Raw genomic sequence first — 63,950 nt, forward strand, 5'->3', positions numbered from 1 at the left:
GCCACTGAAGCAGAGCACATAGAACTTCAACTCCTAGGCCAAGCAGGCTGCCTCACAGGGTTTCTTTGTAGGGCGATGGAAAAGTTTAGAATTCTAAACTCAGTAAATATACTAGAAACGGTTGAATTGTACCCTTTCAATAGATAAACAGTATGGTATGTGAATTATATCTCAATATGGTTATTATTTAAAAAAATGAAAAATAAATCTTCAAATAATCAGTAACTGAGTAAGACATTTGAGAACACTGAGGTTCAGAGAGATTCAGTGATTTGCTTAAAGGTGGCTGCTAGAGCCAAGATTTAAATGAGCTCGTGCGCTCTGGGACCAAAAACCTCACTTCACAGTATGCTGTATAGCGACATTGCCTATTTAATGTTTGTTCTACTTTCCCTACCTCTTTTCCCTTAGTATATCATGAATAAGTCCTTTCAAGGGGAGGAGGAGGACAAATTTGTGAGGTAGAGTGACTATCCTCAGCAGGAACACAATGACAAAGGTTGAGGGGCATTGGGAGGGGGCAATTCTCTCAGCTGGGACCTGTGTCTTCTCGTGCGTGACTGTGCAGGAACGTTCCGTGCATTGAGGTCCTTTGTATTCACTATATTGTGTTCTTTCCCTTATTAACTCAATAAAAAAGTTTTGGCTGTCTACAATATGCTGGCACTTTCTCTTGTAATTTAAGAGAAATTGTGAGTGCCTACCACCTCCTTCCTCTTAGAAATTCCAAGAGAACTCAGCCTGAACCTGTTGATAACTGTGCTTGAACCAGCAATTCACGGTCTTGAGCTCTGTGTATTATGACCAGTTCTCTAAACTTGAGTGGGATGAATCTTTCTAAGTATTCTTTTAAAAAGGCTTCCAGTAAAGAGACTATTTAAAACTGTCAAATGGTAATTTTTTCTTAATTTTGGGGGATAAGGATAGATTGGTTATTTTAGCATTTGCATCACTTCTTATGGAAATGCTGTGGCTTTAGCACCATTAGCGTTGTTACATATAGTGTAGCCTGCTTGTACGTGTGTATAAAAGGGACTCAATATACAGCAGTGTCTATCTATCTGTCTAATCTATCTGTCTATCTACTTATCTATCTATCATCTATATCTATTGTCGACGAAAATAATCCGTAACCAATCTATAAATGAAAATTTGGGTGAGTTTATTCTGAGCTAAAATGTGAGGATTATAACCCGGGAGAGTCTTTCCACAAAGGAACAGAGCACTCCAAAGAAGTGGGGGTATACAGGGTGGTTATATACCCTCAAAGAGGATGTTCACATATGATTGAAATGTCCCTTTTACAATAGTCATGAGGCTGCTCTGTCGGCACAGCGATTGATGGAAACAGCAGATAGGTCTGCTGTCTCGGTGAACGCAGCAGGGTGGCAGGTCTGTTGCCTCGAGCTGAGTGGTCACAGGTGAGCGCTGCAATCAGTTCCCAGCCTACGGAAAGATGCTTAATCTTTAAGGAGATGCCAACGTTGGGAGGGGGAGTTGCACCTTTATCTTAAGGCCATTTGTTCTTGCCATAGTAAATGTTTTAAAGCAGATATACAATGCGTGCTCAATAGCCACAATCAGGCCCTTTTGGAAAAAAACAAAGTCAGGCCGAATTAGGTTTATACCAAATGGCTTCCTCATATACTCCAATATATCCTATTGTGTGCCATTTTTATTTGTCACTATCTATCATTCTTTAAAGCTTATAAACGCTTCTACCTATTAACACGGTTAATAGGATGATAAAATCATACAACCGATGGTATCTTAGAAATGCACCAGATTAGTTCTTTTGTATCACAGTCAGGGAATCTGCGGCTCAGAGTTTGCTGTGAGCATCTGCCCTCTCGGGCATTTATTGTCCCCATTCACCTTTATTTTTAAAATTGCAGCAACATGGTATTATAAAGGTGTTTGTGATGAGTGCTTCCAGATTTTCTACCAAGAGAAGCTTAGGTGAGGAAACTGGATAGATGTGGCGGATTGATGTTACATTTTTGTGTGTGTGCATTATAAGATTTCGAGAAAACATCAGTTGTGAATATCAAACAAAGGGGTGGGACTAAAACTCCCCAAACAGCCTTCTTGCTGTCTCCATTAGAATTTACTTTGTCGTAAGTTGTGTTCATTAAGAGTTGTTCTTAGTCAATCTTACTGCCATCTCCCAGATTTATTTTATTGTGTTTTCCCATTACAAAAGTAATGTACATGTTCATTACAGGAAAATTAGATAAGCAAAAAGAAAATTATATAGAACTTTGATGATCCCACACCATTATAGGCATCCACTTCTACTTCTTGTTTCATACATTTTTAGTATATGTACATATATTTTTTACAAAAATGGGATTATATTGTAAATTGTTTTTTTAATTTAAATTTTGAGAATCTTTCCATGATAATAGGTATATACATATATATATTTTTTTTAGATTGGCACCTGAACTAACATCTGTTGCCAATCTTTCTTTTTCTTCTCCCCAAGCCAGCGAGTACATAGTTGTATATTCTAGTTGTGCTATGTGGGACACTGCCTCAGCGTGGCTTGATGAACTGTGCTGGGTCTGTGCCCAGGATCCGAACTGGTGAAACTCTGGGCCGCTGAAGTGGGGTGCGCAAACTTAACCACTTGGCCATGGGGCCAGCCTGATAATAGGTATATTTATTGCCTGCTGGGTTTTTTGTCTGTTTGATTTTGTATTAGGAAAATGCCCCCAAGGGAGCTCCAACCTTCACTGGACACTGTGTGAGCAGTATTCTCTATTCAGCAGATATTGATTAAGCACCTGCTGTGTGCTGTGCCTGGCCCGAGTTGGATACAATGCTGAACAGGACAGATGTAGTCCATAGACTCTAGTGGGCAACACAAACAATGCACAAGTAAACATAAAATAACAGTTGGTTAGGTGAGGATATACGAAGTCAGTAAGAAGGCAGCTGCAGTGGGGCGTCAGAAGGCACCGGCTTTACCATGAGTGGTCAGGAGAAGCCTCTGAGGAGGTGGCGCTACACAGACAGGAGGAGGACATGAGGTTCCCAGTCGTGTGACGAGCTTCAGGCAGAAGCACTGCATTGCCAAGGCCAAGTGGTGGAGAGAACTTCGTCCCTCAAGTTCGATCAGGGAAAAAGCACATGGACTGAAAGAGTGATTTGAGGGGCTCTCCTGTGTGTTCATTTTATGGATTTTGGCAAAATCATTTTGATTATGTCAACCTTGACAATAGAGAGTGGATGGCAGGGAAGTGTCCTCCCAGGGCTGAGACGGGACAGAAGCAGTGCTAGAACTGGGAACTCAGTCCAGGCCGTTCCCACTGCTGGTTAGAAACTCAACCTTGTTCAGATGGATTCTGCCATTTGAACCCCTCATCGTGAAATAGTGCAGAAAGAGTGGGTACGGCAGAGTCTGGCCTAGGTTTGAACCTCAGCTACATACTAGTGTAATCTCGGGCAAATTATTTATCTTTTTGAATCTCAGCTTTCTCATTTATAAAGTGACGATAATGCTTCCTGCCTCCTGGGGCCGTTGTGAAGATTCAAGAAGACAAGGTGGGTAAGCAGCTTGCCCAGTGCTGGCACAGAGCAGGCGCTCCAGAAATTCTCACCAAATCCATCACAGCATTTAGCTTGAGATTAAGTCTGTTTATGATCTATTAAATAGGCTTTATATGCATTTTGCTCCTGAGGTTATTGAGGTTATAGGAAGAAAGTTAACACTCTTACATGAATATGCTTGGAGATAGAGGGTATTTTTAATTTTCATGGTATTTTAAAGCTGAACAGTTGTATGTTTTAGAAGCCAAGACCCTCCCTCACAGAGAGCTCGCAAAGAGCTCCCGTCCACGTTTCTGCTTGGCTCAAAAGCACTCCTGCCCTGCTTTTGCAGCTTCGGTCCTATCGAATGTTCCCTCCTGAATCTAGTCTCTTTTTTCTAAACAGTATACTTTTGAGTCAAGAAAAACCATGGTAATGCAGAGCACATCTGAAAGCACAGGAGAGCTTGCCAAAGGTGCTGAGCACCCTCAGCGGCCGGACACTCTCACCCTCCGGGGTCTCGATCCCTGGTGGCCTCTGCCAGCACACGGAGCAGGAGAGCCCACAGGCAAGGTGTGCTGTGCCTCCAGGCTCACGTCGTCACCTCGTGAAAAGCATAGGTACTTTTCTTCTGGAAAGTGAGAGAGCATATATAGTACATTCATTTGTTGTTCATTCTTGTCCTTTTTTACATTTTAATCAGAGATTCAAGCTATGAATCTTCCCCCTTAAAAAAATCATCCTCCCCTTTAAAACAATTGATTTAGTTATAGGAAATATAGAATAATCCCTGTTCACAGGAAATAACTGTGGCTTGAACAAATAATGTAAACAAAGGAGATTCCCCTTTTCTGGTACTGGTACTTCAGTAAGAACACCTTGCACTCCTTTCCTCATTCACCCAAAGCCCCTCTGCTCTATTTTAGGGAGGGGGGGGACTACCATTTAAGGGACATTTGTTGCTCCCAGCCGACCAGAGTCACTAGCACCTACTTCTGCGCTTCTCTCCTCATATACAGACACACATGGAGAACACGAAGCATAGAGAACATCAACATTTTGAGAGATGAGGAGAGGAAGGAGAGCCTCGAGGAGAAGGGGATGGAAATGGGATGCAGGGGAGGAGACAGTGAGGTCTCAATATTTTTGAGAGTCAAAGAGAGAGGGTCTGGAGAAAGACAGCATGGTGGGAGAGGCAGTCCTGGCAAACAGGGAGAAAGTCCAGAGAGGGCAAGACAGCAGGAAAGGAGGAGAAATAAAACACAGGAAAGCGAGTTAGACATGCACTTGGTTTGATGTTGAGTAATGGACACGGCTTGCACCGGGCTGTCCCTTGTCTGAGGAGTCTCGTAGCTTCAACGCAGGTTATCTGCGGTGCTGAAATGAAATGCTGCCTGTGTGGTTAACCATTATTCATATTTCTCCAATTGCTCTAATCCTTAACTCTTTAAAGGTTTGATTCTGAGCAGCTCCCTACAGCAGAAATTATCTTCAAGATGCCTCATTAGGTCAGTACTATCTTGATCTTGTCCCTTGAGTTCAAAGTTTCTTGCTCCTTCAATACAAGATAGAGTTCAGATTCCTTAGCCTGGAATCTAAGGGCTTCCCAGATCCATCTCTGCTCATCGCCCATGTCACCCCAGCAGAAGTCAGCTGCTCCCACAAGGCCAGGCTGCTCTTTCTCCTGCGACTTTGGTGCCGTCCCCTCCTTTCTGGGATCTGCTTCTTCTCTACGTTCCTTCTTTGGGGTCTTGCCCAAAACTCACCTCTTTCATGTTCTCTGATCATTCCAGCCTATGGCAATCTTTTTCTCCACTGAAATCTTACAACATCCATGGTTTGTACCATTAATTTGGCACTTACCCACATATGACATTGCCCTTTTTTTGCTAGTGCCAACTGAATTGTGGCTCCTTGAGGGCAAAGTCAGGTCTTAGCTGTCTTATAAGATAGTACTCAGCAAAGTATCCTGTCAGATGTCGAGAATCCAAAGGGGGACCTCGGGCACATCTGTAAATGATCTCAGCCTCAAATCGTTCATCCATAAAATGGAAATAATGCTAGTTCCCTACTAGGGTGAGAGTTAAGGGAGATTATGAATACAAAAGAAATTTGCGCAGTACCAGCACAGAGAAATGGATTCTAAAATGCTAATTTTTCCAGTAATAATAGTTGTTAGTTATTAATTTAACAATAGATTAACATTTTATTTGCCATCATTATAATTATAATCCCTATTATTTGATCAATTCAGAAAAGAGAAAGTAATTTAAGAGCTTGTTTTTTCTTTTGAATTCCAGAATTTAACTTCTTTGTCCTTTCTTTAGATTTCATGTGCATTCTCTAGCTGGTCAATTGATGGTCATTTGGCAGGCTTTGACAAAGTCTATTTTGTATGCTGGAGATGCCTATACCAAATCACCTGTCAGAAATTTTAGCAAAAGTTGTGATCCAATTTATCTACTGTATTGATAAGCTCTTTTACTTCATCAAAGTGGAAAAATAACCTAATCCAGTTATTAGGTAACAGCCAGATTACCTAATAGATCACTGATAGGCTCCTGTAATTTGGGATATCTAAGGTAACTTCAGGTACAGCTCGATCAAGAGTCGAATGACGTTGTGGCTCTCTTTTTCTCTTTGCAGTTGGCCTCATCTCTTTCCTTTGCAGATGGGCTTCTCCATTCAGCCAGGGAAGACATCTCCTGCAGCTCCAATTTTACTGCTTCAGCCGAAGTCCTATGACCTCACTGCTGTAGCTTGGGCATTGTGGACTAATCACTATAATCTCACTGGCCGCATCTGAGTCACATGCCCATTCTTGTTATTTTGTGGGCTGGGGACGGCTCCACCTGAACCACAAGGACCAAGAATGAGGAAGTGGTGATATCTCAAAGGAAAATCAGGATGCTTTTACCAGTTGAAGGCGGATTGGATACCCAACAGGCCTAAACTCCAGGTGTTCACACATCCACCTTGCTACCCAGGTAGCCATTTATATTTCTACTCAGTAGCAACTTCTCTTCACTGTTTGGAATATGGGAAGAGTCTTATTCAGAGTTCTTGGCCTAGCCAGGTTCTGGTTAGTGTTTGGCATTTTGTCAATGAAACCAGGTACAAAAAGACCTTTTCCTGAGTCTCTGTTTCCCACTCTGCCTCTTCACAGAGGCCGGGTGGGGAGGAGTCCAGGGATTATTATAGCCAGGGTGGAAGAGAAGATGACCCTGACGTGGGCTTTAGAAGCAAGAGCGTCTGAGCTCTGCTTTCCCCCACGCAGACTGCTGGGCCTGTCTCTTCCCATTGTTCTGAGAAAGCAAGAGTTCTATGGTTTCCATGGCAACCACCAGCTTGGGCCATTTAACCAGCAGTGACTTCATTTCCCAGGTCAGGGCTGGCTGGGTCCTTGTCTCATATTCTGTTACACAGCCGGGGCCATCGCCACAGCTCCGTCAGGGAGTTTCCGCCTCAGTTGAATGCTGGTCAGACTTTCCCACCATTGCCCACTCCACGAGCCTTCTCTGGCCTGGACCTCATACCATTTCTTCTTCCCAAAGACCACGATTGCCTGAGGTGAGGCTCTCTCCCCTCCTGTACCTGTGAATACAGGTCAGACATATTACAATCTCTTGATGTGCTGTGAGAGGGTCTTCATGCTGACACCCTGTGCATTCTCGTCATTACTTTCTTACATAGCTTTTGTGTTCTGCTCCTCTTTCTAACTATAGTGTTTTCCTCAAGATTGGGAAATCAGGTAGCCTTCTTTCTCTCCCCAGTTAAAAAAACTCACCCTGAAGCGTTGCTTCTTCATATTTGGCAAAAAACACAAAAAGCATCACTTGTCGTAGGTCTTTATTACTTAAATCTGGCTTCTGATGTCGTGTTCCATTTGCCCATGGAAACGCAGGCTACTCCATGTAGCCGTAGAAATGGTGAGCACAGAGTAGATCTAATATTTTTGCTGTGTTAACAGCCAGTTCTGATACAAGTAATCATACTAATCCTGCAGTTTTCTAAATCAGTGGTCAAAGTCAACCCAGCTTCCACTAGTTGTTTTATTTTATTAGATATGTCTCTGTGTTTAACCTGAACTCCGCCTCGATGAAGAGAATGTTCTTTGCCCTTTCTTGCTTTACCTTCTGTAGGGACATGAATTGTATTGGCCCTACCTAAAGCAGGTGCCCAGCAATTGCTGATCAAGTTGATGGCAGCTCGGCTGTTCACATGGCGCCTTAGTTTCTCTATAAATAGCATATCTCTCTCACACACACACACGCACACATAGCACATATTTCTTTGGAAGAAAATGGTGAGGACAGTTCATAGTATGGCTTGAATCTTATTTTTCTTATTTTATTAATTTTAAGTGTACAACTCAGTAGATTTTAGTATATTCACAAAGTTGGCCACTATGGAATTTCAGAAAATTTCCATTACCCTCCAAAGAAACTTTGCAACCACTATCAGTCGTTCCCATTTCTCAGTCCCCTTACCCTCTGGAATCACTAATTTACTTTCTGTCTCTATGGCTTTGTCTATTCTGGACAGTTCATAGAAACGGAATCATACAATATGCAGCTTTTGTGTCTGGCTTCTTTCACTTAGCATAATGTTTTCAAGGTTTGTCCATGCATTAGCACGTATCAATACTTCAGTCCTTTTATAGCTGAATAATATTCCACTGTACGGATGTACTAGATTTTACTTATCCATTCATCAGTTGATAGATATTTGGATTGATTCAACTGTTCGGCTATTATGAATAATGCTGCCATGAATGTTCATGTACAAGTTTGTATGTGAACATATATTTTTAATTCTCTTGGGCATATACCTAGGAGTGGAATTGCCGGGTCATATGGTAGCTCTATGTTTAACTTTTTGAGGAATTGCCAATTTGTTTTCCAATATGCTGCATGATTTTCACTTCCAATCTATGAGGGTTCCAATTTCTTTGAATCCTTGCCAACACTTGTTATTATGTATCTTTTGATTATCATCATCCTAGTAGGCGTGAAGTGATATCTCATTGTGATTTTGATTTGCCTTTTCCTATAGATTAATGGCATTGAACATCTTTTCATGTGCTTATTGGCCATTTGCTTATCTTCTTTGGCTAAATGTCTATTCAAATATTTGCCCATTTTTAAATTGGGTTATTTCTTTTTTTTAACTTTGTTCATTGTGTCTTTTTAAAAATAAACTTTACTTTTTAGAACAGTTTTAGATCTCTAGAAAAATTGTGAAGACGGTTCAAAGAGTTTCTATATACACCATACCGAGTTTCCTCTATTATCAACATCTTCACTAGGATGGTATATTTGTCACAACTAATGATAACACATTAGATTTAGTTGTCACGTCTCCTTAGGGTCCTCTTGTCTGTGACAGTTTCTCAGACATTCCTTGCTTTTGATGATCTTGACAGTTTTGAGGAATATTGGTCAAGTATTTTGCAGAATGTCCTTCTATTGGGATTTTCTGACATTTTTCTCATGGTTGGACTGGCATTACGTGTCTTGGAGTGGAAGGCCACAGAGGTAAAGCGCCATTTTCAGCACACACCATTGACAAGGCTTATCACTGTTGATGATGACCTTGATCACCTGGCTGAGGCAGTGTTTGTGCCGTTCCTTTCATCTCCCTTTCTGTACTGTACTTTTTGCAAGAAAGTCACAATGCACAGCCCACATCTAAGAAGTAAGGAGTTATGTGCTTCCTCTTGAAGGCAGAATATATACATAAATTATTTGGAATTTTTCTGCATGCAACATTTGTCTCTTCTTCCTCATTTATTTATCTATTCATATTCTTATGGACTCATGGATATTTATTTCATATTTTGGTTTATAATCCAATACGACTTTATTTGTCTTCTTGCTCAAACTGTTCCAGCTTAGACCATTGGGAGCTCTTTCATGCTTCTAAGTCCCTCTGATTTATCTCCATTACTGTGTGTGTACTTCTGAGCACTTCCTTACTTTCTGCCACTATAAGGTGCTCCAGGCTCATCTTGTGTGTTTCTCGCATCAGTCCTAGAATCAGCCATTTCTCTGAGGAGCCCTGTTCCTTTTACTGATACCACTGAAGAATCATATTAGAAACAAAGATCCGGGTTCCTGGGTTATGTTTATCTTATTGCTGAATTGTAAGACTTCTTTATATATTCAATATACTATTCCATAAGCATATATATGATTTACAAATATTTGATCCCACTCGTGTTGTCTTTTCATTTTCTTTATAGTGTCCTTTGAAACACAAAACCTTGAATTTTCGATGAAGTCTAATCTATTTTTTATTTTGTCAGTTGTGCTTTTTGGTGTTATATCTAAGAAACAATTGCCTAATTGAAGATGATGAAGATTTATGCCCATGTTTTCTTCTAAGAGTTTTATAGCTTTAGAGCTTTTACATTTAGGTCTTTGATTCATTTTGTGTTAATTTCTGTATTTTGTATTTTGTGAGGCAATAGTCCAGTTTTATTATTTTGCATATGGGTATCCAGTTGTCCCAGCAGCATTTGTTGAAAAAATTATTCTTTTCCCACTAAATTTCATGACATGCTTGTTGAAAATACAGGGTTTATTTCTGGATGTGCAATTCTATTCCATTGATCTATATGCCTGTCATGCAGCCAGTACCCCACTGTCTTGATTACGTTAGTTTTGTCATGGCTTGAATCTTGCAGTCATATAATTAACACAATGCATTTAGTAGTCCTTTCAGTGAGCTGCACGGGGCTGTCCAGGTGACCGCACTCAGAGCTGTCCAGATTTTTACTGTGCTTCAAATTGGACTGGAACCTTTACTCATTTGGCACAGTAGGAAGGTACACTGGGACTGTGAAATTCCTTTAGGGTATAATGACACGGTGTGACGTTGGCCGGAGCTGTAAACTGAGCAGCTCTAAGTAGATACAGACAAGGCCACCAGCAGGATAAAGGGAGGGTGCTTTGGTTAGAAGGTGTAGAATTCATGCTTAGTTTGCTGTTTCGGAGAAGCTCTTAGAGATGCTCTCCCCAGAAGCATAGCCCAAGGGGCTGCAGGAAAGGCCACCTTTTTTTAAGCCACTCTGCCTTCCAAGTCACTCCTGCTTGGCTCTCTGCTCCCAGGATCTCCCAGCCAACTCCGTGAGGTCTTCCATGGGTCTAAAGTGGCTGGATGCTTTTGGTGTCCATAGACACAAGTCCATTTTAAAGGGATGCTTCACAGACACTCTTTAGACAGAATGCTTATGCCATGTTGTGTATCCGAAAACAAACGGTCTTTCAGATGTGATGAATCATTGTCTCCTTGGCCCAAATTTTCATTGACATTGAATTGTACACTTAATCGGTACTTTTGAATCAATTTCCAGAGGCTGAGTGTGGGACTAGCATAAGTGAGAAACTCCTGGGGGGCCATAGTTTTTGGGGGAGTCCCCACTTTATTTATTTAATTTTTTTGGTGAGGAAGATTCGCCCTGAGCTAACATTCATTGGCAATCTTCCCTTTTTTTTTTTTGGGCTTGAGAGAGATTAGCCTTGAGCTAACATCTGTGCCAACCTTCCTCTGCTTTGTATGTGGGATGCCTCCACAGCATGGCTGATGAGCAGAGTAGGTCTGCACCCGGGATCTGAACTGGTGAACCTGGGCCACCAAAGCAGAGCACACAGAACTTTAACCACTAAGCCACACGGCTGGCTCTGGGAGTCCCCACATTTTTGTGGTTTTTACCTCTGGGAACCCTCCCAGGTTTTCATGGTGAAGGCCTGAATGTGAATGGTCTAAATACACCAAATAAAGACAGATTGTCAGTGTGGATTAAAAAAATAAGACCTAACTATAAGAACCTATTTTATATATATTAAGATTATGATAGTTAACAACCTTGTGAAATTACAGTTGTACATTATTATTAGTCATGTTGTAGGTATACCACTTCACCCTTAGTGCCCTCCCCTCACCCCCCCTTTCCCCTGGTAACCACCGATCAGTTCTCTTTGTCTATATGTTAACTACCACCCATGAGTGGAGTCATACAGAGTTTGTCTCTCTCTGTCTGGCTTATTTCACTCAACATAATACCCTCAAGGTCTATCCATGTTGTCATGAATGGGACGACTTTGTCCTTTTTTATGGCTGAGTAGTATTCCATTGTATATGTATATATATATATATATATATATATAATATACCATATCTTCTTTATCCAATCATCTGTTGCTGGGCACTTAGGTTGGTTCCATGTCTTGGCTATTGTGAATAATGCTGCGATGAACACAGGGGTGCATGGGACTTTTGGAATTGCTGATTTCAAGAACCTATTTTACATATAAAGACCCAGATTATAAGTAAAGGAATGGAGAAAGTTATACCATGCTAACATTAATCAAAGAAAGCTGGAGTATTACATCAATTTCAGACAAAGCCAACCTCTGAACAAGGAATATTATCAGGGATAAAATAAGGTGTTATATCAATATAATATATCATATGATATCAATATAATCAGGCGTTATCATAAATGGTTCAGTTCTCCAAGAAGACATAACAACCCTAAACACATAAGCACCTAACAACGAGCATCAAAATACAGGAGTCAGGAGGCTGGCCCAGTCGCGTAGCAGTTAAGTTCACGTGCTCTGCTTCAGCGGCCTGGGGTTCGCAGGTTCGGATCCCCGGCATGGACTTAGCACTGCTTGTCAAGGCACACTGTGGCACCCCACATAAAACAGAGGAAGATTGCCTAGCTCAGTGACAATCTTCCTCAGCAAAAAGAGGAGGATTGGCAACAGATGTTAGCTTAGGGCCAATCTTCCTCACAAAAATAAAAATAAAAATCCAGGAATCAAAAACTGATAGGACTGAAAGGAATAATAGACAAATCTGCTACTGTGGTTGGAGACTTCAACACCCCTCTGTCGGTAACTGATAGTTCAAGCGGGCAGTAAATCAGGAAGGAGATGGATAACCTAAGCAGCGCTGTCAATCATCTGGATCTAACTGGCATGTATAGAACACTCCAGCCAACAACAGCAGAATGCACATTCTTCTCAAGCTCACGTGGAACACGCACCATGCTTGACCACATTCCAGGCCATAAAACACATCTTAACAAATTTAAAACTATAGAAATAATACAAAGAATGTTCTCAGACCACAATGGAATCAAACTAGAAATCAATAACAGAAAGATAGCTGGATCATTCCCCAAATATTTGGAAATTAAACAACATACTCCTAAATAACCCATAAGTCAAAGAAGTCTCGAAGAAATCCAAAAATATTTCGAATTCTCCTTGAAAGCAATTACAAAGGAAAAGGTTAAAAAAATTGACCACACAAACAATAAAAGCTTTGACTGTCAAAAACCACCACAAAGAAAATGGAAAAGAAACAATAGGGGCTGGCCTGGTGGCCAAGTGGTTAAGTTCTGGCGCTCTGCTTCCATGGCCTGGGTTTCACCAGTTTGGATCCTGGGTGTGGACCAAGCACCGCTCATCAGGCCACGCTGAGGCGGTGTCCCACATAGCACAACCAGAAGGACCTACAACTAGAATATACAACTATGTACTGGGGGGCTTTGAGGAGAAGAAGAAGAAAAAAAAAGAGGAAGATTGGCAAAAGATATTAGCTCAGGGCCAATCTTCCTCACCAAAAAAGCATTAAAAAATAAAGGAAACAACAAGCTGGGAAAGATGTTTACAGCAAATATGGCAATATAAATAAAACATACAGATTTTTAAAAACCACTTAGACTTCAATAAGTAAATGGCATGAGCTAGCAGTTCACAAAAGAGCAAGGTCAAGAGTCATAAGCATTAGAAAACAGTTAACTCTACTAGAAAGAAAAGAAACATAGATTTGTCCCTATTAAGTTATTAAATATTAAAAAATGATACTATTCCAGTGAGCTAACAGTTCAGATTAGTGCACTTTACTGAATATATTCTAAAATTCATTTTTAAAAATTCTGTGCAATGTTGGTAGGAGTTTAGTAGGAAAGGCACTTTCAAATTTTGCTAGTGATAATTTAAATTGTTGTGACCTTTCAAGAAAGCAATATGGCTAGTTATCAAGAACAGTGATAATGCTCATATACCTTAACCCAGGATTTCCACTTCTAAAATACAACAACAATTTATACACAAAGACATCTTTTATATGAATGAAAACTTGGAGCATAAAAATCCACAATAGATTAATGTTTACATATATTATGAGAAATCTGGTGAGATTTTAAGAAGCTATCAAATATTGGTTTACCAAGTTTTTTAATGACAGAATATGTTTTGAGAATAAACAATATACAAAGTTATAAATACATTATAAACACAATTTTATATTTAAAATGCATAAAAAAAGAAAACAAGGAATTATAGCAAAATAATTATTGCTGCCATATTCCCTCTAGATAGTGGAGGTCATTTTTTTTTGTCATTGTTTTTGACTTCTTTATAATTTTTTGGTACATTCCATATTTTTCTAAGTGAATATTCAGAACTTTAATAATCAATAATAAAACCAATAAGTAAATAAAAAAATAAACCCCATGTTCCTGGAATCCTCTGTTTCTTGTCACTCCTCTTGCTGGACTCTTAAGCATCTTCCAAGAAGCAGGTCAAAGGTCCCCTCCTCTGTGAAACCCTCCTAGATTCTCACACAGAGTTAGTCACTCCCTCCTTTGTGTTTGTCAACTTTTTGCATGCAGCTCTGTCACTCAAGTGTCGCAGTGACTTATTTATTTGTCGCTCCCACTAGACTGAGGAGCAGGGGCCATGTCTTGTCATTTTGCCTCCCTACTTCCCAGAACAGCATCTGATACAAATTGATATTGAATTCATCATTATGACGATTATTGACTGGCTCAGTTCATTATCCCCCTGATTCTCTTGCTTGAGGTACATATCCTTCCATAGCTGGTGTTCCTGAGAGATCAGAGAACTGGGCCCTGAGAGCAAAGACACTTCTCAGCCCTGTCGAGGACTGACTTTCATTTTCCTGCTTATGGCAACATGATCCAAGATGCGAGTGTCATTTCTGTCTCTGGCAGAAGATACAGCATCATCTTCTGAAACAGAGTGAGTAGCTGGTGGGCGATAGTTCTGCCACGGCTGAACTCTGCTCTTTCTTTTCCGTGGTGAATGGATTAGACTGCCCTAAACAAAATCAGTTGAGAACTTCTAGGTGAAAACATCCTCACATCTTAGGTCTCTTTTCTAGCTCCTATAAGATCTGGTCCTGAGAGTGATGTTTCTCGAGTCAGGTCCGTAAGAGCAGAGGGGCCTAGATTTCTCCCTCCGTGAATGCCTAGTAAGGAACTTTCCCCCATGCCTTTATGCTAATGAGGTGGTTACACAACGCATTAGCCATGCTGGCAAAACGAGCCCCAAACTTTGATGATGCTCAAGGCTGCTTTTCCTCCTGAAAATGGAAACCAGGTAAAAAAACACGAGATAAAAGTATACACATCGCCGAACGACATGCGACAAAAGTGAAGGACCTTGAATACAAAAAGATGCTCTCTTATTCTACACAGACGTCCAGCCCAATGACAGTGGGTTCTTTCTTCCCTATGTGATGGTTAACTTTTGTGTCACCTTGGCCGGGCCACAGTCCTCAGATATCTGGTCAGACATTATTCTGGATGTTTCTGCGAAGGTATTTTTTAGTAAGATTACCATTTAAGTCAGCAGAGTTTAAATCAGCAAATTAACTCCTTAGTGTGGGTGGACCTCATCCGGTCAGATGAAGGCCTTAATAGAAAAAGACTGACTTCTCCAAGCAAGAAAGAATTCTGCCAGCAGGCTGCCTTTGGACTCAAGCTGCAGCTCCTCCGTGAGCGTCCTGCCTACAGGGTTTGGACTTGCCAAGCCTCCAAATCATGTGAGCCGATTCCTTAAAATAAATCTCTCTCTCTCTATATACACATCTTGTTGCTTCTGTTCCTCTGGAGAACCTGACTAACAGACGCTGCTACAGCTGAATTGTTAGATCAGGCGGTGCCTCTGTGGCATCCTACTGTGGGGAAAGAAATGTAATAAAGCTGCGTACAACCCTTTCGAGCTGTGGGTGGGAGCACAATCCTCAGTTATTCACAAGGACATCTAGCTCTTCAGGAATATTGAGTATTTTACCGTTAGCCTTCTTTCTGAAGATGAAGCCACTTTAACAGTATATTAGATCTGTGATTTTCCTCAGAGCCTCAAGCATGATGGCACGGGAAATGTTGACTATCCCCACTCTGGCTCCAGTTCATCGGTGACAGCCAGATATGCAATAGCCATTTCTTGGTAAGTCACCAGCACCATTGTGGTGACAAAGCATTAGAGAATGATTCTGTCTTACTTTCCAAGGCTTGTTTTAACAAATTACCATAAACTGTCTAAAACAACAGAAATCTTTTCTCTCATAGTTCTCAAGGCCAGAGGTCCAAACCAGCTTCACTGAGCCTAAATCAAGGTGTCAGCAGGGCCTGCTGCCTCCAGAGGCTGTGGGGGACAGCCTTATCTCTTCCAGCTTCTGGAGCTGCCGGCATTCCTCGACTTGTGACTGCATCCCTCTCATCTCTGCCTCCCTGACCACAGTAGCTGTCATTCCTCTTTAGTTGCCTTTAATTTGGAACAGTTTTTAAGTCTTCTCTTGACTATCATGACCTTGAGACTTTTGAAGATTGCAGGCTAGTCATAACATAGAATACCCCTCACTGTGGGTTTGTCTGATGCCGCCTCATGAGTAGACTCTGGCTGTGTTTCTCTGGCAGGGATATCACTGAGTGGTAGTGTGTGGCTCCCTGCAGTCTGTCAGTGCACACGTTTCACTTTGTCCCCTACGAGTGATGCTAACTGTGATCACCTGGTTAAGATTGCCAGGCTTATCCAATGTAAATTTACCTGTTTTCCTTAATAATCAGGAAGTATTTTGGGGGGTGGTACTTTGAGATTATGTAAATATTCCGTTCCTCATCAAACTTTCAATTTCCCCATTTACGTAAATTTTTATGTATTTATGTAACAAATTCCTGTGTTGTTTCATGGGTTTTAATTCACTACTCTCATTATTTATTTTGATGCTCTGATTGTCTCATATTTAGCCAGTGAGAGCCTCTTCACACTGGCTTCTGTTTCCTTTTAACATGTGCCCATCATTTTTCTGAGCACTTCCTTAGTTGTGGCAGAACACGATGTTCCAGGATCATCTTTTACTTTTCCCGTCTGAGCTCTGCAATCAGCTATTTTCCCAAGGATCCCTGATTCCTTTGGTGGGGACGGTATTTAGAAACCAAGACCTGGCATTAGGTGTGGTCATTTCCATCAGGTTGCTACTCCCAGGCCCTTTCAGGAGCCAGAGCTGGGGAATTTATATACTTGTACTTGTACAATTATATTTATTTGTTTATCCACATATATTGAAAACCATGTGTGCACATGCAGCAATATTTCCCATTCCAATCCAACAAAATAGGGTTCGTGATAATTTTCTCCTTTTCCATATTCGTAAGTCCCTTCTCTGATAGTGAAAAACTCGGACCCCACTAGCTATAATGTATATACTTATTTGATCAAGTCTCCTCACCCTGCTTAGGCTCTGACACCCTGCTCTGGGCCACCACAGCTCCTCTTTACACCTTCACCAAGCACCTACCTTCCTTGGCCCCTCATAATGACTTTTGGACTGAATTGGTCTGAAATAAAAGGGAAAGGAAATAAAAAAGGAGAGAAATTCTATTTAGCTAATTTTTTGGGTGTTTTTGGTGAGGAAGATTAGCCCTAAGCTAACATCTGCCACAAATCCTCCCCTTTTGGATGAGGAAGATTGGCGCTGAGCTAACATCTATGCCCATCTTCCTCTACTTTATATGTAGGATGCTGCCACAACATGGCTTGATACGTGGTGTGTACGTCTGCACCCAGGATCCAACCCTGCAAACTCCAGGCTGCTGAAGTGGAGCGCGTGAACTCAACCACTACACCACCAGGCCGGCCTCTCTATTCAGCTAATTTTTATTTAATGTGTAATACGGGCAAAGGGTTAGGCTAAGTGCTGTTTGGATACAAAGGAAAATAAGATGCAATGGAACTTATAGAGCCAGCAAATGGCTGGGCTAGGCTATACTGCAGTCACAGACGACTCCCCAGTCTCAGGGGCTTAAGACCACAAAGGCTTATTTCTCACTCACATTTTATGTCCTTCATGTCTCTGCTCTATGTCATCTTTATTCCAGGACACAGGCTAAAGGAACAGACTATTTCTTGGATGTGCTAATCTGGGGATGCTTTTCCAGTAGAGGAAAGAACAAGATGGTGGAACCACATCATGGGTCTTAAAGCTTCTGATTTGAAGTGGCCTATGTCATTTCTGCTTACATTTCACTGAACAAGCGCAAGTTAGAAGACCAAACTTGACATGATTGGGACAAAGAGGTAAAATCTTCCCACAATGAAAGGAAGCGAATATTTAGGAAAAATAATGCAACCACATAGGTCTGTGGAGGAAACAGACATGTATAGATTATGTACACACTTAACTACCAGGCAAGGTACGAAAGAGGAAAATGCAAACTCTATTTAATCCCACTTTGCAGTAAAATGGGTAGGAAAAATATGACAAACTGAAGGGTGTGGTCCTTACGCCGCCAAGAAATTTTGTGATCTTGAAGAGAGAGATTTCAGGTGAAGTGAGAAATAGACAAACACGACAATAGAGACTCTTGCCTGGGTAAGACAAACAGAGGAATAAGGAAAGCAGCACATTCTTGAAGACTTGGAGAAGGAACATAATATAACACGTGACATTCCTGAGGAGGTAGACGGTCAGGTGAATAATTAAGGTTTGCACTCTCCTTTTGCTCACAGCCCTAAAGGATTTTGTAAAGCCTTATCAGATTCATTTTCCAACAGTGGCATCCCACAGGGGCATTTCTTGGACTAATAATCCATTTGTAACAGGAGAAGAAGGAACCCACTATCAGCGGACTGGATATGTGGACAGACACAAAATTATATTTCAGATTTTTCTCAACTAATGGTTGAAAAATGGTATCTCAGTGTAATTTTAATTCATATTTCACTTATTATGAGTGAGGATGAGTATCTCTTATGTTTCCATGTCTCCATTTCCATTTCAGGGGGCTGTTTTTATTTATACCCTATGCCTATTTTTCTACTGGGTTTTGGGTCCCTCCCTCCCTTTCTTCCTTCCTTCCTTCTTTTCTTTCTTTTGCTGAGGAAGACTTGCTCTGAGCTGACATCCATGCCAATCTTCCTCTATTATTTGCTTTAGTATGTGGGCCGCCAGCACAGCACGGCCACTAATAGAACAGTGTAGGTCCACACCCAGGAATCAAACCAAGACCACCAAAGTGGAACGTGCTGAACTTAACCGCTAGGCCACCAGGGCTGATCTTGGGTCTTTTTCTAATTGGTTTCTAGGGAAGGTTAAGAAGGATTTTGTTGGTCAGGGCTGGGATGAGGAATTCTGCCAGAACTGTGCCAGGTACCAGGGACAGACGGACACAGTCCTTGGACCACGTAGCTCCCATTCTGTGGGAATGGCACTAGCCTACAACAAGCAAAAAGATTCCTCTTTTTCAAGTATTTGGGAAATAGCAACAGTTCAAGTCATGGGGCTTAGGGTTCATGGCGGACCTTGGCAGGACCACGGTCCCATCCTGGGCAAAGACAAATTCTTAGTGTCTTAGGTCAGGCTCCCTAGAAGCGGCCTCTGAGATGGTGGTTCTTTTTCAAGTGATTTTTTTCAGAGTCACCTCAGGAGATGATGAGCAAGAGAACCAGGACAGGTCAAAGGAGGAAAATTAAACAAGAATGTGGACTCCATGGGAGACTAGCTTCAGTCTGGCCCCCTGGGGAAGCTCTGGAGCATGAACTGCACCACAGAGCTGTCATCCCTCCACTGAGAGAGGCAACTTGCCCTTTGTACGTCAAGTCAGCAAGTCATTGGCTGAGGTCTGGGGAGGAATGGGGAGGGCAGCACTTCTAGGTCAAGATGTCCTTGGTTTGGCTGAGGGCAGTTCTCTGGAGAAGGGGGCAGCTGTGAACCATTAGCAGCCACCACTCACAGCAGCTGAGGGACAGGGGCACCTGGCCCTAAAGGGAATTTGGGTGGGACACCAACAGCTTCCATTATGTATCGTGGGATCCAGGGTTCCCCCAAGAATCCAGCAGTATCTGCCAGTGTATAAGTCCAACTATGTACTTGAATGTCCCTTAAAAATGTCCCCAAATAGCAAGCAAAAAGGTTTTCAACAAAAGCTAATGGATACAGCCCAGAAACATAATTGTGAAACTCATGAATCAGGGTTTGACTTGTGGTTCTGTAGTCTAGGATAATCACGTCATCCTGAGCGAGACACCCTGCTGGGAGCCAAGTGTTAGTTTATGAACATTTTGATTATTTTTGAGTCCCAGCTGCAAAATGCCAGAAGCTTGACTCGTCAAATACATCACTTACTTATGGGCGGTAATGGCTCCAATGATGGTGGCAGAGTTTAGCTCAAGCAAATATTTATAATTGACAACGAATGTGTGAGCAGGATGCTAATGAATGGATGTGCCAGTTATTTTCCCCTGCTACAAACATTAGCGCTTGTTTGGTTTCACTGTCAAACTGACACTATAGATTAGAAATGACAGAATGCTGGCAAAGAGCCACAGTGAAGAAGAATATCAAGAAAATTTGCAAATTATGTAACATTTGATACTTCTATTTCCAAATATAAATTGTCTGTGGGTGTTAATAGGAGGTTGTGGCTTAATTATAGGCCTAAATGGAAAATACTGAGATTTACAAAAACATTCATTTTAGAAGAGGAAGCCAAGCTGACGCCATCTTGGATTCAGGTGGGTAAAGTGGACTTTGAGACTAGATGTGTGCGTAAAACAAATCTTGTTCTTTCTAGTTATAAACATTAGTAGTCCGTTTTTGGCTGTAACATAGGATATGTCTTTGTATATACTTGCATATATTTGTTTGGCTTGTCGGTCACATTGGTCTTTGTACTCATGGTAGTCTTGGCTTGCGGTATTACCATCCATGAAGGTGGCCACTCTTTCCTTCAGAGTTGTGTTGGTGGCTTTATGTTGTAACGACTTTGTGTCTGAACCTATCAGCTGCTGAGTCTGTCTTGCCTGCAATGTCATGTGTTAGCTCTTAACGACAAGGCCCCAGTTGCCCAAGGATGCAGGTGTGCCCTCTGAGCAGGAGCGTCTCTCACAGCCGTGATGTGACAGACAGACCCAGAGCTTAGCCCGCGCCTTGCGGGGTACTTTGTCCTCCCAACATCTTGACCTGCTTCTTCTGTGGGTTGTCTCTTTGTACATCAGTGAGTCACAAAGCAGACAGTGAATGCCAGGGAAGCAGATGTGGTGACAGAGTGTGCATGGGGTGGCTTGGAAGAGTGACGCTCCGTGGAGTATTGTTTCTCCAACGAATCTGCCCTGTCCCCACTGGGCTGCCTTCATCTCCACAGCAGGACTTACCTTTAAGGCATTTTTAAACTCCCTTATCGAGGGTGAGGAGAGGGCAGAGGGGCCCAGCAGCCGTGTTCCCTGATGGGGTGAAGCAGCCTGTGTTCACAGCTTCTCCTAGAAGCGGAGCTGTGCAGGGCTGTGCGTGCCTCCCTGCGTCGGCTCTCTGACAGCAGTGCCGCTTTGCTTTGAGATAAGGGCACAGCCTCCTCCTTAGTCAGCTTGTGCGTTTCTCCAGGGACTCAGCACAACAGTGGGAGGTGACGCACATCACAGCAGCTCAAGGTCATTCAATGTGAACCTACTATGTGCCAGGCACGGTGCTAAGGGAAACACATGCACTATCCCATCAAATCCCTCCGGCCACCCAGAGTGGTACTAAGAGTAAGTGCTTTCATTACTCTTATTTTGCAGTCAGGAAAACGGAAGCTTGAAGAATTTAAATAAGTTTGCTGAGGTCACACAGTTAGCAACAGAGGACCTAGAATTTCTCCCCCAACTTTCTTGACATCAAAACCCAGGGTCTTAACCACTGGGCTAAGCTGCCTCAGGGCCTTGCTTGCATGTCCCGCAGCAGCCTGGCTCCGTGTCCTGGGTGTGCACAGCTCCGCTGACTTCCTGAATTTACAATTCCCTGGTGGCCTGTCCTGGGTAAGAGCACTTAAGAGTACGGCTTTTTAATAATTTGTAACCCTACCACTTGGAGTGACGTATTTATTCAGGTGAGTTTCTCTGATTACTTCAACTAAACAGAGGTGTCCTTGACCTTTCACACTGTCTTTTGCTCTGTAAATTCAGGCTGATGCCACATCCTGTCGGTTTCTCTTTCCCAGCTCCTCCAGTCAGCTCCTCAGCCCTCCGTATAGTCCTAGATGAGGCTCAGGTCAGGCTGATTCCTCAGCCTGCTCATCCCACACCTTTCACAGGTGCCAATGTCCGCGTGCGCCTAGAGTGATTCTCTCCACCCGTCCCGCAAATGTGCCATTCCACAGGGGACTCGATGGTCATTCTCCACGGAGGGGAAACCAGGGCCACCGGCTTTTGCTTTCTCCTCCGGTCACAAAGAGCATGCTGCTTTCCTTGCTCCTTTGTCTGTCCTGCCCAGGCCCACTTCTCAGCACTTGCCATGACTACCCTGCTCTAAGTCATTGCCTTGACTACTGTGATGACCTTTAACTGGTCGTTCTAGTTCTGTCTTATTCCCCTGTGTGAGTTATCTGTTGCTGTGTCACAAATTATCCCAAACATGATGACTTAACACAACAGACACACATCGTTATGCAGCTTCTGTGGGTCAGGAAACCGAGGGCAGCCGAGCTGACTGCTCTGGCTCAAATCCTGTATGAAGCTGCAGGCCGCCTGTCAGTCAGGGCTGCGGCTACCTTGAGCTCTGACTAGGCAGGAGGATCCACCTCCACCATCACTCACGTGGCTGCACAGGCTCCGGCTCCTCTTGGGCTTTGGACTGTGGGGCTCGGTTCCTTATCACATTGCGTGGACCCTCTCCAGAAGGCAGCGCACAATATGGCAGCTGGCTTCCCCCAGAAGGGGGGTGATCTGATAGAGAGAGAGGGAGGGGGAGAGAGAATGCCCAAGACAGAAGCCACACTCTTTTTGTAGCCTAGTCTCAGAAGTGACATCCCGTTACTTTGGTCATATTCTGTTCGCTGTAAGTGAGTCAATCAGTGCAGCCTATCCTCAAAGACAGGCACTGAAGCAGGGCAGGAATGCCAGAGGTGGGGATCATGGGGGTCATCCCAGAGCCTGCCCAACACACCCCCTATGGTCCACTCTCCACCCAGCTGCTAGAATTATAGATTCCAAAGACGTCATTTGAAAACATAAATCAGATCATGTGGCTCATCTGCTCAAAACCTCTCAACCGCTTCCCAGTGTCCAAACGCCTTACCATGAACCACAGGGCCCTTCAGGGCTCCGCCGTTTTTCTGACCTCTTTTCTTCTGCTCTCCCCTTTGCTTCCTCCACCCCTCCTCTACAGGCCTCCACTATTTCTGCCAAACCCACTCCCGTCTCCGGGCCTTGCACTGGCTGTTCCCTCGGCACTGGACTCTCCCCAGGATAACTCAGCCTTCCTTCGGAGACTCATTCCCTGGCCACCCTAACAAAAATGTTCCCCTGGTTACTTTCTATCCCCTCCTTTGCTTTAATGTTTTTCCGTGTCACGCATCGCTCACCTGGCCTGTTATCTGTAGTTACTGGTATATTTTCGGTATCATCCAGTAGGATATAAACCCCTTGAGGGCAGAGACTCGGTCTGTATCTGCCTGCGTCCTCAGTGCCTAGGACAATGCCTTACCATGCACAGCTGATGATATCGTGCGTCCCACTGGATTGAATCGTGTGCAAGCAATAAACAAAATCCTCATCCACCAAAATCCAAAGGAAAAACAAAATAATTTTCCAGCATCCTTACCCTGCGCTCCGTGCTCCATCTTCCGCCCTTGGAGCAGCAGTCCAGTCACCGCGGTTCACCCGCATCCGCACGGACTCTTCATCGTCGGGAGTAGCCTCGAAGCTCACTGAAACCCGCAGAGCCTCAGGGCACGCGTGCGGGAGGACTGCCTCAGTCTCCTTCGGTTCAGGGAGAGTGCAGCAGCCCTTTCCTCGGGCGCTCCCCGGCGAGGGGGGCCGGGCCCAGGGCCCGGAGCGGAGTCTGGGACCGCGGGCTGATGAAGACGTCCGTTGGGGCAGCGGGAACCGAGGTCAGTTTCGTAAGCGTTTCTCGCAAGCAGCATAACTTCAGTTCAAGCCTCCTGCACAGGGAGGCGGAAACCCAAGGCTGAGTGGTTGATGATGTTGTCTTTACTTCAGTAATAAAATATCACCTGTATTTTAGTGGGAGGTTTCTGACACAACTTTTAGTACGTGAGGCTCTTATCCTGGACTCCGTAACTCGTGAGGAAATGCTGGAGGCTAGTGCAGCAGCGGTGAAGGGGTGTGCTGTGTGATTTCTGTCACAGCGAGGCGAGAAAAGGATTTGTCCTCGTTGCGTACAGAAGGGCACTTGCTTCGTGCACACTGCCGCTGAGAAGTCCACAGACCGGAGGGGCGTCTCTACTGCTCTAGTTTCATGGGATTTTTCCTCCTTTAGAACATTAGAATCTCTTACATAATCCATGCACTATTTTTATTGAGCAGTGAGTGCATATAGAAGAGACCTTTAGAACAATCTCTGTGGAATATTCGTGTCAGCATCTTTATCTTCTGTGTGGCATGGTGGATTTTTAACGCCTTTTTTTTTAAACTTCTCTTTCCTCTTGAAGTAATACACATTAGAAAACAGTTGCTTCGGGGCTGGCTCTGTGGCCGAGTGGTTAAGTTTGCGCGCTCCGCTGCAGTGGCCCAGGGTTTGGATCCTGGGCGCAGAGATGGCACCGCTCATCAGGCCACGTTGAGGCGGCGCCCCACATCCCACAACTAGAAGGACCTGCAACTACGATATACAACTATGGGGGGGGGGGCGGTTTGGAGGTAGGGCTTTGGAAAGATAAAGCAAAGCAGAGGGAAAAAAAAAAAAAAAGATTGGCAACAGTTGTTAGCTCAGGTGCCAATCTTTGGGAAAAAAAAAGAAAACAGTTGCTTCTACTACCTGGAAATCAATTAAAACAGAGAATACGAACTTGTCAGTCTCTATTTTCTCACCTTTAGAAGGGGGCTGATGTTCCCACTCTAGATGGTCACCATGAAGGTTAAACGAGGTAACACAGCTGCTGTAAGCTCAGAGTTTTACAAAGAGCAGCCCTTCCATAAACTGTTCTCATCATTGTTGTAATTTTATTGTTATAAGGAGAAGGAAGAAAATGAAGAGCTCAACTCAGCCTTAACTACAATTTAAGGGAGAAGTAGTTCCAAAGACATGAATAGCCAAAGAGAAAGCTAGCTGGTGGTGATTTTGTATCAATTTGTACAATTTTCAGATTCAACCCAGTAAGGTATCATTGCTCTCCTTATATTATTCAGTAGTTAAATATGGTATTCTTAAGGGCAATTAATTTTTGTTTTACTTTTAAAAAATAGGTTATGCATTTCCATGGCTCAAAATTCAAAGGGCACAAAGGGTGTACACTGATAAGTCTGCCATCCTCCACCCCCCAGGTCCCTGCTCCGAGACAACCGGCACTACTAATTTCTTAGTAGCCTAGTTAAATACAAAGACTTCAAGCACGTAGTACTTTTGCCTCTTCCTTTTTTTAGTTAGCAAATTATATCAACAGCAATGCTCATTTTTTTTGTGATTGTATAGAATTCTTTGTATGGATGGCCATAATTTATGTTTTCCGTCTATGAACATCGGGTTGTTTCAGTCCTTTGCTATCGTGGACAATGTTGCAGTGAATAATCTTGTGCGTATGTCATTTCTCACAAATGCTAGTGTACCTGAAGGAGAAAATCACAGAAGGGTAATTTTGATAGGAATTGCCAAAGTGCCCTCCAGAGCAGTTGCGTCCATCTCTACTCTTGCCAGCAATGTATGAGCAAGCCTGTTTCCCCACACCCTCACAACACAGGCTGAGACTAAATGATCTTCAGCTCTCCTGCTTTCACAGGTGAAAGTTTCACTTATATTTACATTTCTCTTATTATGAGTATAATTGAACATCTGAAAAAATATTTTTAAGAACATTTTCTGTGAACTCTCAGACCTCCCCTTTGCCCATTTTTCTATCAGGCTGTTGGTAAATTGAGATATTAAAGGTTAGAATGTATTGGATAGTGAAAAGAAATAGATCTCGAAGTTGGTGGACCCGTATTCAAATTCCAGTTCAATCTTTTATTGGTTATGTAAATACTTCTGTGCTTCAGTTTCCTCATCTCTAAACTGATGAATACAAAACCTGCACAGGGCTCTAGGGAGGGTTAAAGGAGATAACTTAGGGGGCTGGCCCTGTGGCTGAGTGGTTAAATTCCACGGGCGCCACTTCAGCGGCCCATGTTCATGGGTTCAGATCCTGGGCATGGACCTGCTCCACTCATCAGCCACGCTGTGGAGGCACCCCACATACAAAGTGGAGGAAGACTGACACAGATGTTAGCTCAGGGAGAACCTTCCTCAACAAAAAAAAGAGAGAACTTATGTAACACACTTAGTACAACATGTAGCCCCTAGGAGGGTCTCAATAAATTAAAAAGTGTTTTCTCTCTCCTCCTATGATTTTATAAAGGTTACAGCAAACATTTTCCATATTCCAAAGGAATCATATATAATTTCTCAAAAAGAGAAAGAAAGAAGGGAAAAAAGACTTGGAGAGGAAGGAATGAAGGTGAGACAGAAGAGCCAGGTTTTCTTGGCTTGGGTATCTTCATCCTTTTTTATCTTGTTGCCCAGCCTGCTTCTAAAGCCACTTCTTCCTCTGAAGATGATTAGGGAATACTGGCGAATTTTAATATTAGCAAAAGCAAAACGTAATTAGGGGAGTAAATTTGCTGTGCCCACGTGCACATTGTGTGATACAAAGTCAATAGGTAATATGGCTTTTTACAAAGCCATTTGCTGCTTGGCATTATTTGGGGGTTACCAGGGCCTTCACAGGACCTTAAGGTCAGCCCTCCATGTGTTCGCTGAGCTGCCTTCGTGCACTGTTTCTTTCTGCTAGCAAAATAGCAAAATGTCATCTTCTAGACTCTTCTCTGGGCAGGTGTGTGTTGTTCCTCTGTCCAACAGTGCCTAGCTCAGTGCCAAGCACACCGGAGAGGCCGAATCACACTGAAGCGTGGACTGACACGTGCTTCTGAAGTTCGATACGAATGAAGGTTTAAACCCCAAACAAAGAAGCAGAAACACCTCTGACTTTCAAACAGGACGTTGATGCACTCTTCTGCTCTGTACCCGTTGAATATGCCAGAGTTATCTATAGAGCCAGGATTTTCAACTTTTTTTTAGTTCACAACATCCTATTTTTATTTTATTTCACATTTCCTCTCTCTGATTCACCAAATGTGATATACTATATATTCATTTGAAATAAAATTAATTTCCAAACTGCTTTGTGAATTCCTTTGTATCTCGTGGGATAAATGGAGAGATTGTAAGTTGTTGTGAAACCATGGTGAAAATTTGCCCGCTGGAGATTCCAGGATGTGGTCTTTTAATACCTTTGTGGATGAGTGAAAGCTGAGGATGACTTTCTCTTATTTTCTCTTTCCAAGTGTTTAAAACTCAGTTGCTTTGTTCCCTATAGGCCTAGGTTGCAGTTTAAATGTGAGTAAATATTGTATGTGCTTCAGCATGATGTTCTGCAAGCTAAGAATGAGAAATTCTCATGAGCCCCACCTTTGCTGGCTGACATTGGAGAGTATGAGCTCAGTAGTTCACTTCAGAGAAGCACACAAACTACGGCAACAGTCTCCATCTCAGCTTCTGGCAACTTGTCGCCTCACCTATGGAGAACACCTCCTCTCCCTTTGTGCTTAAAAAGCCATTGAAGACCCCTCCCCCTGCATTCGGTGCCCCCATCCCCACCCCACTCTGAGTGGCTGGCACACTCAGCTCTCTGACGTCTGGGAAGGCTGCAGGAAGGAACACCCCAACACCTTCCTAGGTTTTAACACACTTTAGCCTTAGAAATATTTGTCAGACATGGCAGGAAGGTCAAATACGTATAAAACATTACAAGGGCTCTGAGCCCTTTAGAGAGGTGGACCCTAAAGGACCAAGTGGGATTACAGACCGTCCTCGTTGCCTCAGAGATTTGCTGTTCACTCATGGGACCCTTTCCCCCTCCTTATTCCCTTTCCCATTTTTTATCCCTTTTCCTTATCATTGATGTCTTCAGGGAATGTGCAAAGAGTGAGCAAAGTCAACGCATCTTGATTAAGTCTATCACTTGCTAGTTGATTTGGGAAGGAGGGTAAATTTCATAGGCAGAATCTAATTTGAGGTTCAGCATCAAGATCCACCTATTCCTGAGAGCTGCGACATGGGTGGCTGAGAGTTAACAGCATGCAATCTTACAGATTTCAGCTTCCAGAAGAAGCCTAGTTAGGCTTCTGGGCTTGAACAGACCCTTCAGGATAGAAACCGGTTAACTTAGAATCTCTCACAAGTCAGAGCTTGCTGGGAGTGGGAGAGTGACTCAGCAGTGGCTCAGGAAGCAAGATGCTAAGCAGTGAAGACCTGGTTTGTTAGTCTCAGAGGAGATTATCTGAAGGAGTATGAGAAACTACGGGGATTCAGGTAAGGAATGAGGTAGGACAGGGCGACAAGCTGCCTCAATCGCCATATGCTCCTTTATTTCCCTCCTGTTCACTGTAGTTTCAAAATCAGCAACAAATCCCCCTTGAATAATTAGAGACTAAAAGTGCACGTGCACACATTTGAGAGTTACATATGAGATATTCAAGTGTTATACAGCTAAAATTATGTGTATTTGTGTAACTTGTTTGTTGACTGAGGTGAACTCAATGGGATACACTCTAGAGGCAGCTCCAGATCCTTCCTGCCGCTGCCTATGAACACGCCTGGTCAGTGCTCTCTTCAAAGCTTCTGGAATACATCTAGGGTAGAGACATAGTTCTTCGGTCTCTTGTCACTTTACTGAATTCTCTCAACATTTATAATAGCTTTTCACTAGTTTCTCTTGTGTTTTCCAAATATTCATCATATCAAATAAAAATAGTGGAGGCTTAAATTTTTCCTCTCTAACTTTTATACTTTGAATTTCCTTTTCTTTTCTAAATGTGTGTACTCCAGTACAATGTTAAATGAGAATAAGGATAGTGGATATTCTTGTCTTGTGATTTTTAAAAGCGTGGCTGAAGCTGTAGTAAAATGCATACTCATGTACAATGTGGCTGGAAACATACATTGTTCATAATTTCACTTCTAAGAATTTAGTCTAAACGTGTGCTTAGAGATTCAGACAATTTATTATGTATCAAGTTCTTCATAGTAGTATTATTTGTAATGATGAAGAATTAGAAGCAATCTAAATGTTCAACACTGAAGCATGGTTAAATAAATTATATTATATCCATAGAATTAAATAATGATGTATTATTTATTATTACATAGCAAATTACCCCAGAACTTAGAGGCTTAAAGCAATAGATATTTATCATCTCACACAATTCCTGTGAGTCAAGAACTCAGGAGCAGCTTAGCTGGATGGTTCTGCCCCAGGATGTATCATGAGGTTTTGGTCAAGATGTTGGCCAGGGCTGTGGTCATCTGAAGGCTTGACTGGGGCTGGAGGCTCTGCTTTCACGGTGGCTTACTCACATGCTTGCTATGTTAGTGCTGGTTGTTGGCAGGGGGTCTCAATTCCTCACCATGTGGACCTCTCCACAGAGCTGGAGTGTTCTCTCATGACATGGCAGCTGGTGTCTCTCATAGTGAGTGATCCAAGAGAGAGCAAAGTAGAAACTGCAATGTCTTTTATGAAGTCACACTTTGTTATTTTCACAATATTCTATGCATTGCATGGGTCAGATCTATTCATTGTGATATGGGTCTAAATAGGGACATGAATCCCAGGAGGGAAGTGTTACTGGGGGTCATCAGAGAAGCTGGTTAATACAGTCTATGCTCTGCCCCCATCCCCAGTGATTCATGTGCCACATGTGTGCAAAATACACTCATACTTTCACAAGGCCCCCCAAATTTTATCCTGAGTACAGCATCAGTTTCAAATCCACAATCTCACCATCTCAATCAGGTCCTGGGGTAGAGGAAGCTCTTCAGGTATAGTTCCTTCACTAAATAGTTCCGAGTATAGTTCAAGTGTAGTTTCTCTTGATCTGAAGACCTGTGAATTAAAGAGACAACTGAACTGCCCCCTCCCATGCCTGATGTAGACTGGTGGGGCAGGCATAGGATGACTGCTGTAGATATTCATTTCCAAAATGGGGGAGAAGGGGTGGCACACAGAGGTCACTGCTTTGCAGCAGTTCTGAAATCCAGCCAGGCACATGTTGAAAGTTCCTCAATTAGGACTCAGACCTACTCTTTCCTGGGAATGATTCTCCATGGCGCTTGGCTCTACCCTCTGAGCTCCTGGTTCCATCTTCTTAATCTTCCTTCCTGTTCCATTAAAGGTAACCCATGTTTCACAGCTGAGATAGTCTCAGCCTGCTTCCTGCCTATCAAAGTTCAAGAGTCTAAGTTCCTCTTGTCATTTTGTATGGTTTCTGTCTACTCAGTCTGACCTGATAGTGTTTCTAGCGATATTAATTTTTAACAAAAACTTTGTAGGTCACCTGCAACAGGGTTGTAGGTGGGGTTGATTCTATTAGACAAAGCCAAGCCATTACATTTCTTCAAGATAAGCCATGTTCTACCTTGGGCTTTTGTTGATACTGTTGAGGGACAATGCCGTTAAGCTTCTTAGGAGCCTAGAGTTCTCCAAGTACTCCCTTAGATTTTTCTTAATTATTCAAATAGGATTTTACAGTCACAGCCTCAATTTCCTCTTTAGACCACGTTTTCTTGGAAAAGCCCTGGATTTGATTTGTGCCATTTTACAATTTTAGCATTTTCTGTCATCTGGAAAATCTCAGAAGCAGAAAGTCTTGACTCCTTTTTGTTTAACAGTTTTTCCTTCAGCTTATCTCTCCTCTCACATGTTCTCCTCTCACACGTTGCTATAAACAGCAAGAAGAAATCAAGCTCACTTTCAACACTCTGCCTGGAAATCTCCTTGGGTAGGTCACTTAATTTATTAGATGTATGTTCTTTTTTTTCCATATTTTTTGCATGCGACAGTGTTGCTAAATTTTCTGTCATATCTAACAAGAATCTACCTTCTAGTTTCTGATGCGGGCTCGGTGAGCTGAGTAGTCGAAAGAAAGATTTCTTGGACTCTCAAGATCTGGCAGTAGTGCTCTTTTATTTAGAGAATAGTGTGGAATAGCGTGGGGACAGGACCCATGGGCAGTCAGAGCTTCTGCTGCATGGGGACAGGGCCCATGGACAGGAGGAGCCGCTGCTGCTGCCCCCGCTTCTGCTGCCAACATGAGTGGAGAGTAAGGCTAAATTTAAGGCATAGGTATGTGAGCCATCTCTTTACAAGACAAAGGAAAGAACATGTAAAAAAGTTAAAATGGTATCAGATGCCGGTGGGATCTGGCCATTGGGTGGTCCCACAACTTTTAGATAAGAATCAAATCAGATTAAGTAAAGGCCAGAAGCCACCACCCTAAATCAGTTACATGAGGTTGCCAGACAGTAACCAACTTAAGTTCTTGCCTTCCCCATTAAGAGTTTCCAGAGATAAGGCCAACCCCCCTTCCTTCACAAAAGCCAATATCTCTCATCAAAGAGCAAGCAAATTCCAGTCCTCGGAGCCTGCTTCTCCTCTGCAGTTTTAAAATTAACTAGCCTAAAATCCTCATCAGTTTCCAATAATATTTTCCAGATTTTCCTCCAAGCCCTCGCCAAGAGTGTCCTTGAAGGTCACCAAGCTGTTGCTAACAATTTCTTCAACACGCTTTATGCTTTCACGTCTCAAAGTCTTTCCATGTTCATGCTGTTGTGAAACCACTCCACATTTCAGGGTTTTTGTTATGGGAGTGCCCCACTTCTGGCACCGAAATCATTATTCTTGATCTGTGTGCAACAAGTTACTCCAAAATTTAGAGGATTAAAACAATAAACACTTATGAATTCACACAATTGCTGTGGGTCAGGAAGCCAGTTTGGTGGTTCTGTCTCAGAGCCTCTCATGACATTACCCTCAAGTTATTGGCCAGGATTGCAATCAGCCCGAGTGGGAGGACCCATGTCTGTGGTGACAGACTCAAATACCTGCAAATTCATGCTGGTTATTGGTAGGAGGCCTCAAATCCTCACCCTGTGGACCTCTCCATAGGGATGCTATAGGGGGTCCTCATGACACATCAGCTGGCTTCTCCTGACGTGAGTAATAAAAAAAAAAAAAAAAAGCAATGTACAAGCTGCAATGGCCTATATGACATAGCCTTGGAAGTCCCACTCTATTATTTATGAGTTATCTTATTTGTTACACAGGTTGCCTCTACTCCGTGTGGGATGGTACAGCACAGGGTCAGGAATACCGGGAGGCAATAACCATCGGGAGCCATTTTGGAGGCTGGCTACCACAATGACAGATACCTAAAATAATGTTTTTGGAAGATCTTTAACAATAATTTAAATGAAAGAAAAGATTTAAAACTTTTAATTCAGTATAATCTAAAAGTTATTCAAGATAAATTTTATGTTATTGTCTGGGTGTGCCTATTCACGTAGAAAAGATAGACCAGAAGGAAAACAAAAATGTTAGCAATGCATATTTCTAGGTGGGAGGATTGTGAGTTTTAAAGTTTTCTTAATTTTTTGCATGTTTTCAAAACACAGCATTATAGTGTACATGAATAATTTTATAATTAACAAGTGCTTGAATTTTGAGGGCAAAATTAGAAAAATCATTTAAAATTTTTGCTTTCTTTAAGATATAAACAGTGTCATTTCCCCTTAGCTTAAACATTAAAATTTCTACCTGCTTCTAAAAAACCTAATGATACTTTTAAATGGCAGGAGCTGTTAACTCTCAATTTGGCAATTGATGACTTATCTCATTAAAAGATAATCATGCTGCCAAATTTTAAATTACTATTTGTACTAGCACAGATGGAATATGTGTGCATGCATGCATGAGTGTGCTCAATGAGAAAGATGGGAAAAGACTCCTGTACAGACCATTCCTGAAGTTTTTGTTTAGTAAAATATTCTTTGGGCTATTTAATACCAATTAACAAGCACAAACATTTATATTTCCTCTTTTATTCCAACACCTGCCTCCACAATTTCTCCTAAAGAGATGAAATTTAAAGATGAAATATAAAACATTCCCATAAGATAGACTGAAACCAAGACAAAGCAAAGTTTAATCAAGCTGGATGCACAACCTCCAAAAAATGTACCAGGCTTGAGATCCTTTGAAGCTCTTTCTGAAAGTGAGTGCAGGAGTTCTTTTCTTTCCTTTGGTTGTGAGGACACTACATGTTTATAAAGTTATTTAATGCATAGCTCAGGATCCTGGAAGTTGTCTTCATCTACTCAGATCAGAGCTACTGTGGATGCACAGCAGTTGCCCACTGACGGCTGGTGGGGCTGAAATTCCAGCTCCCACGTACTTGTCCTGGCATCAACTACGAAGGGAAACCTGGTTTTCTTCCCAATTCACAAAACATCTCCAGATGGGCTAGGAGTGAGTTCTATCATGCCTTTGTATTATGAACCCTAGGAAAACTTAGGCATTTTGTCTATTCTTGTAATTTTCCACTCATTACTTTGTAGTTATTACTAAGGTATTTCACTGTTGTGTATTTTGCTTTCTCATCTCCTTGTAAGTTCCTCGAGGTCAAGGGCCGTGTCTTTTATTTCTTTTGGTTGTCTGATGGGCTACTAAAATAGCAAATGGCAAACTTTAGGCATGGCACATAGGCATTTAATTCAAAGAAATGTTAGATGCCAGAAATTGAAGTCTCTAAAATGTTTATTCTCCTGTACTTTGTGTTATTGTTGTCATACATTTTACATCTACACAAATTATAAACCATAAATACCGTTTTTTTACTTTAAACAGTCATTTATCTTTTAATGTAATTAATAAAAGAGAAAAATGATGGCCTTTTATATATACCAATATATTTACATTTCTGGTGCTCTTCACTACTTTGTAGATCTGAGTTTCCATCTGCTATCCTTTCTGTTTAGCCTGAGGAATTCCCTCTAAGGTTTCTTGTGGTGGTTTGCTGGCAGTGACTTCTCTCAGTTTTCATTTACTTGACAATATCTATTTCACCTTCATTTTTGGAGTGTATTTTAGCTGTATATATAATTCGAAATTGACTTTTGTTTTTCACCTTTAGCACCTTAAAGAGGTCTTTTCATTATCTTCTGGCCATGATTATTTCAGATGAGAAGTTAGATATCATTATTAGAGTTATTCCTGTGTAACATCATTTTAAAATTTTCACAGCTGACGAAGATTTTATTTTTAATTTTCAGGCGGTTTGACTATTGTGTGCTTACATGTGGTTTTCTTTGTACTTATTCAACTTGTGATGTGCTGAGCTTCTTTGATTTGTAAGTTTATGGTTTTTTACAAAATGTGGGAAATGTTTGGCCATTATTTCTTCTAATATTTTTCTATTGTATTCTCTTTCTCCTCTTCATTTGAGGCTCCAACTACACGTATGTTAGACCATGTGATATTGTCTTATAAGTCGTTGAGTTGCTCTTTATTCTTTAAAATTTTCTTGATTTTTATTCAATTGAGATAATTTCTATTGATTTATCTTCAAGGTCATTGACCCTTTCTTCTGTAGCACCTTACCTGCTGTTAAACACATCCTGTGAATTTTTCATTTCAGATGTTTTAAGTTCTAGAATTCCCACTTGTTGCCTTTTTTGTAGTTTCATTTCTCTGCCAAGACTCCCACCTGTTTACTTATTATGTATATTTCTTCATTTAATTCTTAAACATATTCATGATAGTTGTTTTGAAGTCCTCCTCGGATAATTCCAACATCTGGGTCCTCTTGAGTTTCCTTTTCTCTAGATTATGGTTATATTTTCTTCCTTTTTTGCATGTCTAAAATTTTTATATTGTGTGCTGAACACTGTGGATGTTACTTTGTAGGGAGTTTAAATTATGGTTTGTTTTTGAAAAGATATGAATTTTGTTCTGGTTGGTGTGTGCATTACTGGAAGATCCTTTAAACCCTTTCAAGTTTGATTTTAGGTTTTGTTAGGGTGTGTCTATTTTGATATTTTCCTTATTCCTAAGGTGTGGCCCTTCCTCTAGTGCATGGTCACTATTCCTGAGTGTGGTCTTTGCACTGTCTTTGGAATACCCAACGTGCTAGTATGAGCCTCTCCACTTTGGCTGAAACAGAACTCCAACATCTTCCAGGACTGTACAACCCCTGGTAACTCTGTTTAGCTCTTAGTTCCCAAAAGCCACTCACTGCTGGGCCTCAAGAAGTCTCTTGCTGCCCATGCACAATTAAGAACAGAAGGCAAACGCCCATCCCAACTTCCGCGGCCCCCTTTCTGTGCAGCTCCCTCCTCCCTGTTATCTTGCCTGGCAAAGTCCAGCCACATTGGCAGCCCTGCACTCTTATCTTTGCCTCCTCAGCTCAGCAAGGCCATTTCTCTTCTCTTGGTCTCCATCATCTTGCACTTTGGTTTAGAAAGTACCCCTAAGCAGGAAGCAGAGGTGAACATAGTGCTTACTTTTTATGTGCTCCCTTATTTCACAGATCTCAGTCCTTTGCTGCCTCCCCATGCCCTGATCAAGCCTCTCATATATTTTGTCCAGTTCACAGTTGATTACAGTGGGAAGATAAGTTCAATATCAGTTATTCTATCATGGTCAAAAGCAGAAGTCATCCAAGTCTAGAATAAAAGCTGTGTGAACATTATTGTTATCATTTATTGGATGAATGAATGAATGATGTAGGCCTGTATTCATTATTAAAAACAATATATATGGTTCTCTGGAGGAAACAAGAAATTATGCAGTAGGAATAGATGATTCCTTTAGGTGTATCAAACCTCTTTCTGACAAATTTTGAACAAAATGGAGGAAGAAGGCAGGAGAAACTTTCCAGTTATCCCTACCAAGGTGCACTTTACTGTGAAAAAAATACCCTTCTCGAGGAAAAATAATCATGCATCCTGATATTCTTGTATTTCCTCTGTCCCAAATAACCTCCTACAAACTTATTCTACTCTGAAAACTAGAATGTGTGGTGGAGGGAGCACTAGAATTTATATTAGAAAATCCTGGTTCAAGTTACTGTTTTGCCACTTGCTGTTACTGTGACTTTCAGCTATTCTCTATGACTTTGTTTTCATCTGTAAGGTGGAGAAAATAATATCTTCCCTGTCTATGGCAGGTGATATTTGTGATGCTTAAACGTATGTGAAAAATCATTTTGAAAATTTATATTTCAGATTCAATCTGCTGAATTTAAAAGTTGAGTTTATAATGGTACTATCAGATTTGGTACAAAGATCAAATGATTTATGAAAGAAGCTTAGTAGAGTGCCTGGCATATAGTGAATACACAATAAATTATTACTGTTATTTGTGTCAGTTAGTTATTGCTATGTAACAAATCACCCCACACACTAATTATGGCATAAAACACCACTTGTTTCTCACAAGTCTGTAGGTTGTCTGGCAGCTCTTCTGATCAGGCTGAGCTCGTCTGGGCTCAGTCACATGTGTGGGGATCATCTGACTGTCATCTAATCTTTGACGGCCTCGGCTATCGTGATAGATCATGATTGGGTCTACCACATGAGTTTCACCCACCAGCAGACTAGTTCTCATCGTGATGACAGAGCACAAGACAGGAATTGGAAACATAAGGATTTTTTGAAGTCCTTACTTGCATGAGCATTGCTACAATCTCACTGACCAAAGCAAGTTATATGACAGAAAGTCAGTGTGTGGAGGGCAATACCAAAGAGCATGGATATAGGAAGGCATGAAAGATTGGTTCATTAGTGTAATCAGTATACAGCATTACCCTTGATTATCGCTATTATTTTCATTTAATTCTGCAAATAACTCATCAGTGTTACACTAACAACCTTCTTCGACATCTACTTACTTTTAGGGCATATCAGTCATCTTAGAGCAAAATAATCTAGGAAAGGCAGAGAACAGACTGTTCACTCTATATTTTTCTCGAAAAAATTGAGTCTCATAATAAGGGACATACACAGTAGATTAGCAAAGGGTAAAGAAAGTGTGTTTCACCCTCTCTCCACCTTCCTTCTCCACCTAACTCTTATTAGCAAGAGACTACAGATAGGAATTTAGTGTTGTTGGGATATTTTGGAGGATGTTTTCCCTTTTTGTCTATCTATAGCATTTCCTTGATCATTGTGCTGTATACTTTTGTTGCAGGTAATAAGGAGATTGAGAAAATTTCTAAGGCAAGAGAGATGGTAGGAAAATTACAAAAAACAGATAGTAAAATTTAGGGAGTAAGTAGAGATCGGAGGGAGATAAAAATGCTAAGGATTTGGTAGCCAGTTCTAAAAGGTTTGTGAACTCATATGGAACATGAAAAATGATGTTCAAGTTTTTCAGTATCGCTTTATTTGGTTTTATTTTTCTGCATTGCCTACCTTTTGAATAGAATGTGCTGGTAGGACAGGAGGGGATAATTTCTTTTTCTTTCAGCTGCTGCTTGCCTTTCCATTTTCATGCCGCCAAAGCAGAGTTCAGCACAACAGAAACAGATGGAAGGAGAGTTTCAGAAGAGATGGGATTTTAAAGCCCCAGTCTGTTAGGAAGCAGCCCTGTTTTCTCATTCCCATGGAAACAAAAAGTCCTGGGGACCTGCAGACATGACAGGAATCCACGACTTCTCTGCTACTGCTGCCCTCTGTCTGAGTCCAAGGAAATGGATTCCAGATCCTGCTTCTGTTTGATCAAGGGGACATACCCAGCCACTTCTTCCCCATGCCTTTCTGCCCGCCATTCATTTATTGATCTTGATATTATACCACATCATGTTAATTTCCTTTTTGGTTCTCCTTGGAGCCGGAGAGCTTTATAACTGGAAGGTCCACAGAAATCATCTAGCCCAAACAAACTACATAGCGCATGAGAAAATGGAAGCCTGGAGAGGTGATGTTGAGGTAGAGACAGGTTGGAGCTCAGGGTTGCAGCTCCCAGCCCAGACTGTTTTGTATCAACTTTGCTTTCTCCTTGTAGCATGTGCATTTCACCAGATGACAGGGGTCCTCTGAGCTCCTGACATGTCACCAGCTGGAAGGGCCCTGACATCACGCTGGCCCTCCATTGCTACTCTGCACCCCCAGGCACATGTGCCCCACCCCTGTTCATGGCTTCAACTGTAAACAACTCAAGATTCTCATGTAAATTGTTAACTCCAAGACATGCTTACTACACAACAGTTAAATTCAGATGTGTCTGAATCCAATTTGGCCTGTAAGTCAGACATCAACGATAACTCTAATAGTACATAGTATTTTATCTGTTTGAAGCACTCATTACAAGAATACTGAGCCTTCTCAACAACCTTTTATCTCACTTTAACTAAACTTTAGTGTGTTTCTATTTATGTGAAAATCTCCCCAGTTGCATTCAGTAAAGGTGTTTTCTCCCCCAGTTAAAAGTGTAACATAAAAAAAATTGGAGTTTCTCAGTTTTCCTGGGTCTCTCTCGCATATACAGGAGGTACATACGTTTTTAATTTTAATTTGTTTTTCTTTTGTTAAAAGAAAATGTGACATTAATTATTATAATTCAATTGATACTTTTGGAGTTATTCAAAGGTTGTGATTAGTTTTTTAAGGTGGTCTTAAGAAACTTAAACTCATGTTTTAGGATATTTCCTATTATTCTCAGGAAAAAACACACGTAACATCTGATTTGATAATGAGAACGTGCCAAGTAACTTCGAGTTTCTCTAGATTAGCGGTTTAGAAGATTGGTGGGCTTCTGACCCTATTTTGTTTAGGAAGAAACAGATTTCTTGACAGAATGAACTCAGGAAACTCAGGGATAGAGTAAAAGTGAATTTTTCATTTAGACTCTTTGTTTACAGAAATATAAGCCCATATTCCAATGTTTGGGAAGTACAGGAATCTAAACATGATTGAATCTAGGATGATTTGGGGTCTTATAGAGCTGAGAGACATCATTACTGGAATCAGTGATCTTTCTAGAGTCTTTTGGATATGAATGTAGACAAGGCTGAATGTTTATTGATCCTGGGATGTAGCCAGTTGATTGTTTTCTCTTAAAATATAAATCCTTGATATCAGATCATTTACCTGATTTACCTTGTTCTCCTAAACATTCAAGCCCAAGCCAGCGTGTTTTGGGTGGAGATGCCTGCCTATGGTTGCAATGGCCTTCAGGGCCTTCCTCCACGTGCGGGGGCCCTGGGTAGGTTCTCAGGTAACAGGAGGCCTGTGTGCTCTGCTGTCAGCTCTTCACCTTAAATAAAGACCTACCAAAGGATTGGGGGAGAGCCATAGCAGGACTGTCCCGTAAGGCAGATTCTACCTCGACCACCTTCCACACAAGCAATCCAATTGGATTTATTCCTTTCAATTTCCCAGATTTCTAGAAAGCATGAAATTCTGTACTACCCCTTAATGGAGATCAGATTCTATGCAATATGACAGTCTCCTTTGGCCAATGGAAAGCTAGTAGCAGATGCACAACCTGCAAATGCCATTTGATGGTTAAGACAACGGAAAGAACCAGACTCTTGTAACCAGCTTTTGCACCGAATATTGACCAACATTATTCTTTCATTTATTGATTCTATTGTTCTTTATTTTATTGTTCAATTAATGAATCATTCATTCAGTAAGCACTCAGTGAATGCCTCCTTCAGTGATCCTCAATCAAAGGACCTCAGCTCTCTGTGCTGCAAACTTTTCACAGATGAGCTGCCAAATTTTGGTTAATACATAAATTTTGTTTTGATACAGAAGAGAGCATCTTATGATTACAGTGACGTCTGGTGCCTAAAGTTGGGCAGGTCCTACAGGGTAGTGTAGAGTGGGACACAACTTGCTGCAAGGACCATCAGCTAAGATGGGTAAAGTCAGTGTCTAAGATAGACCGTCTCCTGGTCATGGGAGATCTTTGACTTCGGGAGTGTATGAAAGAGTGTGATGAGGGTCATGAACAATCTTTCTTCAATATTCATACTGCTCTGAAAGGGGACCAAGTGAAGACTGCGATAACTGGGAGGTGTATAGACACTGTGAATATCGTTATATTTCAGGAGTGATTTCAGTAAGTTATTGCTGGCTGCTTCTTCAGCTCACAGTCTAAGTTGTACACAGGTAGTTATAACAGAGAGGCATTAACAAAATGCTGGGATTGGAGAACAGAGAAAATTTGTTTTTAGCTAAGTCACAAAAAGGCAGGAAGGAAAGTTCGAAGAAGTGATCAAGGTGAGCAAAGGCCTTTCCAGGACAAGAAAATAGCAGAGAGATGGCAGAAACTTCGAATCGTCCCCCTTTCATGAAAGAATGCCATGTGTTTGGGTAGAGCACAGGACCATCAGGTAGAGGCTATACTTTCCAGCCTCCCTTGCAGCTGGGCATGACCATGCAACTAGGTCAGGCCAAGAGGATGTGAGCAAATGTTATGTGTGCACCTTCTGAGTCCTCTCCTTAGAGACAAAGCCACTTACCCGGGGCTCTCTCTTTGCCAGAAATGAAGGTAAGCCCACTGCAACTCTGTGGATGATGGCAATACCCCAGGAGATGGTGAAGGAGCAAGATGTTAGGAGCTGTATCCCTGAATGACTGTGTGGAGCACCGCTACTCTGCCAGCTCTGTGCCTCTCACCTCTGGACTGCTTTAGGAGAAAAACTCTAATTTAAGGCAATCTGTTTTATTTGCTAATAAATAAACAGGGTTTTTTGTTGTTGTTGTTTTTGCTCTTTGTTACGGCAACTTATCTCAAAGTCTAATACACTGCTCAAAGACACAGTGACTGAAACAGAATGATCCGTTTGAGGAAATCCTTGTGACTAGAGCATGGAGGAGTGAGTGGGGAGTGGTGGCAGGTGGGGCTGGAAAGCTTGGAATGGCAGGAATCAGCGTGCTTTTGTGCGCTGGAAGTCATGGCTGGGTTTGATTTCTCACAACAGAGGCAGCGAAGGGCTGTGTAGAGACAGCCTCTGTCTTAATAGGACAGCAGCGGGGTCTGCTTTCCACAGGAGTCCTGCCCCCAAACCAAAAGCTGACGACACCTCCACACTGGCCTCTCACAGCCGTGGTGCTGAATCGCTGGCTGTGCGTTGTCACACACCACACCTCTGCTCTTCCTCCAAGCCTCCCAGCTTCTCATCTGGTGATTCACCTGTCAGTTGATAGCTTCGCCTTGCCCCTTGAATTTCCCTTGTGAACCAGCTGTCCTGTCGACGCCCTGCCCTGTCCCTCCGGCCCTCCGCAGAGACCCCTACTGAATCCACCACAGACCCTGGACCACACTTGGTGCACTCCAGAAATTTACCACCTTTTTGTCAAATCTGACAGGTAATTCTGCTTCCAGGAAAAATTAATGGGAGAATTTCTCTGTCCACATTGAATTTTACTGCTCTGTTTGTTAACCAGCTCTTCTATATTTACCTTCTTACTGGCTGTGTTTGACAATTTGGAAAACAGCTTATTCAGAGAAAATAAAGACTTTTAAAAATCCTATTTCCAATAATCAGGAAAGCTGTACTTCGTTTTTTTTTTTTAATTTTCCTACCAAACTTTTTAACTACTCTCTTTCCAAGAATCTTCCATATACAGTCAGAACTCTTTTGCTTGGTGACATTGAATGTCAGTCAGCTCTCTGTGCTTCCACAAAGTTAAACATTCACTGCAGCCCCCATTACTGATTGCTGAATCGTCTCCCTTTCCGGATTCCCTTTCCACCCTTCTCCACCCTGCTCTGTGCCCTGGGAGACTGACCTGTGTAGACGACCATAGGCGTGCTCTCTGGCTTCCAGGTGAACTCGGCCAATGGGAGAGCCTGGCAGAAGACCAGGGGCTGCAAGGCAAATACCCTCAGGGTGTTTGTGCCCCACAGCTCCCTCCCTGCTGAGCAGCTGAGGGTTGGCTGCAGAGTCAGGCACATCCGTCTACCAAAGACCATAGCTCCTGTGAGGTGGTCAGACCAGGTCTCCACACAGCTCTTCTCTGGGCTTCAGGTTCTGCTAACTGTTTCTTCCCTTACTTCTTCTGACAGCACTGGCTCCCCACTGCTACTTTTCATGGGGAGCTGTACCATGTCTTGTTGGTTTCTCTAATTCTGCCCCTACCTCTGTAAATAGTCCTTTTATTAAACTAGCCTCAATTATCTAGATTTAGTGTGCCATCAGTTTCCTACTGGAAGACTGGCTGGTACAGTGATGAAGCTGGAAGTGTACAGAATGCACCACGTGGACACCGAAAGGAGGCTGAGGCTAGCGCCTTAGGTGTATTCCCTTGGTCTGAACAACCTGATCCAACCAGTCCCCCAACTTCACCTCATATACTTTTAGTCATTTCTTCAGGCCAGAGGACTCATTCAACCAGCCGTAATGTGGGCACGGCCCTAGAAAGTATGTCACTACAGACACAGGGAACAGATGTCTCTCTTCCCCACAGAGCACTCTTTTTCCCCAAGGAACTTGTTCTCTCTCTGTCTCTGTCACTGTCTATTATCTTTCTATCTATCTACCAACTTACCTACCTATCTATTTATTCTATCTATCTCTCTATCTATATCTATCTTATCTATCTATCTGTCTATCTATCATCCATCTGTGTGTATACAGGCACATACATCTATGTGTATAAATACAGAATTATTTTTTCTGAACCAATTGAAGGTAAGTTACATGAAGGCACTTTACCTTTAAATACTCCAGTGTGCATTTCCTAGGAATAGAAATATCCTCTTACATAAGCACAGTACAGATCTCAGGTCCACACAGTTACATTGGTATAATGCTTTTATCTAATCTGGCAGCCATATTCTGGTTTTGTCAGTTGATCTAATAATGTTCTTTTTAGCACTTCATTCTTCTCCAGGGCAGGATTCTAGGGTCGGGAATTGCATTTAGTTGTCATGTTCTTTTAGTCTCCTTTCGTCCAAAACATTTCCACAGCCTTTCATTGTCTTTTATAACATTGACATATCTGAAAAATAGAGCCCACCCCCCACACGTGCGTCCTTCTTTTTAGAAACAGCACAGTCCTCATTTTGTTTTCATCTGCTGCTTCCTCACAGTGAGATTGGGGTTGTGCATTTCTGGCTGTCCAGCTGCACAGGTGGAGCTGTGTCCTTCACAAGGTACCATGGCAGGAGAACACGACGTTCCCAGGTGCAGGTGACTCTCATCTCTGTGGAATACATATTAGGCTTTTTCCTCCCTTAAACTGCTAAGCAGGCTGTGGGGAGATGCCTCAGACATGCAGGTGTCCCGCTCCTTACCCACATCTACCCTGGACTTCGCATCCATCACTGTTTCCTGCTGACCTGATCTTTACTCTGTGGCTATCAAATGAAGATTTTTCCCTCTCCAGCATTCTCTACAACATTCTCCACATTGCCATTCAGCCCTCAGCATTCTGCTGTAAGAGAGCCCTCCCTTCTCTCCATTTATTTATGTATCTTTTAAAATCATCCATATGGATTGACACATTCCCGCTTTTCAATAGGTTATTACTGTACTGAAGATTTCAGTGCTCCGCTTGTACCTGATTCTGCCCATGGGAGGCCTTTGAGCCGTCTCCCAAGTCCTGGTAACGTGCTCCATTATTTTTCGTCTGCACGCCTTTACTTTCTGGCTTCACAAGATGTTCCAGGCTTGTCTTGCCCTCCCTGCCCTAGGCTTGGAATCAGCCTTTTTTCAGAGTAGTCTGATCCCTCTTTGTGGGAAATATGAGCGACCACTCCCTGGGCACTAGGTGTACTTATTGCTGCTGGGGTGGCTTTACTGCGTGTTGTTCTGAGCAGGCAGAAGTAGGAAACATAAGCACGCATATACACTTATACATACGCACACGCACAAATGTGCACACAGAAGCACAGAAACCCCTATAGACACATACAGATCACACTTTAGAAATCCTGAGTTTGCACAATACCTCCAATTCCTGTCTATTCCCAGAGGCCTTTCTTGCCTTGCCCATTCCACTTTTGTCTGCCCTTCCTCCACAGCGAGAACCCAACAACATCAACATATTTATTCTTTGGTTCAATTCTGTCCTACATCTAAGATATTTTCCAAATTGCTTCACCCATACCACCAAATTTAACAAGCTACTGTGTTAATCGGTGTTCTCCAGAGAAACAGAACAAATAGGGTGTGAATAAAGAGAGCGAGTGAGTGAGAGATTGATTTTAAGGAATTGGCACACGAGATTGTGGAGGCTGGCAAGTCCCAAGACCCAAGGAAGAGTTGATGTTGCACCTCGAGTCAGAAGACAGTCTGGAGTCAGAATTCCTTCCTTGGGGGACCTCAGACTTTTCTTTTAAGGTCTTCAACTGATTGGAGGAGGCCCACCTCCATTAAGGAGAGTAATCTGCTTTACTCAAAGCCTACTGATTTAAATGCTAATCTCATCCAAAAACACCTCATGTGACATCTAGGATGGGGTTTGACCAAATATGATGGTACTGTGGCTTAGCTAAGTTGACACATAAAATTAACCATTATACCTACTAAGAAGAAGAAAACTTTTTTCAAAAGAAATCTCCAGGCGAAGCCTGATATGGGCCATGGAGGAATTGGGGGCACCCCTTGCGAGAGGTGGGGGAAGGAGTAGAATGCCGCTCTCCTGCCCTTGCCTGCCCTGGAAGCCCCAGCACTCCCTGCAGCGCAGACTGAGAAGTGCTGCTCTAGCCCAAAGGAGTATCACTGGGAAGGGATTCCTTTGGGAGGAGGGGACAGGGAAGTGGCCTTTTAGGGCCCTCGAGTCACCCCTCGTCTATGCCTCCCCACTGCGAGACAGTCCCCATCCACATCTCTCTTAGCTTCTCCTTTCCCTGCTGAGGGCGGGCACCGGGACTCGCGCTGGACAAGCTCTTTCCACATCATCCTCTCCCCCACACTCATACCCCTCCTCTTAGCCATATAAGGCAAAGAAATTTGTTTGATTTTTCAAACTGATTTGGATTTTCTTTCTTTTTAAGTTCAGCGGATGGAGACGTGCTGCTGATATGAGGGAATCCCTAGGAAATTTCGTAATCTGGAAGTCCAAGGTTACAGCACTCCTCTGACAAATGCTTCTCTCTCGGGGAAGGAAAAGTGTTCCCAGTAACCGTGACTCCCACAGCCCAGATCTCACGCTTATCGGTTTTGGGCGATGGTGTCAGTCTCGCTTCAGCGGAAGCATCTTATTCCACTGAGACAGTGGGAGCAGTGCTTGATCCCCCACTAGAGATAACCGTGGAGAGGTGCTGTCGGACATGCCGGGAATTCTAAGTGAAACAGCCATGCACAGAACCCTCAAGAGAGAGGAGGCCTCAGTTCCAACCTAAAGAACGTGATGGATGATCCGCGCAAAGGTGTCCTCACCAGGCAAGATTCTTAATTGCACGCGTGTGAGGGGCGTGGTTGGGCTGGTGCAGAGGGACACGGGCGCTTCACTCCACGCACACTTTGAAAGGGCTCACGGTCACAGCCCAGCCTTCAGCTGTTCGTATCTTTAAGGCATCAGTGTGACTCAGGGTGAGCAGTCTGTGCCAAGGCATTCCTCAGGGGCCTGGAGCACTGCAGGCACGGCCTGCCTTTGTCACAGGCAGTGACATGCGTGGAAAAAAAGAGCTGCAGAAATGGGAGAGAGAAGAGAGCCAAGGAAAGTCCGCCCAGCTGTGGAGAAAGTGAGAGGGAGGCTAACAGTAAAACGCGTGTCCCAGTGCTGGCACTGTTGCTCTTCCCACGTGTAGGCCCGTCTCCTCACTGAGTAGGATCAGGTAGCTCGATGTCTGCACCCCAGAGCAAGCTCATCTCTCCCCAGATCACAATTCTTTGGGATACAGCCCAAACTTGCTTCTAATCCACATTCTGCGTCCTCACTCTGGGTACCTTTCCAGGCGCTTCTCATACCATAAGCAATGCGTATCTGCCCCACAAACATACCTATCCCTGGTGACACCTGGGCCCTGCAGTGTGCTTCCTTTTCCTGTAATGTCCTTCCGTACCCTCCTCTGGCCAGCGCCTCTTCTTCGAGACCTCACCTCCTCCGCGACGCCTGCCCCGACTCTCCTGGTTCCTCCTCTGTGTCCCATGGGCCCCGCGGGATGCTCCCGGGCTACAATCACTCATCACTACGACGGCCTCCCCACGGAAGCGCGCCTTTGTTACGCGGGTCCCCTCGGCCAGACCCTGCGCCCACTGTTCCCGGCGGGCCCTAAAGCCCTTCCCGCCTGAGGTTCACGCTGACACCACGGCCCGGGTCCTGACTTCCCACCCCAACCCCCTCCACGGCCTGGGCCTCATCCTAGACCTGGGGCTGGGTATCTTTCCTCCAGGATTAAGCACAAATTTTCGTTCCTGTTGGTGTCCCCCTTTGGTTGTAATTACCCTGGGCTTCTCCAGGTGACAACTGTGTTCGCTGCAATCTGGCTCCAGCGCTGCCTCCTCTTCCTCCCGGCGGCCTGACCCCAGGCAGAAGCGGGCTCCACCGCATGCCAGCCCTAAGGGTGGAAATAGCGCCGTATCTTTGTGCGCGACCCGCACAATGCCTGGCACGCGGGTGGGAGTCAGTGTTCACTGGATAGTGAATAAATAAACCCCGATGCTCGCGCGCCATGATTTAATACAAACTCTGTTAACAGGACGTACCTCAGGGGAGTGATTACAGAGGGCTGAGGGGAGAAAAGAGAGATGAAAATGTTCATTTTCTACCCTTTTCCACTATTAGAACTTTTTTTCTCACCATGTATATGTTTTAATTAGCAATAATAGTAATAAGACGACGTTCAGACGGCTGCATCATCGAGGTGGTGCCTGCGCTTCCGGAGGAGTCTGCTCGCCGCCTTAACAGAGCGCCGGGCAGGTCGCTGCAACAACAGAAATTACTTCCCCATAGTTCTGGAACCCGACAGCAAGGCGTCCGCAGGGTTGGTCCCTTCCGAGGCCTCTCTCCCTAGCTTGCGGATGGCCGTCTTCCCGCTGTGTCCTCACATGGCCTTCCCTCTCACGTTTCAGTGTCCTAATCCCCTATTCGCGTAATCACAAGAACCACCTTGGACGAGGGCTCACCCCGATCATCTCTGTGAAGGCCTCTTCTCCAACTACAGCCACATCCTGAGGTCCTCGGCGTTAGGGCTTCAACACGAATTTTGGGGACGCAATTCAGCCCATAACCCTTCCCAATAGGTATTGGTTACCCGCCCCCTCCCCCCCCCAGTGTGGAGGTGACTACAGCCTTCCTCTTGCCTCTAGTCTGCCCGTCTCCGCGTCAGTGCGCCGCGGCCCCTCCCTCCCCGCTCCCCTAAAAGCACACCCGTGCTCTGCTCTGACGCAGCTAAGCTGGCTGGTGTTGACGCAGATCCTGATTCTCCATCCTGGCTGCACCCAGGTTCACCCAGGAAGCTTTACAAATTCCAATGCCAGGGTCCCGCCCTCAGAGGTCCTGGTGTGACTGATCTGGGAAGCAGCCGGGGCGGTAGAGCGTTTAGAGCTCCGCGGGCGAATCTACGGTGCAGCCAAGTTGATGGAGAGTCATGGATGTAGACCCTCTCTGCCGGGTCTGTGAGTCTGGGGAGAAACTCAAGACAAATGCAGGTGCTGCCAAGCTCTCTCTGTTGCAGGTGATGATTTGAGGCGGTTGGAAGCCAAGACCCAGTGCGGGCTTTTGAGGCAGAGCTTTAAAACCGTCTCTGGAGTTGGTCCAGTCTGTGTCTACAGAGTAAATAGTGAAACCCAGAAATTCATCTTTATGTTGCTAACATTTAGTAATAAAATCGTGGGTGGTTGATAAAACTGTTGAATAAATGAACAAGGAGGTGAGCGAACCCATGAATGAGTGAATGATCACTGCCCAACCAGCAATACTCGTTAATCTGTGTCTGCTAGGCGTGGAGTCCTGGCGCGATTCTGGATAAACATTTCTTCTTGGCATCTCCCCTTCTCTGTACATTTAAAGACCAGCACTTAAAGCATCGTTACTTTAGACAGGTTCAAAGGCCATCGATCGCATAACAGCTTTCCTTAATTTTACAATTTTCCTGCAGCCGTCGCCGTGGGAGTTGGGCAATTTCCTTGGGTCCAGAAGTGCGGTCTCTGCAGTTGTTACCCCACCTCCTTGCGGTTTCTTGAGACTAAACTTTCCTCTGGTTTTTGTCTACTTTGGGATGCCTTTCAGATGTCTTAAATTTTGTCTGTACCTGCTAGGGATTTGCATGACTCCTTTGCTCCTCCTCTACTGGGGAAGCAGCAAATATCCAAACTTTCTGACAAATGATCACTAAACTTTTAATGAGCATGTGCTCCAGATCAGACACTGTACTGAACTCTTTATACGGATTATCTCATTTTATTCTCAGAATAACCCTATTCTGTGAGTCCTGCTACTATGCCCATTTTACAAATGAGAAGACTGAGGTTCAGGGTTCAGGGTTTACCCAAGGCCACACATAATAGTCGTCAGAGCCAGGATTCAAACCCGAGCCCTAGCCTGTGCTCTTGGCGACCACAGGACACCCTTTTTAAAGTAAAAAAAAAAAAATCCTAGAACACACGTAAAGTTATAGTTTTATTTATTTAGTTTACGAATAATAGATGCACAAATTATTACAGATACAGTTGACAGATAGTGGATTCACAAAGCCCTCTGAATAGTCAATCACAGCCGTGTTGGAAACTGCGTTATGACTGACTTTGGGCTGAGCTTCTGTTATGCAAGTTGATTTATCTACCAATTTGCAAACAGCTTGGTGTGGCTCACCCTACATTGGTTGATTTGTGTGTCTTTGTGTGCAGAGGATTGGCCTTGAGCTAACATCTGTGGCCAATCTTCCTGTTTTTTATTTTTCCTCCCCAAAGCCCCAGCACATAGTTATATATCCTAGTTGTAAGTCCTTCTAGTTCTTCTATGTGGGACGCTGCCTCAGCATGGCTTGATGAGTGGTGTGTAGGTCCATGCCCAGGATCCAAACCAGCAAACCCTGGGCTGCCCAAGCAAAGTGTGCAAACTTAACCAGTTGGCCATAGGGCTGGTTGATTTTTGTCAGTTTTACTTCCAGCAGGAACTACAGAGCTTGTAATTTTATAAATGACGAAATATCACCTCATACCCGGTAGAATGGCTAAAATGAAGTATACTGAGAATAATACCAAGTGTGGACGAGGACGTGGAGCAAGGAGAATTCTCATGTATTGCTGGCGGGCATGCAACCGTTATGCTGGCAGAGCTATTTGACTCTTTAAACCATGTTCATGTGGAATTTTGACAAATATCTGTTGCTCTAATTCTCCACAGGAACAATTTGATAAGAGAGAAACCATATCATCATCTCAAAATCTAACCTAAAAGGCATTAGATAAAATTGAACACGTCTTCCTGACAAAAATGGTTTAGAAAACTTGTAACAGAAGAAGTTTGCTTAAACTGATAAAGGTTTTCTACCAATACTCACCAATAATATCATATATGTAATCACAAAAAGTAAAAAACATTTCATTACAAATCAGGAACAAGACAAAATACCCACTCTCACTATATCTATTTTGTAATTTACTAGAAATCCTGTGAGTATAGTAAGTTAAAAAAATAATAAACAAAAAAGCAAGTGAAAGGTATATAGATTGCCAAGGAAGATGCAAAACTGCCATTGCTCACAAATTATATGAAAGTCCATGAAGAAGGTCCTGGGGACCCTATGTCTAATTATAGAACCAATCAATGAGTTTGCCGAGATTGCTGGATGTGAATGCATTAAAAATCAGGTGCATTCCTACGTGCTAGCAACAAATGTAAAAAATATAGTTAAGAAAGATATTGTTTTATATAACAACAAATATACCACAGTACTTAAGAATCTATCTTTTGGGCCAGCCCTGGTGGCCTAATGGATAAGTTTGTTGTGCTCTGCTTTGGGGGCCCAGGTTCACTTCCCAGGTGCAGACCTACACCGCTCGTCTGTCAGTGGCCATGCTGTGGTGGTGGCTCAAGTACATAAAGAGAAAGATTGTGGCAGTGAGTGTTAGTTCAGGGTGAATCTCCCTCAGCAAAAAAAAAAAAAAAAAAAAAAGAATCAGTCGTTCAAAAAATGTCCGCGACTGCTTTGGAGATAAATATAAAGTGTAAAAATTAAAGCCAATCTAAATAGAAGCGTATATCGTGATTTGGGATGGGAACGCTCAATATCTTAAAGCTACCAAATGTCCCCAAATTCGTAGACTAAATCAATGCAACTCAAATCAAAACTCAACAGGCGTTTGTTTCCTTTTATTGAAAAGTTAATTTTAAAATGTATATGGATGCCTAAAGGACCAATAAGAGCCAAGAAAATTCTGGAAAAATAAAAGGTCAGGGGCTCACTTTACTGCATGCTGTGTTAAAAATCTATAGTAAGGCAGACAGGGCAGTATTGATGACAAGGTAACTATGCCAGTGGAACAGAATAGAGAGCCCAGCAAGAGATCTGAACATGTAGAAATTAGACATATGACAAAGGTGACCGTAAACCAGGGTTCAGAGTGCTCTCGTGTTTAGCTTTTTTCTGTCTATAACTTTAATTTTAAGTGCAGTTTGTGTGCAAGATAACCATGAGCTCCAATGATGCTGTGTAAAGGAAAAATTCTTCTTCTCTACTTCCACACTCAATTCTTCTGGCCATCACACGTGTGTGGGGTTTTTCTCACATAAAGTAATTGGGTGTGTCAACGAAAATAATCTATAACCAATTTATAAATGAAAATTTTGGAGAGTTTATTCTGAGGTAAAATCTGAGGACCATGGCCCGGGGCCTTTCTTCCTGAAGGAAGAAAGGGCACCTAAGAAGTGAGGTATACAGAGTGGTTATATACCCCAAACAGGATATTTCACATATGATTGAAATGTCCCTTTTACAATAGTCACAAGGTTGCCCTGTCGGCACAGCGCTTGATGGACACAGCAGGTAGCGGGTCTGCTATCTTGGTGGGCGCAGCAGGAAGCAAGTCTATTGTCTCAAGCTGGGTGGTCACAGGTGAGCGCAGCAATCAGTTCCTAGCCTAAGGAAAGATGCTTAATCCTTAAGGAGATGCCAACGTTGGGAGGGGGAGGGAAGTTGAACCTTTATCTCAAGGGCCTTTGTTCTTGCCATAGGGAGTATCTAAAGCAGATACACAAATCATGCTCAACGGCCATGGTCAGGACCTTTTGGAAAGACAAGGTCAGGCGGAATTAGGTTTACACCAAATGGCTTCCTCATATACTCCAATATATCCTATTGCTTTCCATTTTTATTTGTCAGGTGTGCTACAAATTTCACTCAATTCTGACATTACCTCAAGAACATCAGATCCCATAGTTAACGACTCAGTCCCGCAAGACTGCACCCCAACTTCAGACACCAATCACAAGTCCAGGTTGTCACCTAGCTTCTGACCGGCCCAGATTACCATTTTGTTACAAACAATATGACTCAGCACAGCCAGATGGAAGAGAAGCATTGGACAAGGAGTGGGGGAAGGGGCACGGAGCTTCCATGCCCTCTCCAGACACCTTCCCAGCACCTCCACACTCTCACCAGCCCGGAAGTCCTCAGTCTTCAGAGATTTCTGTGGAGGCTTCGTTACTTAGGCGCTATTGGTTAAACCATTGGCCATTGGAGATGGAACTCAATCTCCAGCCCCTCTCCCTTCCTTGGAGGCAGGGAGGTGGCACTGGAAGTTCTAACCCTCTAATCACAGAGTTGGTTCTCTTGAGAACCAGCCCCATCCTTAGGGGCTTTGCAAAAGTCACCTTATTAGCATAAACTCAGGTATGGTTCAAAGGGGCTTGTTATGAGTAACAGCTTTATCACTCCTATCACTCAGGAAATTCCAAGGTTTTGGGAGCGCTGTGCTGGGAATGGGACAAAGATCAAACGTACATTTCTTATTATAAATCACAATGTCACACACTGCTTCCTTGAAAGTAATCACCTGACTCCCTAGCAGCTTCCAAAGATGCCCTCCTCCATCAACCAACCCCCGCTAGCAAGGCTTGTCCTGCCACTGCATTGTATATACGAGCTCAATTTACTTAGTTTCAAAATGTTGCTTGTTATTTTTATAAACTTACGTTCCTTGTCCAGTGAGATATTTTTCTGTCAAACTGATTTCGGTACCCTCAGTTACCCATGTATCATACCTTTTCACATTAGTGGTGGAAGTATTTGGTTCCTCTCACAGCATTTCCCTGAGCAGCAGGGCTGCCAGGAGCGACCTCACCTGTCTGGAGCACAGCAGAGAAGCATCTGGCAGCCCCGGTCTTTTTCTCTATGGGGTAAGGAAGTCCTGTCACGTTTGGAAGGCAGGAAGCAAGATAAACAGAGTGGAGGAGAAAAACAGGAAGAATGGGAGAGTCTGGGACAAGAACAAAAGAGGGCTAACACCTTAAAACAATGAAGAGAAAGCATGTTTTCGTTATAGTTCTATGATCGGAGGACCGCTGTGCTGATCAAGTCCTCTGCCTGAGTATTTAGGGAACAGCGTTGGCGTTTTGGCATCACAGCGCTCAGGAATTGGGCTGACTCCATCAGCAGGGGCTAGAGCAAAGCATCTATAGGGAATTAGCTGAATCTTGCTTAGTTTGGTGACAAGTGTTTGCAGGAGAGTCCAACCAGATGACCCCCCACCCTCCAACCTAATATAAAAGATGCAGCTTTTCAAAGATATTTTTGGTATTAGAGGTATCTGCCTTACATAAAACAACTACTCAACAGGTCAAACTAGATAACAGCTAGTATTAATAATAAGAGGTAGCTGTACCACTGAGTTCTCGCCACATGCTAAATATTCCAGCTGTGTTATCTTGTTGAGTCTTCACCCCACCACCATCAGCCTGGTGCTGTTATTACCCCATTTTATAACTGAGGCCACTGAGGCCACATTAAGTGATGTTCCCCCCTCACAGAGTTAGAACATGGCGCAGACTCAAACCAGGCTTCAGATTCTACTATACCTTAGAGCTGGTTCTTGGGAATCTTCCTGACTATGGCAGCTGGCACAAGCGGAAGAGGAGGGGCAGAAGAAGCAGGAGATGGCTGCAGAAGCAGAGCGGCTGTGGTGGCAGGCGTTTCCTCTGGGGACACAGGGCCAGTGCCAGGCAACATGGTGACTCAAGTGTGGACCTCTGACTGCCCTCCTCTCGGGAATGGCCCCTACTGTCCTACCAGAACTTAGGTCAGGAGTCAGTTGGCCCAGGATCTGACCCCCGTGGTCACTGCCCGGGGAAGCAGTAACTGTAGGTGAGCCGTTTCACCTCTCGGAGCCTCAGTTGCCTCCTTAGTGAAATGAGGACACTGGACTAGGTAAATTTGAGAGTTTCTAACATCTGAGTCTTCCCTCGGAACTTTCTTATTTCCATACATCTATCAGTGGATTTTAGTAGCAATTTTCAAACAATGTTCCATGGAAGTGATTCAGAAGTTCTGCAGAGAATAAAATATTTTCCAACAAGTAAGGAACTCATCGAAAATATCTATATATATACTATTATTTGCAATGAGATTTTACTTGAAAAAAGAGTTCATTGCTGTTCAACTCGAAAATCATACAATAAAAAACTATCAAAGACAAGATGAGTTTTTAAGACCCAAAGGAATGACTTTAGAAGGTGGGCATTTCAGGCTGAACAGGGTACATGGGAGGTCCCCACCTTAAGGGCCCACAGTTGCGCCACTAAAGGCACTTCTCCCACCCACCCAGAGGTCAGACCTCCCGGACCACTCAGCCCAGTGGGCACTATTCCCGGGGGACAGGTTTTCTGTAAGCAAAGGCTACAGCAGTCTCTCGTTGCAGAGGTCCCTGGGTGACCAGCAAGTTTGCCACCCCTGAGGGGGTGGATCTGTCCTTGCCTTTCCTAGCACGTCAGTTGACACACATCTATTTAAGAACATCTTTAGAAAAAAATACCACATTAAATGTTACACATCACTTGGGAGATGCATCCCAATTTCCGAAAATTAAAATGTGAAAAAAGATGAGTCATAGAAATCAAAAGTTGTCAAACAGCTTTCTTTGCTGGAGTCCCTGCTGTGCTGTAAGAGAAACCAGGGACCATTTTCTGCAGCATGGTTTCTGTGTATCTAATCATGAATCTGAGCCTGTGTCAGGAGCTCACAGCCTCTCACTACGTTTCTCATGTTTGCGTGGGAGTGGAGCTGTCTTGCTGCTGGTAGGATGCTTCAAATTAGCTATGCCACCCAATTAAGTTTCCCTTTGCTCACAATGGCCCTTTGTGACATTTTCCTCCCACTCTTTGGGATGAAATTGGCCCTTCTTTAAGATGATGACTCTTCTTCTGCACCCCGTACAGATAACAGGTGCTCACAGGACTCCTCTGAGCAGCCGGGAGTGGCATGCCCACTCCTGCAATCAGTCAGTCAAACACCTCAGGGTGGGAGGCAAAGTCAGTTAATGTTTCTGCCCTTTTCCCCATCGCTCTGCTTCCATCTGCAGAGCAGGCTCCAGAACAGGTGATTGATTCACATTAGTCAGTGAGGAGAAAGAGAAGAAAAGGGAGGGTGAGCTTGAAGAGATGTAGTGAATATAGAAGAATATTTCCCTCCTGCTCCTAAGCCTTCCGTTTATTTTCTCCTCTCCAAAAGGAGTTCTGAATGGTTAGAGGATTTTGTCTGGCACAAGGAAGAGAAGATACAACTCAAAATGGCTAAAACTATGGAGAAACTCAGCTCATATAACAGGATTTTCCATGGTTAATTCAGAGGCTCACGGATGATACCAAGCACGGGGATTCTTTTCATCTTTCTCCTCAGTCGCCCTCAGCATTCCCTCTTTATTCCAAGAAAGCTGTAGGGTCAACAGGCATCACATCTTGATAGAAGCAGCAAAAGGGGACAATCTTTTCCTTGTGTCTCTTTCAAAAAGCTAGGAAATTTTTCCTAAAATCCCATCCTTCCGCAAGCTCCTCTCCCATCTCATTTGCCAGAATTGGGTCACTGGTGTTATTAGTAAAGCAGTCACTGTGAGGGGAAATGATACCACTGTCATTAGCTTGGATCAGTCAGGATTGATCTGATCACACAAGGAAAAGGGGGCACCAGAACAAAACAGAGGCCTGAGAAGGAGGTCCTCTGGTTCCCAGCCTACAGGGTCTGCTATGAAGATCTACAGCCAACGTGACATCCTGAAACCTAAAAACCTGGACTGGTTCTAAAAGGATCTGTTGAAAGTATTTTGTTACAGAAGTCTTGGCCGGCCCTTGTTCTGGCCAAGTCTCCTGGGACGGAAGGAATTCCTGTGGAGATCCACAGGTGCTGTGGGATGACAGATGTGCTGTCCTGAAGGGGCTTGTAGGGTGGCATCTCCTGTACTCCAAATCTATTCTTCACCCTATTTTAATTTTTCTAAAATACAGACCTGAGCATGTCACTCCCCAGCTCAAAAGGCCAAGTGACATTCCAACCTGTTCCCAAGCCACCTTTCTCTTCACACTTCATTTCCTATATATTGAGATACACAGGAATATGTCTTTTTCTTTTCGGTTCCTTTGTCTTTGCTGTGTCTTCAACGCCCTTTCCTATTTGCCTGCTTGGTAAACTCCTACTTATCCTTAAAGACCCAAATCGAATGTCAAAATTCACTCCCATTCTCTAATTTCCCCTTCATTTGCCTTTCCATTATCATTGCTATCATTACTCTTAGATCATCCCCTTGCTATTACAGCCTCCTCACAAGTCTCTTTGCCTCTTGCCTCTTTGTAATTCATTTTCCACACTACAGAAAATGTCTAGACCTCTAGTCTAATCATGTCCCGCTCTTGCTAATATTTTTCATTGGCTGTCCATAGTGCCCAGGGTGAAGCTCCGTAACACAGCTCAGAAAACCCATATTCATCAGGACATCCACTCCCCACCCCCGTTACATGCTCTGCTGTGCCAACCGATCTTCAGGTTGTGAGTACGGTACACACTTTCTCACCTCCCAGGTTTGTGCAAATTGTGTTGCATGTGTGTTGCATCTCCACCCCTTCAGCCTTCAGGGCTCACTGCCGGAGGTGACTTGCCTAAGTCCTGGTTGGTGCTCTCTTGTATGTTTTGAGAGCCTCTGGAGTTCTCTCTAACATAATGCTTAAACCTCTGAGGTGTCACAGGTTCTCTGAAGTTCCTCGAGGACAAGGTCTGCTTTTCCTACGTAGTTGTAACTCTGGCTCATAGAGAGGATTCAGATGTACGTAAAAGATGATACCTGAGTGGATCTGGCAAGGTAAGTTGGAGCAATGTAGACCTTAGAGATACCCATTCCCTTAACCCTTTGCAAACTTGGTTACGGTGTAGGCACCGTGGTTAAAGCTGCAAGCCTTAACTGTGGCATGGAACCATTACTTTAAAAAAGTTTCTAAAACTTTCAGCATTTGTGGATCATTTGCTTCATGTATGAGTCATACAAATCACCAACAAATGTAAACATTTTCACAAGATTCATCATAATTTAAAGAATGAAACTAAAACATAATATGATAACACGTTGTTATCATTATTACTAGTCCTTTCATGTCAGTAAGAAGGATGATACTTCTTTACCATCTTTCACGAAGGGGGCAAGGGGGCTACAGCTACATTGAGCCAATTGGCCAGATTTCACATCCAGTTTGTATTTCTCTTCGTTCTATTAAATTACAACATTCTAACTCACAATGAAACATTTGGGAGATAATCAGCAAGTGTTTGGTGAATCTTTCAAGTGCTTCCGGGGAAATGATGGAGAGACTTCTCACCAGGGCTCTCTCCACTCCAGCAGCAATAAACTAGAAACTCAATGTTGGATGTTTCACCCTGAGAAATAGTGCTGGATGGATTATTAAATGCAATCTGGGTGAGTTCAGCTTCAGAAAGTATTTTGTTATTTTTTTTTTAGCATGTTCTTAAAATTTTTAAATATTTTTATTATGTAGGATCAGTTTATTTCTCCAATGATTGAAGGAAATCCTCTAGGCCTGGAAAAAATTGAAACACTTAGCAATCAAATCATTTATGTCATAATTCAGTCTTTTAGAGAAATCTTTTTTGTCCTATTGATTTTTTAGTCTCTATTTCATTTATTTCTGCTCTGATTTTTATTATTTCCTTCATTCTGCTGATTTGGATTTTGTTCTTCTTTTTCCAGTACCTTTAAGTGCACTGTTAGATTGTTTTTCTACCTCTGTTGAGGTAGGCCTGAATTGCTATAAACTTCCCTCTTAGAACCACTTTTGCTGTATCCCATAGATTTTGGCATGTCGTATTTTCATTTTCATTTGTCTCCAGGTAATTTTTCATATCTCCTTTGATTTCTTAATTGACCCAATCATTGTTCAGTAGCATTTTGTTTAATCTCCAGATTTTTGTGGCTTTTCTGATTTTCTTCCTGTAGTTAAGATCTAGTTTCATACCTTTGTGGTCAGAAAAGATGCTTGGTATTATTTCCATCTTCTTAAATTTATTGAGACTTACTTTGTGGCCTAATATGTGATCAGTTCTGGAGAATGTTCCATGTGCATTTGAAAAGAATATGTATTCTGTGGTTTTTGGGTGGAATGTTCTATATATCTCTGCTAAGTCCATCTGGTCTAATGTGTCATTTAAGGCTAATGTTTCCTTATTGATCTTCGGTTTGGATGATCTATCCACTGGTGTAATTGGGCTGTTAAAGTCCCCTACTATTATTGTGTTACTGTCTATTTCTCCTTTTATGTCTGTTAATAATTGCTTTATATATTTAGGTGTTCCTATGTTGGGTGCATAGAAACAAGTGTTTTATCCACTTGTTGGATTGTTCCCTTTATCATTATGTAGTGCACGTCTTTGTCTCTTGTTACAGTTTCTGTTTTAAAGTCTATCTTGTCTGGTATAAGTGTTGCTACCCCTGCTTTCTTTTCTTTGCCACTTGCACAGAGTATCTTTTTCCATCCTTTCACTTTCAGTTTGTGAGTGTCTTTGGGTGTGAAGCGTGTCTCTTGTATGCAGCATATGTGTGGGTCTTGTTTTTTTATCCAATCAGTCACTCTATGCCTTTTGATTGGAGCAGTTAGTCCATTGACGTTTAAAGTAGCTATTGGTAAATATGTATTTATTGTCATTTTGTTACTTTTCTTTTTCCTGGGCATTTTAGTAGTTCTTTTCTGTTCCTTTCTTCTTCTCTTGCTCTCTTCTCTTGTGGTTTGATGGCTTTCTTTAGTAATATGTTTGATTTCTTTCTTCTTACTTATTTGTTTATTTATTATAGGTTTCTGGTTTGTGATTACCATGAGGTTCCTATGTAATATATACATAATATATATATTATATAGCAATCTATAGTGAGTTGATAGTCTCTTTAGCTTGACCTCTTTCTAAGAGATCTACTCTTTTACTCTCCTCCTCCCACATTTCTCACTTAAATAATTCCCTTCAGCATGTCTTGTAGAACGGGCTTCTTGGTGATAATCTCCTTCAATTTTTGCTTGTCTAGGAAGCTCTTTATCTTTCTGTCCATTCTGAATGATAACCTTGCTGGATAGAGTATTCTTGGCTGTAGGTTTTTTCCTTTCAGAACTTTAAATATGTATTGCCACTGTCTTCTAGCCTATAAGGTTTCATCTGAGAAGTCTGCCGATAGCCTTATGGGCTTTCCTTTGTATGTAACTTGTTGCCTTTCTCTTGCCACTTTTAGGATTCTCTCTTTAGCTTTAATTTTGGACATTTTAACTATAATATGTCTTGGTGTGGGCCTTTTTGGGTTTATTTTGTTTGGTGCTCTCTGTGCTTCCTGTACCTGGATGTCTGTCTCCTTCCTTAGGTTAGGAAAGTTTCCAGCTATTATTTCTTCAAATAGATTCTCTGCCCCTTTGTCTCTCTCTTCTCCTTCTGGGACCTATAATATGAATGTTAGTGTGCTTGATATTGTCCCATAGTTCCCTTGGGCTGTTCTTGCTCTTTTTAATTCTTTTTTCTTTTATCTGTTCAGCTTGGGTGATTTCCTCTAGTCTTTTGTCCAGCTCGCTGTTCCATTCTTCTGTATCGTCTACTCTGCTATTGAGTCCCTCTAGTGAATTTTTCATTTCCAGTATTGTATTCTTCATTTCTGATTGGTTCTTTTTTATATTTTCCAATTTGTGGACATTCTCACTGTGTTCATCTAGTCTTCTCCCAATATCAGTGAGCATCCTTTTTGTTTGAACTCTTTGTCAGGTAGATTGCTTACTTCTGTTTCATTTAGGTCTTACTCTGGGGTTTTGTCCTGTTCCCTTGCTTGGAATGTATTCCTTTGCCTCCTCATTATGCCTCTTTCTCTGTGCTTATATCTATGTATTAGGTGAGTTGGCTATGTATCCTGATTTTGGAGAAGTGGGCTTATGTAAGAGATGCCTTTTGAGGCCCAGCAGTGTGCTTCCCTCTCATCACCAGTTCAGATGTTCCAAGAGTGACCTCTGTGTGGGCTACTTGTGTCTTTCTGCTGTGGCAGGGTTGCTCTTACTGCAGGTACCCAGGAGTCTAGTCTTTCCCTCCCTGGCTGGCTGTTTGTAAACTGGGTTTGGGGAGCACCAGCACCATTGGCTGCAAGGTCTAATAGCACACTCCTGTTGCAGTTTTCCTCTTAATTGGGTAGGTACCTAGTGTAGCTGGTTGCTAGGCTCAGGGGCTTACAGTTGCTGTAGGCCTCAGGCCTGCAAGGCTGTTGTCAACTCTCTTAGGATTGCAGCTGAGTGGCACTGGCCCCAGGCACAGGAGCACCCAACTGTTTCAGGCTTTGGAAGGTGGGGCTGATCCTCTTTGTGGCTATTTGTGAAGCACAGGTCTTCTGCCACAGATAAGCCCCTCCCCCCCCACAGGTCTACACACATCATCAACACACTTCTGGTCTGTGTACACTTCCAAACCCCCTGGAATGTGCCCAGTTGCCCCACTGCAGAGGCCCTCACCTCTCCACCAATGCCCTCCACACTTCACCTGATCCTCCCACAGGCCCTTCCCCACAGAGGTGGACACACTCACCTGCCTGTAGAGGATCAAGGCACCCAGTCTATGGAGGCCAACAAGTAGTCTGAGGGCTTGCTGTTTAGTGGGGCTAGTCCCTAGGGTGGGCTGCCTGCCCTGGCTGAACTGGATTAAATCTGTTCTCTAGTGGATGTGGCAGACCCCTGGGCTAACAGGCCAGAGGAAGAACTCCAATGACGTCTCACAGTGTCTGTGTCAGCATGCCTGTACTAGGTCACAACAATGGCCACCACCAATGGCTCAGTCTCCAGAGAGGTCTCACTTCTCACTGAGATGCACCCAGAGCCTTCCAGGTGAGTCTCTTCTCACCAAAGGACTGTGCTGCTTTCTTTCTGGTGATTTTAGGTTGCTCTCTGAGATGGGTGAATTTGTGTGTGGGCCCTTCAAGAGTCGGGGTTTTTTCAGCTTTTGTCCAATAGCTTTTCTGGGGGTATTCCCCCATTGCAGTTAATAGCCAGCAAAGCCAGATAGTAAGACCTTCGTCTCAGTTGTGCTGAGTCTGAAGGATGCTTATAGCAGTAAACGGCTGGCTGTGAGGCTCCATGTCTTGTGAAGGTGGCTTTCTTTTTCCCCAGAAGGAATTTATGCCTCTTCTTTCTCAGTCAGGACTGTCCCTTGTTGTGAGGGTTCTTTTTATCCAGTTTTCAGTTTTCTATCCAGGGTAATTTTTCCAGGAATAGTTGTTACAACTGTTACAACCTGATTGTGTTTGTGGGATGAGGTGAGTTCAGAGTCTGCCTCTGCTGCCATCTTGACGAGATCTCTCTAGAGAAATCTTGACAGCTTATCCTCAACATTAAAAAGCATGCTTTTTCAGTCCCGAAGTGGTAGTTTTATGCTAGCTCTTTCATATGTTGATAATATTATACATATGATATTTGAACAAATCACTTGAAATCATAGAAGTAATTTTTGCTGGGGTAACCATACATCCCTGTGGCAGTCTCAGATTGTGTCTGTTATCCCAATAAAATTATTGAAAGTGCCTCCCAGGAGGCCTGGTGACATAGTGGTTGAGTTCATGCCCTCCACTTCAGCGACCCGGGGTTGCAGGTTCAGATCCTGGGTATGGACACTGTTCATCAAGTCATGCCATGGTGGTGTCCCATATACAAAATAGAGGAAGATTGGCATAGTTGTTAGCTCAGGGACAGTCTTCATCACCAAAAAAAAAGTGCCTCCTTTCACTCTTAAAAATGCCCATAATCAGACAATCAATGAGAGAGTCTCTCTAGTCTTTCCTGGCATTAATGGTGTTATTTAATGTAGAAATATTTCTATAGATGGTCTCATGTGACTGTTTTTTCCTATGACAATGTGGAAAAGTGGAAGTTTTTAGTTACTGCCCATTTCTTCCCCACATAACATGCTAAATAGTTTTATCATTAGTAGCTATGATTTGATCATATTTATACTTGCCATTATTTCCTTCAACCCCAAATCAAGATCATGAGTCATGCAGCATTGAATGCCAATGAGTGAATGTAGTAATGTGGGGTCTGGGATCCAGGAGCATATTGTTTTTTTTTTAAAGATTGACACCTGAGCTAACAACTGTTGCCAATCTTCTTTGGTTTTCTGCTAGACCATTTGTTAGACTATTTAGCATGCCAGTCCTTTTCTCCCCAATACCCCCAGTATATAATTGTATATTTTGTCAGTTGTGGGTCCTTCTAGTTGTGGCATGTGGGACGCCGCCTCAGCATGGCCTGATGAGTGGTAACATGTCCACACCCAGGATCTGAATCTGTGAAACCCTGGGCCATCAAAGCAGAGCGCACGAACTTAACCACTCAGCCACAGGGCCGACCCCCAGAGCATATTCTTTTACTCTCATAAAAAACTTGCTTCCTAGAAGTCCGAACCTGCCAACACTGACCCAAACACACTTTTCCCAGTCCACGTCACTTCTCATGGAGAAGTTTGCAGTTAATGAAAATCTCATCTCTGTAGTGGTGTGGGATTTCAGCACTGAGTGGAACAGATCCCACCCAGACTTCTCCCTGCACGTTTCAGTGTGGATTCAGGCTCAGCATATCTGTAGTTCCATCCACACCCACCCACCCCAGCCATGAATGTGTGACAGTGCTTCCACGTCATATGTATTTGTCATTACATGACAGCCAGTAGTTCCACTTGGTAAAGGAATTATGTCTAACAGCTCATTCTGTTTCCTCTCAAGCACCATATTTTTGTGTCTACGTAAGTTTCATAAACTTAGCAATAGTTTGGCCTATGTCTAATTTTGCAATAAGGAGTAAAATTATGAATGTTGTCTTACTAATTCTGGTCTCTGCTTTTAGTGACAAAATACATCAGTTCCCTCCTGAAATGTATTATTTAGGGCTTGTGCTGGAAAATGTTCATTAGTTTACAATGAAGGTCATTCTTTATTTGAAAATTATAGGAAAGTTCTGCTGGCTTCATACCACTCTTTGACAAAATTTCAAAACAGTGTATCAAGAAATAGGGATAAATGGATTATTGGTTCAATAAAATGAATTTAATATTTTCATCACTTATTCTTCCTTTTTGCATTTTCTTTTTAGGCTGCATGTAGGAAATTGCTCATTTTTAGATTGCCTTGAACCAAAGCAAATAAATTCACATTCTATATTTGCACCAAGTTTCTGATCTCCATTTACAATTATAACATTTTTATGAGTTCTTATATTTATGATACATTTTTATCATTATTTTCACTTCAGAAAGCCATTTTGAGCCTCTGGTCCATTTTTATCAATTAAAGAAATAAAACTAATAGTAACGTTAATATGAGCTGACTCTTCTGATAAAGCATAGTGCAAGCTTTGAGAATGAATTGGCTGTTAAGACTATAACAGCATTTCTGTGAAAACCACTATTAATCTTTTATTTCAAATGTGTGCAATGTACATTGAACCAAAATCTCTTTGCTTTTCCCTGTGAGCCTACCAGGGGACTCACAGTGTTCTGCACATGTTTTTAGAACAATGCCTTGAAGGGTGGAAGCAGTGGTTTGGAACAGCTTCCCTACATATGGACCTCTGCTGGCCAGAAAGGCATAACCCACAGGACTGAAAGTTATCCTTCCAGGTGTCATGCCTTACACCACGCTAGCACAGAGAAAACCACACTCTCAAATGCGGAAACTTGAGAGATCAGGAAAGAGATTGTCTGAGTTTCCTTGGTTACAACAGTGGTGTTTGACAGTCCTCACAGCCTGGAAGCTCTGTCTGGAAGCAAGAACAGAGAGCACTCTGCCCGACGGACAGTGACGTCAGTCACCAAGAGCACCCGGGAACATACAAAGCATAGAGCTTTATGAGGCTTGACTACAAAACAGTGATCCCAGTTTTGCAAAGCTTTATGTACATGAAAACCAATCTTGTTAAGTTAATCTATTAATTTATTCATTCATGTATTGATCCTTTAATGTACATTTATTTGAGTGACCATTTCTCTCTATTCAAACTTACTACAATCTCGCCTTTACCTTCTCCACCCTACTCTATTTACACCATAAATCATTTTCACCAGGTTCTGAGTCTCAGCTTATATATATAATACATATATATAATAAATATATATGTATTTTATATATACACTTTAGATTGGCACATGAGCTAACATCTGTTGCCAATTTTTTTTCTCCTCTTCTTCTTCTCCCCAAAGCCCCCCAGTACATAGTTGTGTATTCTGGCTGTAGGTCCTTCCGGTTGTGCTATGTGGGATGCTGCCTCAGCATGGCCTGACGAATGATGCCATGTCCACGTCCAGGATCCAAACCAGCAAAATCCTGGGTGCCAAAGCAGAGTGCGTGAACTCAACCACTTGGCCACAGGGCTGGCCCCTATATATGTATATATATTTTTAATTGAGATATAACTTACTTACAGTTTATGTACAGATTTTAAATGTATTGTTCGAGTAGTTTTGACAAATTGATATCAAGAAGCAGAACATTTCTATAAATTAAGATTTGAAATTACAATCATTATATTTTAGTCTGATTAACACCTATCTGGTCATATTTTAGGTCTTTTAAATAGTATATCAGACATAACTAAAGAGAGAATTACTGAACTAGATGATAAATTTGAAAAAATTATCTAGTGTGTAGCATATACACACAAAGAAATGGACAGTAAAAGAGAGAATAGGAGATATTGAGGCTGTGTATCCAGAGTATACAAAATTCTCTTAAAAGTCTAAAAATGAGCAAAAGGTTGGGATAGACATTTCCCCAAAGAAGATATACAAATGGCCCATAAGCCACATGAAAATGTGCTGAACATCATTAGTCATTAGGGAA

General features: G+C 42.8%; 1 long non-coding RNA gene across 1 annotated transcript; it reads left to right on the top strand.

Annotated features, from left to right (window-relative positions):
- The first annotated feature begins 6,917 nt into the window (after nt 1–6,917).
- On the top strand, nt 6,918–40,426 carry LOC139082273 (uncharacterized). The gene is made up of 2 exons (XR_011538106.1): nt 6,918–7,104; nt 40,212–40,426. It is a non-coding gene; the product is annotated as an uncharacterized lncRNA (long non-coding RNA).
- The last annotated feature ends 23,524 nt before the right edge of the window (nt 40,427–63,950 follow it).

Source organism: Equus przewalskii, chromosome 3 (assembly GCF_037783145.1).
Source record: "Equus przewalskii isolate Varuska chromosome 3, EquPr2, whole genome shotgun sequence".
In the NCBI taxonomy this organism is placed as follows: Eukaryota; Metazoa; Chordata; class Mammalia; order Perissodactyla; family Equidae; genus Equus; species Equus przewalskii.